This window comes from Adiantum capillus-veneris, chromosome 4 (genome assembly GCF_014529385.1).
Source record: "Adiantum capillus-veneris isolate H3 chromosome 4, ASM1452938v2, whole genome shotgun sequence".
NCBI classification, from domain to species: domain Eukaryota; kingdom Viridiplantae; phylum Streptophyta; class Polypodiopsida; order Polypodiales; family Pteridaceae; genus Adiantum; species Adiantum capillus-veneris.
In genome coordinates this window covers 162628535-162700623 of record NC_140934.1, presented here as the reverse complement: position 1 = coordinate 162700623, position 72089 = coordinate 162628535, and the positions used below count along the sequence as shown (strand labels likewise).

Here is a 72089-nt window from a genome sequence, read left to right as displayed (position 1 = left end):
ATACTCCCTATATCTTTAAGGTCTCTTTCTATAGTTTCCTACGATGTTAAAACTCTGCTCTCTCTCTCTCTCTCTCTCTCTCTCTCTCTCTCTCTCTCTCTCTCTCAAGTTTTGTCCCTCGGGTAAGGCATTGAATGTTTAGGGTTAGCCAACATTGGATGTACGGTATCTTGTTGATGCAACCTTCCCTCATCATGCAAACTTGCTGGGCTGTAGCTTCCATTAAACATGTCAAAACTTTGGAAGGATTGCACGCTCGTTGATGTTGCACATTGATGTTGCTCCAAGGTTATGGTGGTACTATTGCAAAACATGGAGCTTTCTGAGTCGAGCTGCAATGGGTTCTCTTTCATGTAGTAATGTGATAGAAATTTTTCAAGCTTGTCAGTGCGCATTGTTATCTTCAGTACTACCAATGCGTCCGTGGTGAAGAGCTACAAAAGAAGTAGCTATAGCAGGGTCGTGGTCTGCAACTGCCTGCATGATACTGCAGGTGTAGTTGGCCGAGGGATCCATATTGTATCGAGGGATCCATATTGTGCAAGGTGCCAAGGGATCCATATTGTGCAAGGTGCCGACGGCCAGTGCAGACTGGACTATGCCGCAGAGGGAGTGGTGAGGGGGCAACAAGATACGGTCCATATGGGGGTAGCTGGCTCTACAGGAGGAGGAGGAGTCTTGTAATGGGCTGTTGTTAATGGGAATCGTGTAGTGGGTTGTTGGCCGAGGACTGTTGGTTGTCCTGGTACTTCTGTACATGAGATGAGCGAAGAGCTTTATTAATGAAGTTGGGGGACGTATGCAAGCTGGGGGGGCAAATTTCTTTTTTGGGTAAATTACCAAAATACCCCTCTAATTTGTGGAAATTCCCAAAATACCCCTCAAATTTCAAAAATTCCCAAAATACCCCCGATATTTTGTCATAAATTCCCAAAATGCCATTCAAATTTTCCAAAATTCCCAAAATACCCCGAGTTATGAGAGTAAATTTCTCCAAAAATAAAATTTTTTGTAGGTCTTCACAAGAAGAGTGATTGTCTATCGTACAAGATGTTAAAACTACAATTTGAGTTGGTTATGTAGGCTTTGGAGATGAATTGCTTCATTATTTTTAGACATAATTGCCTTTTTTGCGATGGTAACTGGTGACAAATTACATGTTGAGCACTCAAAAACGGATCTCAATTGTCAAAAACGAACGAAGATTAGAAAATCTTGAACTATCGAGCCAAAATAGATACAAGGGTATTTTGGGAATTTTTGAAATTTGAGGAGTATTTTGGGAATTTCCTCAAATTAGAGGGGTATTTTGGTAATTTTCCCTTAAAAAAAGGAGCAATAGCAATATCGCTATTGCTTCCTTTTTTTGGCTTTTTTTAAGACAAAAATAAAGGTAGCAATACCGATATCGCTATTGCTCCTCTACGTTTTTTTTCCTTTTGTGCCTACGCAGGTCTCAATTCCCAAGTAAGCTCGTCTATGCATGCCTCGATTCCCAAGTAAGCGCTCTCTCTCTCTCTCTCTCTCTCTCTCTCTCTCTCTCTCTCTCTCTCGAACTGGCAAGCAGTCAAGGAAGCACACAAAAAAAAAACGTAAGTCTGTCTCCGAGCAGCACCACCCCTCGCGAGGCTAATACATGCACCCGCCTCCATCAATAGCGACATGTCTGCATCAATATCGATATGTCTTAAGAAGCCCCCCTCCATCAATATCGATATGTCTGCATTGCCCCTTTTTTTTTCCTTTCTTGCCCAGCCCATCAATCAATGTGTTGTATGTCACTGCGCTAGGTTCAACTTGATTGTTCGTTATAGGTATTAAAGGTAATCGGGTGATTCCAGCGCAACTCGCACTTGGCACTTCTTTGTCTGGTTTGGTAGCAGTAAGCAAGCTTGACAACATAGACACACTCATGTTAGCATGACTTTGTTTCATCTGCATTCCGGTGGAATTGCAGCACTATTTGCCAGGTCTCTTCCATACTCTGTTGCTTGTATTGCATCAATAGGGTTTGACTGACCTTGAAGATCAAGGAATTTACATCTTGTTTCTGAGCATTTCACAGCATTCTTGTCTTTCAGAGTTGGTATAGTGGATTCCCTGCAACAGAGATGGGAAGTTGATCCCTTTGAAACCAAAACCTGCATTTTTGCCCCAGCATTCAAGTTGCCTGAAAAGGGTGGTATTGACAAGCAATGCTCCGAGGCTGGAGTCCATGCATTCTGGAGTGACTCAGGCTTACTCATGCCAGCATCTTCCTCGACTTCACATTTCAAATGGTTTAAGATGCGTCAAGATTCTTTAGGATTTTGTGGCCTGCAAAACGAGACAAAACCCACAAATGTTGCCATTTTGCAATCAAGACAGTGTCTAAGCTTGTAGTATGCACTTACCAAGCTTTTCTAGCATGGAACTGTCATCTGGGATGAATCTAACAATCCTACTCTCCTTCACAATAATGTGAGGTTTTGGGCCAAAAAGCTTTGGAAAACTGTTTTCTGAGGCATTGCCAGTAGGTATTGTTGGTGCACGTCCATCGTCAAAACTTCTCTTTCTAGCAGTTGTCTCCCTGGAATCTAGACAAGAAGGCAAGGGCATAAAATTGGTATCAATACACCAAAACTCGATCGTCGTGCTGGTTTGAGAGAGCATAGGATATCCTGTGGCCAACGTATAAGGAGGTGAAGTCAAAGGCAGAGCCATTAGGCAACTCAAGTGAGGACACATAAATTTAAGTCATGGCCATTGATGAGTTCCACAACATGCCAGGTACAGTTTCCAGAAGGTGTCATTAAGGGGAGACAAGGAAAAGCTGCAACCACCTTGCAAGCTTGGTCCAGTCAAAATCTCACTAGGATGAAAAGTTTCCAAGACCTTTCTTGTCCCTAGACCACACCACAAAAGAGCCTCAGTGATTGTTGCTCGAAAGCTTGTGCTAAGCAATGACATTTCCTCAAAGAACAAAAATGTAAATAAGGCACCTTCATGAACAAGTGATCTACCTCTATTGCTCCAAGAGTCCAGTAAAATGGGTAGAGAAGCTGTTCACAATCCTTTTGTTGAGTCTTTCAATTGCACTAGTTGGTACACCATTTCATAATGCATACACTCTGACATCAATCTAAAAGAAAACTATCTTTTACGACATGGCTGAAACATGGGTGAATACTCATTGTCATGCTCAGATTTCAAGCGACTTGAGGCTGAGTTTCCCGAGTAGAAAATGCCAAGCACTTCCATAGCATTGGTAAGCACGTGAACAGCCAATCCGTATTCAAAGAGCAGATAAGACTTGAATGAGGCAAAACTAGAGTGCAAGCAGTTTAGTTTGATGTGACCTCATTAAGTCTTGTACTGACACAAGGTTGAAGACTAAGCATCTCTTTCAATGCAAAGTCTTGGTTGCACAATCCTGTCAGCACAAGTGATTGTTGAATATTTACATCATTTTTTGCATTATAAAGGCCCTTCAACCGCGCAATATTGCTCCACAACCGCACTAGCAAAGGAAGTTCTCCAGGTGCAATCACATGTTTGTCATGCCAGCACCATTTTGGAGCTCAGCTTATGGTCTTTCCAAGAAGATTTATATGGAAATTGAAGGTTTATCATAGGCCATTAATGACCTTGAACAAAACAGTCACCTTGCAGCTTTACTGAACAACTACATAGCCATACCTCTGAGGCTCTGGATCCCATGTGCTCTTTCAAACGAGCCTCACTCATGCGCACTCTTTCATTGATGTCTAAGTTTTGTTTCTTGCCATCTTCCAGCACCTGTACAAAGAAATTCCATACTAAAAGTCTTCTGTGTTACAAGGCATTTCAGAGCACCCCTCATAGAGGAATACCCATAAAGGACCACGACGACATAATTGCTTACCTTCCTGTAAACCTCATCCACTGCTTTCGATACCATGTGTGAGAGCTCTTGAAGCTTCTGCCTTTTGTTTTCACCAGTTTCCTATTGAGAAGGCAGAAATCCTTGAGTTGAAGTGACCATACCAATGTATAATGGAAATTCTTAAAATCGCCAATTCTAGAGTGATGAGTATGAGCCATTTACAAGATTAACCCGACTCTTTATCAGTTGTCATCATGTATTGCTAACCGCCACTCTTTACATGACAAAAGAAATTGGTGATGCCCAACCTGTCAACGAATAGAGTGTTTCACTTGCCAAAGAGATTGAAGTTCCACGTGGCGATATGCATAGAGGCAGGAGATCTTTTCCAGCAAGTGTGTTTGCAGCTGCAACGAGGAGTTTTGTGGTGCAGAAGATCCATATTGCCCAAGAATTGTTGCATTCTTGCTTATTTCTTGCAAAAAAGAAAAAGAGAGAGAGAGAGAGACAGAGAGAGAGAGAGAGAGAGAGAGAGAGAGAGAAGAGAGAGAGGGAGGAATGAGGTAGAGGAGAGAGAGAGAGGGGGGGGGGTGTAGGGGTTAGAAAACCATTTTGCAATGTGGGCGGTGGTATGGGGATTAGTGTGGTAAAGGAGAAGAGAGAAGGTCTGAGGAGGATCGGGGGGGGGGGGGAGAGAGAGAGAGAGAGAGAGAGAGAGAGAGAGAGAGAGAGAGAGAGAGAGAGAGAGAGAGAGAGAGAGAGAGAGAGAGAGAGAGAGAGAGAGGGGAGGGAGAGAGAGCAAGCACGGTTTAGTGGGGGAGAGGGAAAGACAGAGGACAAGTGAGGCAGAGAGAGAGAGAGAGAGAGAGAGAGAGAGAGAGAGAGAGAGAGAGAGAGAGAGAGAGAGAGAGAGAGAGAGAGAGAGAGAGAGAGAGAGGAAGAGGTAGAGGAGAGAGAGAGAGAGAGAGAGAGAGAGAGAGAGAGAGAGAGAGGAATGAGGTAGAGGAGAGAGAGAGAGAGAGAGAGAGAGAGAGAGAGAGAGAGAGAGAGAGAGAGAGAGAGAGAGAGAGAGAGAGAGAGAGAGAGAGTGTGAGAGGGGACAAGAGGAGAGAGAGAGAGAGAGAGAGAGAGAGGAAGGAATGAGGTAGAGGAGAGAGAGAGAGAGAGAGAGAGAGAGAGAAAAGAGAGAGGGAGGAATGAGGTAGAAGAGAGGGATGAGTAAGGAGGAGGAGGCGACAGCTAGAGGAGGAGATGGAGGAAGAAGGTGGAGGGGAGGGAGGATGTTGGAGGAGGAGGCTGAGGAGGAGAAGCAAGTGGAGGGGAGGAGGCACATGGGCGGCAAGAGGAGGAAGGAGAGCTAGGGAGGGCGGCCAAAAAAAAAAAAAGCTCGCTCCAAATCTCGCTACATTGAGCTCGCTCGAAGACCTAACTCGAGAAACCCTAGGAATGGGAGTCTCGCCTCATGCCAGCCTATCGAGTGAGCAACACCATGAAGTGCATCGTCATGAATAGGTATGTCTACCTCAAGTATGGCCGGGCACAGCCACAAACAAGCCCTCACTCCCTAGTCTGCTCCTGGGAGATGTTGGAGCTACCATCGTGCAGGAAATTGAACCTAACACCCCCTTTTAGCTCCTGGACGAGAAACAAGTCCAAGGGAGCTTGCATGAGAGGATAATGTCGCTTGTGAAAGACGCTTGGTGAAGATATCATAAAGGTTATCCAAAGTTGAGATGTACTCTAGTCGATAGATCCATCCTTGGTCTGCAAAGTCTGGATCCTCGAACCCTGGAGGTTGCTCCACATACACCTCCTCCTCTAGATCACCATTGAGAAAAGCTCAAACAACATCCATCTGAAAAAACGGCCACCCAAAAAAGGCAGCAAAAGCAACAACTATCCGAATGGTCGCCATCCTTGCAGTCGGTGCAAAGGTCTCATCATAGTCCACGCCAGGTTTCTGAGAAATGCCTTTGGAAACTACTCTTGCCTTGTGCTTGTCCAAATAATCATCAGATTTGTACTTGGTCCTGTAAACCCATTTGACACCAATCACTTTCCACTTGGCAGGTGGTAGAACTAACTCCCAAGTGTTGTTCTTCTTGATGGAATCAAGTTCTTTCTGCATGGCCAAATTCTACTTCGGTTGTGAAATTCTAAGAGGGTCTCTATCCTTGATCACTGTAGACATCAAAGCATAGTTCATCTGTAATAAAGTCCCATCTACCTCATCAAAATTACGTCGTTGAGAGCATCGTGCAGTATTTGCTTCACGCCAATTAGGTGGAAAATATGAAGTTGTTGAATCTTGCAAAGTCTCCAATAGTCACTTCAGCAACTTGTCCGGCTTGCTCATCATGGGAGGAGCTACTGGTATATCTGGCTCTAACTATGCACTATGATGAGAACCATTGTCATCTGCATCATCGAGAATGGGTGCATTCTCCTCCGGAGCCTGAGGAACAAGGGTGGAAAAAGAGGGTTCATCAAGAGGCAAATCAAAATTTGGGTCTCCAAGTATCAACAAATCAGGGGTCGTTGTGGAAGACTTGGGAGCGGAAGCCCCCTCTGAACGTAAAATCTCATCGAAGACAACATCACGACTAAGTACAACTTCCTTGTTCTTTGGATCATAAAGTCAATATCCCTCGAAAAGAGAGCTCCGGCCAACAAAAATCATACTCTGGAACTTGGGGCCAAACTTCCCCCTTGGCTCCTTCAATACATGGACATAGGCATTGCTCCCAAAAATCCAAAAGTGGGAGACGTCGGGCTTCTTACCAAAATAGGCTTCAAATGGGGTCTTCTTAGGACTAAAGAGGTTGGAGATCGGTTTGTGGTATGAACTGTTGTCGCAACTGCCTCTGCCCATAAAGATTTTGGAAAGCCTCGATGCTCAAGCATGGTCTGTGCCATTTCTACCACTCTCCTATTCTTTCGCTCCACAATACCATCCTCTGAAGGTGACCAGCATTTGCAAGCTCTCACTTGGTGCCATGATTCGCACAAAACTGAATAACAGCATTAGAGGTAAACTCACCACCTTTGTCCGATTGAATAGTCTTCAACACTTGATTGCTCTCCTTCTCCATAAGAGAACGTCAATTCTTGAACAAGCCAAATAATACCCAAGTAAAGCGGTTGAAATCATCCACCAATAACATGAAATAAAGAGCCTTGTCGAGGGAAGGTGTCTACATAGTTCCACAAAGGTTGGTGTGAACCAACTCCAAAACGGCAGTGGCTCGGCGTATAGCAAGCCTCTGAATAGATTCTCAATGTTTATTCCCATGAATGCAAGTAATGCATTTCTCACGCTTACTCCCAATCTTTGGTAAGACTGTAAGGATCTGCTCACGAAAAGCAAGCCAAAGAGCATCATTGTTCAAATGACCAAATCTGTAATGCCTGTGGGTATTTGTGTCGCTGAAGAAAGAGCATGGAGCCTGTAGAGTCCGTTCTCCAGCAAGCCCCCTCTAACCTCTTTGTCGGATTTCCAATCCCGAATAGATACTGCATCCTCTATAAAGATCACCTCCATGCCAAGCTTGCACACCTCGTGGACAAACATAATATGAAATCCCAACTTTATAACATAAAGTACCTTGGAGGTATGCATACCCCCTCTGCTGTAGGGAATGAGCTCCATACATCCCTCACTATGAATAGGAATTTTAGATTTTTTGCCAATGAAGATAGTACCACAATGTCCTCGCACGTTGGACAAAAGATCCTTCGAAGGTGTCATGTGCCATGAGGCACCACTATCCAAAATCCAATCACAATCATCTCAACCCGTAAGAGTCGACGGAACCTCCAAGGTCCTTGAAGAGTCATGTACCAGTGGCAGGACTGTACCACTGCCGTTGAAGAAGTCGAAGCATCTCCAACTCGCTTTGGGAACTTCGTCCAATAATGTCCCTTCTCGGCAACTGTTACAATGTCATTCCACCTTCAAGGCGACCCGTCCGGCATTACTCTTTTTGTCTTTGGTGTTGTTGCTTTTCTTCGTACCCTTCTGCTTCTTGTTGTTGGAAGAACCGGTCAAGCCTTTAGAGCCCGACTTCTTCCCCATATTGAACCGCTCCTTCTGGTTCAATATCATTGGAACGATCTTGTCCCAAGAGATAGTATTCATCCAGCCACTCGTAATCAATGAAGAGTAAAAGTTGGTGAATCGAGGAGGTAATTGGACCAAAAGGTGGATGGCCATGTCCTCTTAATTGATAAGCTTTCCCATTTGAAATATCTCTTGTTGAATCTCTTGCATCTTGTTGATGTGATCCTACATGGAAGAGTGTTTCGTATCCAAGGTCCTCAACTGCACCTCGGCTATCCGCTTCCTTGGAGAAAGTCGATCATAGATTGAAGAAAGCTGATCCCAAATCAACTTCGCATCTTTCATCAATCTTATGTGGCTAATAAGTGATGGTGTACTATTTAGGATAATGAAAGACCGGATTCGAGCATTTGACATGCTCCTATCACTTTGCTCCCAGAGGGTCCTTTGGATTTTGAAAGTTGCTCGAGACAAAACCTCCAAACTCATAAAAATCAAAGACCGCCATCATGGTAGCTTTCCAAATGGCATAGTTGCCTCCATTCAATTGCCAATCCGAGGGAAAAGTAGGAAGGGTAGGTATCTTGATTGGTTGATCACCTACGCTTGAGTAGAAATGGGACCAATCCCCCCACTCCTCATTTAACGGTTGGTTCACCACCGCAGGTCTCATCCTCATGATGTACTTCACCATCGCGGGCTGGTCTTATTTCAGAGTCATCACTCTTCTCCATTGCGTTGGAGAACTTAGGCACGTGATAAGCCTAGATAGAAGTAGAAGAGAAAATCAACAAATCTACCCATTATAGCCGAAATCGTCCCCAGAAGAGTGAAAAATGCAAAAAAAAAACAGCAAACCATCTCTTTTTGTCTTGTGAAAAATCAAAACCAAAAACTCGCACAAATCACCAATCTGTTCAAGAGCACGCCTTGGCTCAGATACCATGTCAAAGTTGCAGTGGAAAGGGTGAATCGGGTGATGAACTTGTCTACAACCGCTAGCGAACCTCTCTCTATACCGGGAAGCCAATAGATATCGGATCTATCGCCATGGATCTCCTCGTCGTCAAGCTCCTAGCATGTACCGCCGACCAAACGAGCATTGGAACTCATTGCAAGAAACACCACATCAAGAGGGTGTGTACATGGCAAGGGAGATGGACCGCTAGCAGCAGGAACAGAGATCGTTGTGAGAAAAACGCTAGAGAGAGAGATATGGTGGAGAGAGAAAGTGGTCGCACACTGCAAAACTCTAGCAAGGAAAAAAATGCTAGAGAAAGAGTGTGTGTCCAAACGTTGGATCTCTACATTGATAACACATGCCCAAAGTACAAGGAGGGATGCATATATAGGCAAATACCATATTTGCTCTACCTACTACAAAACCCTAAAATCCTAGATAAATGGATTAAAATGCTAATAAATATGTAAACTCATTAAAATTGACTTGACACAAAAATTGAAGACACTAGATTAAGCTCGCACAGGCAGTTGCAGATCCTACCACTGGCCATGCCGTGTGCGTTGGCCCTATCTGCTGCTTCATCGCTCCACACTAACACCAACCCCCCCTCCCCCCCGGCTACTTTCCTCCTCCTTCTACCTCCTCTATCGTGTACATCCTCCTCTCGCCATCATGACCTGTGTGTGATCTCAACCCTTCCGTGCCCTTCCGCTCGGCTTTGTTCACTCCTCTACAAGTAGAAGACAAAGAGGGGCGGCCCCTGATCCACATCATAGGGACTCCTCAGAAGCCCCCTCGGTCAACCCCGCGGAGCCAACCTTTCAAATTGCCCTTTCGCCACAAGATCAAGCAAGCTTGATGGCGGAGGTGGAACGCTTGCAGACCACCTCAATTATCTGCAAGATTATTGGCACTCATCGCAGCCGAGGAGAGGTTCGGGACTTACTTCAGTCACGTCTTCTCATCGATGTGTGCAAGATCACCGGTGTCCAGATCCTCGAGAGAGAGGGTATTATCAGATAGAGTTTGAGTCTCCAAAAATGACGGCCAAGGTGATATCGATGAGCCCACTCGGTATTTGGGTAGCTCGAGCCTACTTCAGACGATGGCACCATGGATTTTATCCTACTTCAGATGTGCTTCAAGAGGAGGCCGACTTGCCTATTTTGGTATGCTTCCCAGGCCTGAGACGGGAGTACCTCCCTCTAGTTTCTAGGATTGGCTCCATGTTTGGGACATTTCTGGAGTCCCACGCACTCTAGCTTCAGAGTTGTGGCCAAGGCTGTGGGTTTACCTACTGTGCGGGTCCTTGTTCATGATACACATCCCCTTCCAAAGGTGACTGTTGCCTCGAATGAGTGGCGGTTGGATCAAACAGAGTGTGGAGTATTGAGACCTCTTGAACTAGAGCTTCATATGTAGATAGATGGGTGGGCCATCTTGGGAAGGCTTGTCCACACTGAAGAGCTTAATCCCCACCATAGGCTCAGCCTCCTATGGCTAACTAGGGACAACGTCCAGAGGCCCATGACACATTGGCGGGCACTTCCTTCGAGCCTGGGACCCGTTAACAGAGAGGGTTGGTAGCAGGTTTCCGATCGCCGCCGCCGTCAGGGTAGGGCACATCCCACAGCCCCCCTGGTGGTTATCCTGCACGGAAGTAGAGCATCATTGGGTTTCCACGAGGAACCATTTTGATCCCCTGTAGCAGGAAGACCCAATCCATCGAGACACCTCCACCCCAACTTTGCCATTGCCCCCCCCCCAACCACTCCACCACCACCTCCGCCCCCCCGTTGTGACGCCCCTGCCACCTCCCTTATTCGCCCTACACCTTCCTCATTCAGCACGTCCCATGTGACATCTCAAGCGAAGGGAGTGGGGCTTTCCTTAGCTGCTCAGTGGCACTTTTTCTCCTAGCAGGCTTGCCAAAGAGGGACAACCTTCTTTGCCCCCTCCCCATGCTAGTAGAGACCTCGGCTTTAAGCACCATTCCCGGGGGCTTGTGTAGCTTAGGCATCAGCGATGGGAGACTTTTGACTATGCCTTTATTCGCTTTCTTAGCAACCTGGATGCTGATTTAGAGGCTTCTTCCTTTCAAGTTCATGTACTTTTTCTTGTGGCACAGGGGAAAAATGCTCTTAACACTGTAATGGGCTTCTCCTTCCCTTTGTCTGGCAAGGATGAGCAAATTTGGACTATGGACTTTGTGCTCAAATTGATCAGGTCACAGGCAATAGAGTTCTTTCATCACACGAGAGACCTAGGGTTCGCAGACATGGTTCAAACTCTTTGGCCACTAGCCAAGTTTATAGTTTCTCTTCTAGATGTTACAAGTTGCAAGCATATCATGGTACACTTTTTTTGCAGATACTCAGTGCTCTCTTTGCTATGTATATACACAAGGACTCTTGGTCAGAGGATGTAGCACAGAGGATAGGGCAAGCATCTTGGGCACTTGTTGGACATGCTATGCACGCCAGGCTATCGAGAGGTCGCTCAGATGCTGATTACTCCCGTCCAAACTAGCCTCAAAGATTGTCTGCTTGGCTACTATGGCAGCATCATTTTTATCTCATTGACCCCATGAGGATTATCTCATAGAGCACCAGGGCCTCGATAGACAACAATTTCTACGGCAAAGAGGTTGCCTGAGACAGGAGCTACATAGACGCCTAGTAGGTAGCTGCATTGATATTCTCATGCTACAGGAGCACCACCTTTATGATAGCGGCATTCGGCATTGTGGACATGTGCTGAGAGGCAAATATGAGACATTCTGGTCAGCTTCTTTTGGCCCTGGAGGTATCCAGGGAGGTGTATGCATGACTATATCTGACTCTTGGTAGCATGCCATTGTGGACATAGGAGTCATTCTACCTGGCAGGGCCCAGTGGATTACTATGTTGTGGTAGGGTCGTACAATTGGTTTTTTCAATCTATATGCACCCAATCATGCAAGTGCGCATGCTGAATTTTGGTCTTGTTTAGTTGATGCACTTCCCCAAGCATAGGAGTACAGGTTTGGAGCGAGCTCTGGGAGCGAGCTATGAAGCAATCTTTTGAGTTTCTCGTGCCATGTGGATGGTTCTTCCATAGAAAAGCTCACCTTCAAAGCTCGCTCCCAACCAAAAAAGCTCGCTCTTAAAGATTTCTCCCAATCAAAAAGGCTCACTCAAAAAATATCGCTTAAAAAGATCTTTTGAAAGATCGCTCCCTAGTTCAATATGGCGTAGGTGCCAACCTTTGTGTCCTTGTTTTTCTGTCATGAAGGAAAGTACGTCCTCCTTCCATCCCATCATCGTGTCTTCATTTCCCTGAAGTGCATCATCTGTTATTCCTTTGTTTGACATGTGAAGAGGAAGCTTCTGTGTGTGTATGTGTATGCGAATTACATTGGTAAAACTAGGTATAAGGGGAAAAAATCTATGGAACCTATGTGTATCGTAGTTTGAATGTGAGAAGCTCTCGAACTTCTTTTGTCGTCTCAAGCAAAATACAATTTTGCACTACACTGTAAAAACTTATGTGCATGTTGCATGCTTTCCCGATTGTCATGCTCTAGGAGGTACTCATATATGACCACTATTTAATCATCTTTAACTCTTGTGGAAAGAGGCCGCAACTGGTGACCGCAAGTTTGGAAGTATTACCTTAGCCATTTCTATTTTCTTGCTATCAAACTTGGGAGCATCATTCTTGCAAAGTTTTCCACATGCATGTAGTCTTAATTTTTTGTCTCAAGATAATAACAATTTTGCACTACAATGTAAAATCCAACTAATGCGCATGTTGCCCGCTCTTTTGCTTGTCCTGGCCTAAGAGTTACTCATGTATTACCACTAATTAATATTCTTTAACCCTTTTGGCACCAAGACACAACAAAGAAAAGAGGCTGCAACAATAATCTTTAATCTATGCATAGACAATGTCCAATACATGCATGCTATATATCAATAGATAGCATTTGAAGAGCAGATTCTAAATATCCAATCTCTAACAAATTTGAAGCTTATTTACAAACAATTTACTAATCCCCACTTTTTGAAAGCTTTCCACATTAGCAATTTCTTACAAGGCCCAAAAATGAGCTAAAAATCTTCTGAATGTCCTTGCTAGAATTGGCAAGCATACCTTGCAAGTATCTTGTAATGACGTCCATTGCTCCATGATGCATCATACTAGTGTTTGCACGACCGACAACCCCAATTGCAAATGCTCCCACTACTTCCATTTGGAGCTTTCTAATAAGTATGGTGAACAAATGATAGTGGTCAAGTTAGATAGTGTGAAGAGCAACCAACAATCCAAGGTCATCGAACAACTCAAGATTTAGAATTAGAAGGGTTAAACCGATGAAAAACAGTGAACATAAATTGGGCAACAAAAACATGCCAATTCCAAAATCTTAGCAACAATATTTCCATCAAATGCTCAAACATGACTGAGGAGTACCAACACAATTATAGAAATCAATAAAGTTAAAATTTTGGTCATTGTATGATAGTTTTTTTATTGTCCATATATTGAGATTTTATGGCATTTACATAGAAGACTCTGTCAAAATTATGCTAGTTTTCTCACTATAAATTTTTCTCTTGGTTGTAGCTATGACATCGTCTTTTGAGAAGGATATTTGTAATATTTGCAAGTTTGATGATACAAAATTTTCCATCTAGAAGGAGAAAATCCGGAATGTTTTGGTGCAAAAGAACCAGTTAGCACCATTGTTTGATGAACGTCAAGAGGTGATGTTATGTATGAGGTAGAGTTGAAATCACTTGATGCAAAAGTAAGGTATACCATACGCATGCATCTTGTAGAGTCAGTGCAATTTACCATTGTTTGTGACGCTACAACTCGTAGTTTATGAAAAAAAATATGAAATATTTATGAGCAAAAACTACTAACAACAATAAGGTTTACCTTATGAAGATGCTCTATGAGCTACACATGAAGGAAGGTGGCAACGTGTCAGCAAAATTCAATGAGTTCAATATACTCTTTACTGAGACTTCAAAGGGATTTAACTTTGATGGCAAAGTTCAATCTATTTTCTTACTATTTTTGTTACCTTTCTCATGAGATACGTTTTGTACAACTATAAGTAATTCAACACCAAAATGCACATTGGTATTTAATGATAATGTTGGCAGTTTGCTTATAGAGGAGATTCTTAGAAAATCTCTTGAGCCAGAAAACTCTAGTGATGCTTATGTTGCTCATTCTCACAAGTAGAGATGTCATACTCATGATCGTGGTAAAACCAAAGAGCGTTGAAACATTCACACTAAATGTCTTGATTCTATGCGTGATGTTTATTGCTATTGTTGCCATAAGAAGGAACATATAAAGGACAAAGCCCAATAATGACAAGAACTCTGACACTATAGACTCTAAGGGGAAAGCTAAGATTGAGGAAATCAATGTGGCTAAGTCACACATGGTTACTCAAGATGATAGTGCATATGGTGTTGATGCACATGATAAGATCTTGGTGCAAATGCTCTTGTTACGCATGAGGCCAGCTATGCACAAGATTGGATGATAGATTCTGGTGTAAGCATTCATGTTTTACTATTTAGATATTGGTATTCTACTCTTGCAAAAGGTTATCAGGGCATTGTCAAGCTAGGTGACTCTTATGCACTTGACATAGTCCACATTGGAGACATTCACCTACTACTCTTGTATGGTACATAATTTCTACTGCACAATGTTAGACATGTTTTTAAGTTAGCGAAGAGGTTGGTTTTTATAGGAGAACTAGATGACTTGGTTACATGACCATATTTTGGAATCAATTTAAGACAACCAAGAAGAAAAATTTGGCTATTCTTAGGGGTCAAAAGGATGGTTCATTGTGTTCTATGCATTGTTGTGTAAAAGACAATGTTATTGCTATAATCTAGCTCTTGTCTTCTAAGTTGTGGTATTGCCAACTAGGACCCATCATCAACAAGTATGTGCACCTTGCCCCATTAATACATCCATGAAGGTGTACTAAATCACGAGAACCCACTAGCTACTCCTACATTGAAGTTGGAAAAAAATACTCATATGCCTTTGTGGAGTGAGACTTTTACCTAAGCAAATTGAGAAGAAGGGTTTAAATGTAGTACTTGGATAGTGTGCAAGCCCTTGCCCTTACCCTTTATTGTCTCTTTGCAATTGCCCTTGGCCTTACTCTATTTTGCGCTTTATTCAAAGGACGATCCTATTAGTTACTTGTCAACTAGACATTTCATGCACAATTATCCTTCTTTGCTTTGAAAAAAAAAGTCAAATACAAAGAACATCAAGACTAGGGTGCTCAGCTTGTAGCCCTTTCTCAGTTGCATCTTAAACTAATGCTTTAGAAATAGCATTTTCCAAAGTTTCAAGATGCAGGTGATGAGTAATCTTTGCTTTAATGTTTGGATATAATCCTCATCGGAATCACCTCACTTTTTGAAAATCATTATGCAACTTGAGAATCACTACCAATACTCATCCCAAGCTTGCTAGTTCTTGTTGTCCTCTTTGTTGGGAAGGAACTCCTTTGAACATAGCTTAAAATTGATGCCAAGTTGTAAGCCTTTTGATTGGCTTTAGCAACATCCACCACTTGTAGGCCTTGCCATCAAGTGCTAAACTCATTTTGAGAGAATGGAATCCATCTGGAATTTGTGGACATTTATCCTCTTCTAGAAAAATGCATTCGCTGCGTCCTTGTTTCTCTCTCAATCTTCGACTTTGTTAACCAGCATCTTTGAATTCTTGATCCATGATGAATTCTTTTGGTTTTCATGCCCAACTTGGAGAGATTCGCACGGTAGTGGTTCGTCATCGGCTCTTTGATTAGCCACAGCTAGATAATGTGACTGCTCCTTGGCCATCTACATCATAAAGTTGCTAACTAACTCCGTGAGCATAATTAAGTTTGACTTTATAATAGCCAAGTTCTTTTCCATTTGGTCTATGTGTCACAAAACAACATTAAACTCATAGATATCAATAAAACCACGGTCTTCATGAAGACCGTCACTATCTCCAACCTGCACATCCATCATGGCCATGTATGTGCCCAAAGGGGAGCAAATTCAAAATAGAAGCGATGATTTGACGAAAGGGGTTGCTCTGCCGACATCTTGCCTTGCTTATATGTGGAATATTGACAGGATTATGACAAATTGGAAAAGAAATTTTTGAGTTCATGTGCTTATTGAGCTTTGAAAACCAACTTGAGATAGTAGATTCGCCAAGATGCAAGCTTATGGGAGATCGAAGCCTTGCTTGCTTGTGAAAATCACTCCCTTAAAAGGCTTTTTCCACTTAGGCCACTAAGAACTCCCGAAAGGAGCACCCAAGTATGAAGGGGAGCTTATGAGCTATGGCGTGAATGCTTTTAGCAATGCAGAGGAGAGAGAAAACACTCCCACAAAGCGCTCTCATGCTCGATTGGAGACGGCAATGCAATGAGAAAAATCTCACACGTGTAGAGAGAACCCTTTTCGAGGCAATCCCTCCACATTTAGCCCATGCACCACGGCCCCGATCCTTGTGGCAAGAGATAGTTCCTACCATGCAACAACTGCCTTGCAGCGGTTCCTTGTGTGCATGTCCAAAAAGGACCACATAGTTGCTCCGATACTACTAAAAGCCTGAAGGCCTTATAGGGTGATGATTGACACTCCTTCCAACCATCTCCTCTCTCCTAGTAGGCTCTTAGACATTGAGAGGGACCTCATGCATGTCCTCCATGGGGCTATGCCATTGAGCCTTGCCCTCTTAGCCTTGCTTAAGTTGTAGGGCCTTTTTCCTGACACTACGGCTAGTACGACATGTACAGTACAACTCAAATACATACAAGGAACCTTCAAAATGAGCTCCTAAGAAGATGAGTCGATCCAAAAAATGTGAGAACTTATCTAGTACATTGTACAACTCACTTGGCTTCCTATACACCTCAACAAAGCCATATAACTATCACACAAAACTCATATGTCCTACTCTCACATAGGCTCCATGTAGACAAGAGTAGATACACACCAATGGTAAAATAACAGAGAGGGACCATAGGCCGAATCCCACATTTCCAACAAGCCTCCCATTGGGGTTATTTCCTGTGACAACTAATGACAACACCAGTCTAATCCAAGACATAGCATCTCTAATCCAAGAGACAAGATAATATCTATATTTTGGAAGAAAAGACCATATCTTTACCAGTGGCAACTATAACACCTCCAGTAAATAAATAAAGGGTTTATTGCATAAAAAGTCGTCGAATCATGTACAATCTAAATCCACAATGTGCACATGGTTGTTGCTTCCCTTTTCTTCTTCCTCGTCGACCATTTTTTCTTCCAACCTTGTTCTTTACTAACATAGAGGAAAGGTGTCCTTTCCTTCCACGCTGAGTACAAGAGTTGGTAGCAAAATAGTCCTAGGCTATAAGCCCTCTTTTCCCACATTTGAAACGACATTTGTTTAATGATGATGGTCCATGAGACTAGTGATGGTTAAAGCTCCTTCCCTAGGGTTATGCTCGGGTTTTGACAATCACATAAGCCTTTTTTTTGTGAAGTAGTCCTTCAACTTGGTTTTCCATGTGTGAAAACCAACTCCATAAAATCTTTATATCCCCTTCTCTCCCTTATCATGCTTTAGAGAGGCCTTAGGAATTGAAGACTCTCTAATGCCAATGTCAATCTACTCATACATGCACAATTACAATGAGATCTTTGTTGGGTGTTTTATTGCACCTTTTGTGTGAACACGCTTTACCTATTTGGAAGCTAAATAAGCCTATCCATGTGATCTATTCCATGAGGAAATCTGTGTGGAAAATCAATTGTCAACCATGATATGTAAAGTATTAAAATACGCTCCCTAGCGTATTGTCCATGTATGCAATCTTTTATGATTTCACAACTCTACAATAAAGCAACCTTTGCACATGCAAGATACACATAATAATCTAGTCTCTATTTTGTAACAACTCTCTCTCTCTCTCTCTCTCTCTCTCTCTCTCTCTCTCTCAAGCATGTACGTCCAATTAAACTCTTGATAAGTCTTTCTAATTATGAACTAAGGCATCAATGCATCATTAGATCATCCACCATAAAATATATGAATCTCCATAGATTATGAAAAATAGAAATGCATTGCAAAAAAAAGTAGTCTTGCTTGGTTGCAATAGTTTAAATTGGTGGTTTGGTGGGTTGGGGGGGGGAGGAAGGAGAGAGAGAGAGAGAGAGAGAGAGAGAGAGAGAGAGATTTTGCTTTGCCGAACAAAGATCACCTTATGAAGGCTTCACATCATCAAGGGTTCTCACCATATGTCAGGTGCATGTAACAAAAAGGACAAAAGGACCAGATTACAAAGAAATGCCCCATATGTAGGATAATTTGGGTGGGCATTTTGTGCACACAAGTGATGTCTCCTTATTACTAGTAAATTCCCTACAATGAAGACTTTGGAGAAGCTTGAGCAATTTTCTTTGAGAGTTAGCTCATCACGACTTTCTTGCATAAGGTACCCCTGGAACGAGAAAGTGATATATTCTATCATGGGATTGCTTTCTAAACAAAAAAAACGAACCATACTTCTTGTTGATGTGTGAATGACTCCTTATTTAGCACTTGGCATTAGTGCTTTAGTACTCTTGCAAGAAATGAAAATCCCACGAGAAGAACCTCTAACAAAATTCAACACCTTATACATCGAACTTGAACAAGACTTGGCATCAACATACCTCCTAGAGAACTCTGGTGACTAGCTCAATCAACAACCTCCCACACAAATATAAAATCCACATCAATGTAGTTGACAACTAATTTTAGTTCCACTCAAATTGCTCTCAAAATAGGATGTAGTCGTTCAATATACACAACCTCACACGCCAAGATGATTTCCTACAAGCATGTCTAGCAATGATAGAATCAATGCTACTATATACAATAGACTAAACAAAAAACAACAACTACAAGGATCAATCTCTTGTTGGTTATAAGTTAGTGGGAGTACATCGAAGGTAAACAAGAAGACACACTACTATTGCTCAAAGAGAATCCTCCTTTTCAATACGTGACTGTTAAAAGATTATAAGTAAGGAGAATGGAAGGCCATGCAATGCTTAAATGTCATTGTATACAGTACCATGATTGGGCATATACAAGATGGGAGCTCCCCCAAGGAGGCGTGGAAGAACTTGTCTCACTATATGTAACAAAAAATAAGGCAAGAAAGCTACAATTGAGATAGAGCTCAACAACGAAGAAAATGATGCTATCAAAGAATGATTATGTTTTTAAAATCAAGGAAATATGTGAATCCCTTGCATCTATTGGTGTTATGGTCGACAATGATGACCAAGTTGAAGCATGGTCATGTGGCTTAGGACCAAGGTACAAGCACCTCAAGACCTATATTCATACTTTGAAAAAGAATCGTTATAAATTCCAACAGTCCCACTCCTATCCTCAAAAAGGTTTTCTCTTAGCATGAACGTCTTTATTCATGCGTGACCCATCTTCCTGTTCCAATGTAGCGTATTGCCTTTGAAATCTATTTGACAGCCAGGCAAGTTTAAATCTTCTTTTTGTCCGACTCAATTTGTCAAGTACCTTAATTCCTTTTCTAATTCCTTGAAAAACAATTCAAGCACGTTTAAGCAAAGTTCATTCCACTAGAGCATCACAAAACGTGTAAAGAGGACAATATACTCATTTTGCAAACTTACCAAGAATCTTGTCTGATTCTCCAGCTTGCTATTTCTGCACAAGAGAAACGAATAATGCCTTTCAATGTCCAATATAATGATTCTTATCACTCTTATTGAGAATAAAGCTTTTCCAGAAGGCTATAGCGTTTATGTTCACTATTGTTGAGAAGAAAGCTTTGACCACTTGCAAGGCAAAGCATGTATCTGTCTTTTCTTTTTTTGTTTTGTTTTATTTTATCTGTTACAATTGTTTTCATCTCAGAATTATTCTTGTGAGGGATACACAGTAAACCTCATGCATTTCAATGTCCAAAGCTCACACAAACCAAACCTTTGAAAAGAGAACAATCACCTACATTACGAACTCCTGACAGGAAAACAACAATTCAAATTGCTTCAATCTGACAAGAAGACATTTTGAGACACCTGCCCCATTGAAATTCTATGGACATTGGACCCAATAGATCTCTGTTTTCCAATGAGTTTAGAAATTACACTAACATGATATTGATTAAGGTCCTCGACTACGTGCGTTACGCCTAAAGTCCTTCATAAACAGCACCCTACAAGACTACAATTAAAAAAGAAGTGATATGGCTAAAGCCATAGTATTTTTCAGTGGATATACACTTCATTGACTGCACAAGATATAATATATGATTGCAAGCTCATAATCAACTAGAGATCAAATTCCTTCGTCTGTCGAGACTTCCCAACATTCTTGGTTAATTCTCCTGCTTGCTATTTCTGCATTCTATGTCCAAAGCTCGCATACACAACCTTTCAAAAGCATTCCATGCTTCATCGCACCATTGTGCATATCATTTAGACCAACTCCAGCGTGACAAGCTTTTTAATCAGATTTGGGGAGATATAGAACAAGCAGAGTGACGATATTTTGAAGTGAGAGCAAAAACTGTGGGGGTAAGACTCTTTTGGTGTGTATACAGTGACATCCTTGTTAAGAGTAATACTCACAGCACTCTTTCTTAATTTTTTGGAAAACTTTCTCAAACTGATGATATGGTGTAGGTTTTCAAATTAAAAAGAGACCTGCAATGCACACACCCATCCTGTTAAAGTGGTATTGATTCACTCTTTAAGAGTGACCTCCGCTCCACATACTCTTCAGCTGTCAATAAACTGGCCAAAGCTTTTTTCCAGTCACCCGGCCTTGGCATCATGATCGCTATAAAACCCTCACTAGCAGCCTGCAATCAAAGGTGCTCTTATTCAACAATCAATTCATGAATCCAACTACGTCACCAACCTGTCAATTTTCTTCTAATGCCATACCAACATCAACAAGACCTTGGGTAGTCCATTATTTTTTTGTAAGCACATGACATAATTACTCCCGATGAAACTTATAATTAAGCTAAGCTCTACCTTTGTCTTGAGTAACGTAGGCTCCTTCATAAGGCGCTCATTCACTTCTAGCAAAGCCCCCCTTACACAACATCTAAGATAAGAATGAACGGGTTACACGGTATGCATACTCTTCATCTGACAGCTTGTAAGGATACCATGATAAACAGAAAATAACCTGACTACATATGTGGCATCATCGGAGACCACCTTGCAAAGCGCTGATGTAGGCTCCAGCACACGGGCATCCTTTGAGTCAAACGACCAGTCAATTAATAGTAGGAAGTAGTATTTGCCCTGTCTTGCTCTGTGTGATATAAAAACCATAGATTACCCTAGAGACTCACATTCTTGCGCTTTCCAGAAACCTTCATTTCAGCTCGACTCTGCTTTCCGACATTGAAATCCACGGCAGTGACCACTGCATCATTACGCAGAGCAATGTGTGTAGGAGCCAGGCCTATAATGCAAAGACTTTTTGAAAACTATATCACCAACGTGTGATAGCGAAAATAGAGAACTTAACAGACTACTTTCAAAATAGCCACTTGTGCCGATTTTAAGTCTCCATTTCATGATATTCTAAGTCTCTGCTTCATGATAAAATAACAATCACAACAAACCGCATACCCATTATTATGCCGGTATATGTATTGATCATGGTTTTCCTTCATAAAATCTGCAAAAGAAAGGTGGCAATTTGATCATCTCATGCTCAAGACCATCCCGTGCAAGAGAAAGAACCAAGAAATTTATTGAAAAGTAATCATATGACAGACAGAAAGAAAGAAAGAAAGATCTTTTCAAGTCTATTAGAGGCCGAAGTCAGCCTATGAAACAAAGCAAACATACATGTGTGTGTCCTCATCTATCGAGGAAGGTCAAAAGTACAAAGTAACAAAATGTGTCCTGTGGTCAGGGGGAGGGGATGATCCATGGGAAGCTAGGATACAAGATACATGGTATATGAGGGGGAGTCGTCAACTTCTCTTTGAGTGTATTAAGCAATGGGTCCCCAAGTGAACGGAACGAGTCGGGATATGCAAAGACGAAGCAATATCCCCAAACTTTCTAATGAACCGCCTATCATACAAGCACAAACCCCAAAACTTCGAACTTCATGAACATAAGTAAGGGCCGAAAATGGTCACTACCTTGGCTGGGTCCATCTATACGCCCTCTGCTGAGACGATGTGTCCCAAAAAGTGAATCTCTGGCAGGAAGAACTCACTCTTCTTCCCATTGATAACCAATTTGCGTTTCTGAAGTGCCTCAAAAAATAGTTACAGATGTTTCTTGTGTTCCTCTTCATTCTCGGAGAATACGAGAATATGCCATCAAAGAATGTACCCACACACTGTCTATGCTCTCTAAAAATCAAGTGCAAGAGCATTTGTGACACCGAAAGGCATCACGAAATACTCGTATAATTCGAATGATGTCCTGAACGAGGTCTTGTATACATCTCTAGGAGTGATCATGTTCAGGTGATAGCCACTTTTCAGATCGATTCTGCTAAAACACAAAGAATCCTATAGTCAGTCAAGTATATCTTCGATCCTAGGTATTGGAAACTTCTTCTTGATGGTGATTTTATTGAGAGCTTTGTAGTCAATGCACATTCTCCAAGATCCACCTTTCTTAAAAACAAGAAGCAATGGTGAACAAAAGGTGTACTACTAGGTTGAATTTGAAGTACTAGTATGATCTTTAGGTCTCTCAAGAGGTAGCAAATCCTTCGAGAAACAATAGGCTTGAGCTTGCAAGGGACAGACTCACTCTTTAATTTTACATCTAGGATCTTTAATGTTCATTTTCTAGCCCAATAGTAGGCATCCCCAAAAGTACGTCACACCCCTCAAGAGGCACAATATAAAAGACTTCGTGCCTGGATACTCTTAACAATGAAACTGCAATTTGCCGATGACGTGTTTAATGGCAACATCATGCCCAGGTGTTGCTTACCACATCCATTTGCGGTCCCAATTTTTTAGGCGTTATTCCAAGTGTCACGAGAACGGCCAACATGCCAACGGAAAAGAACAGACTAAACAACTTTAAGCACTTCAAATAACAACTGAACCGAATGCACGACACACAAGACGGGGAGTGGCAGAGTTCCTCCCCAAGAGAGCACTGGCCCCAAACCTTGCCGCCCCTTTTGGTATTTCTTTATATTTCTTCAACTCAGTAAAAGCCAGTACTCTGTCCTCTGCACTCCCACCCAGAGACGTGCCACAAACTAAGCCCATGGCGCATATTTAAAAGCCCTTGGCCTCTCAAAAGCAGTTACAATGAAAGCTACATCTTCCCAAAAGCACCTTGCCCAAAAGCTGGCGTTGAAATCAGCTAACGTAAATTACGAAAATCAGTACAGGTGCCACATCAACAGCCAGCGCAGAACGTGGAATTCCATAAAGCCAGCCAACGTGTTTTACAGAACGTCCGTACAGCTCTTCCACGTCATCAATTGGCTTCACAACAGTGTCTGTGGCTCTTGCTTTACTTTCATATTCTTTGTGTCACTTGGGCCCCATTGGACGAGGTTCCATAAGTTGGTGGGACCTCCTCCTTATGAATAGGCCACTTGGCCAAGACTTTGCAAGTTGGTAAAACTTCTTCTGCTACTTCTTAGGGTTTAGGTCCCTTGGCCGAAATCTGCAAGTTGGTTCCGTTCTTCAGTGGTTTGACATGTCATCAGTTTGTGACATCCCCCCTTCTTGAAAGAAAGTAATCGTCCGCGATTACAACATATCTGCAAAACAACTCAAGTTAGCTCAAAAGTTTCCGAGGGTCATTTCAAGGGACATTCTGAGGGACGATCAGTTTTCTCATTCCAAGTTGGAGCTCTTCATATCCTAGGTTGTTGGCTTCCCAGAAAATCTCATCCAATAAGGAGTATATTCTCATTCCAGATCAAAGCTCTTGATATTCTCGCGTAGTAAAATTAGCCATCACACCCAAACCACGTTGATTTGTGTCTTGATGCACTAAAATTACATACCCCGGCAATCTCATCCAATTAGGAATATTCAGTGGTTGGCACATCACAATGCAACACAAATCCTCACATATGCATGTTACAAGACACAACGAACAGCATTGTTGAGCACTCCCCCGAGACAAACGGTCTGTGGTATGAAGCTCCTCAACGACTACCTCGTTACTCTCTCCACAAATAACCTAAAAACGTCCAGGCCATGAGTTCAAAGGACTGATACAACCAAATGCTCCCTAGACTGCAGCCTGCGTTGCTTGGAGGTTCAAGCATACAACCAAACGCTCCCCAGACATCTTGTCTGCGTCCTTCAAAGGTTTTCTAGCATACAACGAAACGCGTCTGCGTCATTTTGAGGTTTAGACAATATCAAAATAGCATTTAATAGCATTTAATACAGATTCCAAACAAGTTCTCAAACGAGATTCAAAAAAGTGCTAATGAAAAAGCATTCTCAGTCGAGCTCGGAAAGACGACTAGCTTTTCATCATGAGACCTGCACCAAAAATTAGGATTAGGTTTCTTTCAGAAGTTTGTAGACGACTGCAGCATGGTCCATAAGCTCTTGGAGAGACAGTGTTTCTGTAGCGGTGATGGTAGCCCTCAAGATACAGCAATCACATTGGGCCTCCAAGGTTATTGTCACATGCACATCTAACCCTATGTGTACGTGGACAAGCTACTTCATGACATGGGTTCGGTTCAGTTAGATTAGGAAGTGATCTCGCACTATTGTGAGTCTGTTCGCAGACCGTGCATGTCCAGACACTTAGATTAGATGCATATCCTCTGGTTGCACACAGCATGATCATCAGTTTTCCATCACAACCCGTCAAGAGCATTTTTACAGTGCATAGACCTATTTTCCCTATTTTCGACATTTTTCACTTATTATTTTTAAGTGACTTTGTTGGGAACTAGGTAGCACAAATTAGCAAGTGCAGTATATAAGAAAACCTAGCGCTAGCACTTTCTGGCAGAAGAGGCAGCAGAAACTTCGTGTTCAACAAGCACCTTCTCAACAAGATCCCGCCCCGGCGGTAAACCTAGCGTTTTCAACCGTCAAAAGGCCCAACGTTTTTGCATTGCAGATCAGCGCCCCGGTCATAACACGACAGCAGATCAGCCCTAGCGTTAGCAGATTCCATAGCATGACAACAGATCAGACCTAGCGTTAGCAGATTTCCACCGCAAGCACAGAATCCAGCCTAGCGTTTTTGGATCAGCAAGACCAACCAGTGTTTTTGCAGATCTTCACGACAGAACCAACAAGAACACCAACGTTTTTCAGTTTTCAGCATAGACTCACAGCAAAACAAGTCCCGAACCTCGCAAATTTCAACTTTCCGCAACAGATCCTCGCCGCACGATCAGATCCAGCACAGTTTGCAGATTCAGCCCGGAAAACGCAGATTTCAGCATCTGTGTTTTCAGTGTGTCGTCGTCATTGACATCATCACCGACATAGAGTCAGAATTCACCCGATAAAGATTTGCAGATTTCAGCCCTTAGCGTTTTCAGATTTCAGCCCGTCTTGTCGTCGTTCTCATCGTCGTCGACATCGTCGGCAAGTCCAAAGCATTGTAGAGATTTGTGCAATCAATAGTAGACCATTCTTGCCATAGAGAGTGGGGCCTTCGGAGGAGGGTTTTGACAACATTCTGGTGTCGTATTCTTCTCTCTATATCTCTCAGTCTCAACACCTTCATTCACAGTGTTTATCCACTTTGTTTGTGATCACGTGCACTCTCTCATTAAAGGCATGGAAGGCTCTCCCTTCCCTAAGTAAAAAGAACCCTTGAGCACAGTTCGGAGCACTCATCTTGAGCAAAGTTCAACATTCACTTCCGTTGCACCTTACATTGGTATCAAAGCTTTGGCAGTGTTCTATATCACTGAAGGAAAGAACCACAGTAATTTTTTTGCTTGTTGTGGTCGCACGTAACCCAAGTCCTCTTGGGCGTGTCGATTCCTACTCGTGTTTTTGAAGAGTGACAGGAAACCCAAGAAAGAAGGGCTTGTCCAGCCTCCCCTTGTTTCTCTTTTCACTCATTGAGAGCGGACCGTGCACTTAGCGGCCGGCCAATCGACGTGAGGAGGGAAAAAGCAACCTTGGTGGGAGCGCAAGGCTGCCAAGGGATGCACCCGCAGAAAAGAGAAGAACTCGGGTAAAGAGAAGATCCTTCTCTAACACTGTTGCAAGCTAAAGAAGAACCCCAAGAACCTCAAGAACCTTAAGAACTCAAGAACCTCAAGAACTCAAGAACCAAGACCCACAAGAACCCAAGTTCCTCGTGAACTTAAGAACCCAAGACTTCAAGTGTATCGTCATCAACCGAAGCGGAATGGATACTTCGCATGGAGGTGGTGAGCATGGGAGTGGCGAAGAAGAGTTTTCCCCACCAGGAGGTTTTTCCGACCCTCCCCCTTCCCCATCTACGCCAAGGATTGCACTAACTCCTATGGAGGCTTTCGACAAGATGATGATGGACAAGAAGTTAGAATGCCAAGCAACGAAGTTAGAACGCGAAGCACAAACAACAGAAAGAATTGCAGAAATTGATCGTAAGTACCAAGAAAGAATGGCAGCCATAGCGCGTAAGAGCGAGCAAGCACACTTGGAAGCCAAAGAAAGACCAGCCAAATTGGATCGTGAGCGCGAAGTAAGAGAAGCAACATTTGATTGCGAGAACAAAGCAAGAACAGCAATGAACAACCGACACATGAAAGAGATATTGCGACTCTTTTCTCAAGTGCAGGCACAGATGCAAGAGATTCGGGAAAAGGAGACTCTCTCCGTCTCTTCTTCTTCCAAGCATGACGCACATGATTTGCATGATTATGGTAAATATGACGATTTGAATGACAATTGATAAGCATGATGATTTGAATGACAATGACAAGCATGATGAATTGCATGATAATGACAAGCATGATGATTTGCATGAAGATGATGCGATTGTTCATAAGGATGATGTGTTAGTTGATACTTTCTCTAGTGAAGCTAACCTCATTTCAAAGACGATCAATCACGAAGAACCGATCTTGGCTCTCGAGCCTAGGTCCAAAGAACCCCCTCAGGAAGAACCGATCTTGGCTCTCGAGCCTAGGTCCAAAGAACCCCCTCAGAAATAACCGATCTTGGCTCTGGAGTCGAGGTCCAAAGAACTCCCACAGGAAGTACTATGTGTTTGAATGATTAATCAGGACGCATTGTTTGAGTGTTTCATTCGTGATGCTTTCCTATATTTTAGTCATCGTCTTTATGTGATCCCTTTTCATAGGTATGACATATTGTACGATGAGCACGATTCACTCATGAATGAGCACGGATGTATGCGGATTTCTCATGAAAAGATGAAATGTTTGGATTCAAGGGAGTCACATTCCATGTCTCTTCCTTGGCATGACACAGTATCCGAAAGCGCACAAGAAGGATTGAGCATCAAGCATCGGCATTTCCATTGTGTTTTGCCACAGTTGATTGATTTAGATCAGAAAGTCGAGATTCGATCCCTTTGTTTGCGTGTGTTTGATGAACTCCGTCACTTTGTTCATCGACATTGCATGCATAGTTTTTTCGACGGAATAGAATTTTTCCAGTCACTTTACATGGAATGGGTATGTTCATGTTTTTATGTTGAAAGTGGTTTCACAAATTTTCATCCTCGGAGATTCTTGAAGAAGGTAGACGCATGACTATCGACGAAGTTGAAGCATCGAAGGATCCATAGATGACTTTGTGTCACTTTCGGCGCGGCCCAAAGAAGCAAGCATTGCAAACCTTTATGAAGTTCAAGTATCGCATGACCCACGCATCATAGTGGGCCAGTGAAGAATCCTTTCCAGGATTCCAGACCATGTTGGCGATCTCCCTCGATGCCATACAATTCGGTACCAGTACCTCACTTTGAAAAGGAGGGGATGTCACGTGCACATCTAACCCTATGTGTACGTGGACAAGCTACTTCATGACATGGGTTCAGTTCAGTTAGATGAGGAAGTGATCTGGTACTTTTGTGAGTCTGTTCGAGGGCCGTGCATGTCCAGACACTTAGATTAGATGCATATCCTCTGGTTGCACACAGCATGATCATCAGATTTCCATCAAAACCCATCAAGAGCATTTTTACAGTGCATAGACCTATTATCCCTATTTTTGACATTTTTCACTTAATATTTTTAAGTGACTTTGTTGGGAACTAGGTAGGGCAAATTAGCAAGTGAAATATATAAGAAAACCTAGCGCTAGCACTTTCTCGCATAAGAGGCAGCAGGAACTTCGCGTTCAACAGGCACCTTCTCAACAAGACCCCCCACCGGCAGTAAACCTAGCGTTTTCAGCCATCAGAAGGCCCAGCGTTTTTGCATTGCAGATCAGCCCCGGCCACAACACGACAGCAGGTCAGCCCTAGCGTTAGCAGATTCCACAGCATGACAGCAGATCAGACCTAGCGTTAGCAGATTTCCACCGCAAGCATAGAATTCAGCCCAGCGTTTTTGGATCAGCAAGACCAACGAGAGTTTTTGCAGATCTTCACGACAGAACCAACAAGAAAACCAGTGTTTTCAGTTTTCAACATAGACTCACAGCAGAACAAGTCCCGAACCTCGCAGATCTCACCTTTCCGCAACAAATCCTCGCCACACGGTCAGATCCAACGCAGTTTGCAGATTCAGCCCGGAAAACATAGATTTCAGCATTTGCGTTTTCAGCGTGTCGTCACATCGTCGTCATCGACATCGTCACCGACATAGAGTCAGAATTCAGCAAATAAAGATTTGCAGATTTCAGCCCTTAGCGTTTTCAGATTTCAGCTTGTCTCGTCGTCGTCGTCGACATCGTCGGCAAGTCCAAAGCATTGTAGAGATTTGTGCAACCAATAAAAGACCATTCTCGCCATAGAGAGTGGGGCGTTCGGAGGAGGGTTTTGACAACATTCTGGTGTCGTATTCTTCTCTCTCTATCTCTCTATCTCTCAATCTCAACACCTTCATTCACAGTGTTTATCCACTTTGTTTGTGATCACGTGCACTCTCTCATTAAAGGCACGGAAGGCTCTCCCTTTCCTAAGTAAAAGGAACCCTTGAGCACAGTTCGGAGCACTCATCTTGAGCAAAGTTCAACATTCACTTCTGCTGCACCTTACAGTTATCAACTAGAGAAGAGAAACCTATTGCCAAATGTCCAAAAATTTGAAGTCGTAATCTGCTAGGGTTTCCGGCACAAGCATTTCAAGATACCCCACTTTGCCAGACGCTGCATTCCGAAGGGGGAGTGGCGAAGTTCCACCTCGAGAGAGCACTAGCCGCAAACCTTGGCCCCCTTTCAATATTTCTTTATATTGCTTGAACTCATGTCACGTGCACATCTAACCCTATGTGTACGTGGACAAGCTACTTCATGAGTCATGACATGGGTTCAGTTCAGTTAGATAGGAAGTGATGTGGCACTTTTGTGAGTTTGTTCGCACACTGTGCATGTCCAGACACTTAGATTAGATGCCTATCCTCTGGTTGCACACAGCATGACCATTAAATTTCCATCAGGAGCATTTTCACAATGCATAGACCTATTTTCCCTATTTTTGACATTTTTCACTTATTATTTTTAAGTGACTTTTGTTGAACTAGGTAGGGCAAATTTACCAAGCATGTATATAAGTAAACCTAGCTCTAGCACAATCTGGCAGAAGAGGCAACAGGAATCTTGTGTTCATCAAGCACCTTCTCAGCAAGACCCCCCCCCCCCCCAAAGCAGAAATACTAGCGTTTTCAACCACAAGAACCACCAGCGTTTTCAGCCTTGCAGAGCCTCCAACGTTTTTGCATTGCAGATCCACCTGGCGCAGCAGGACCTAGCGTTTCCACAGCAAATCACAGTTCAGCCCTAGCGTTAGCAGTTTTGCATCAACAAGACAGAAATCAGCACTAGCGTTTTTGCATCAGCAGAGCAACTCAGCGTTTTGCAGATTCATCGTGACAGAACCTCAGTTAGCACTAGCGTTTTCAGTTTTCAGCATAGACACATCGCAGTAGAACCCCCAAACCTCACAGATCTCACCTTCCCACAACAGATCCTCGCCGCACAGTCCGATCCAACGTAGTTTGCAGATTCAGCCCGGAAAACGCAGATTTCACCATTTGCATTTTCAGCATGTTGTCGTCGCATCGTCGCCATCGACATCGTCACCGACATAGAGTCAGAATTCAATAGATAAAGATTTGCAGATTTCAGCCATTAGCATTTTCAGATTTCAGGCCGTCTCGTCGTCGTCCTCATCGTCGTCGACATCGTCGACAAGTTCAAAGCATTGTAGAGATTTGTGCAATCAATAGTAGACCGCTTGTGCAATCAATAGTAGACCGCTCTCGCCATAGAGAGTGGGGCCTTCGGAGGAGGGTTTGACAACATTATGGTGTCGTACTCTTCTCTCTCTATCTCTCAGTATCAACACCTTCATTCACAGTGTTTGCCACTTTGTTTGTGATCATTTGCACTCTCTCACTAAGCAAGGCTCTCCCTTCCCTAAGTAAAAGGAACATTGAGCACAGTTCGCAACACTCATCTTGAGCAAAGTTCAACATTCACTTCCACTGCACCTTACATTGGTATCAGAGCTTTGGCAATATTTTGTATCACTCAAGGAAAGAACCACATAAATTTTTTTGCTTGTTGCGGTCGCACATAACCCAAGTCCTCTTGGGCGTGTCGATTCCTAATCGTGTTTTTGAAGAGTGACAGGAAACCCAAGAAATAAGGACTTGTCCAACCTCCCCTTGTCTCTCTTTTCACTCATTGAGAGCGGATCGTGCGCTTAGTGGCCGGCCAATCGACATGAGGTGGGAAAAAGCAACCTTGGTGTGAGCGCAAGGCCGCAAAAGGGTGCGCCCGCGGGAAAGAGAAGAGCTCGGGTGAAGAGAAGATCCTTCTCTAACACAGATTGCAAGCAAAAGAAGAACCTCAAGACCCTCAAGAACCCCAGAACCAAGACCCACAAGAACCCAAGTTCCTCGTGAACTTAAGAACCCAAGACTTCAGTGTATGGTCATTACCCGAAGCGGAATGGATACTTCGCATGGAGGCGATGAGCATGGCAGTGGCAAAGAAGAATTTTCCCCACCAGGAGGTTTTTCCGACCCTCCCCCTTCCCCATCTACGCCAAGGATTGCACTAACTCCTATGGAGGCTTTCGACAAGATGATGATGGACAGGAACTTCGAACGCGAAGCAAGAATGGCCGAATTGGCTCATGAACGCGAAGAAAGAAAAGCAGAACGGGATGGCGAGTACAAAGAAAGAATGACAGCCATAGAGCCTATGCGCGAGCAAGCGCGCTTGGGAGCAGAAGAGAGAATGGCAACCCTAGAGCGTGAGCGCGAGCAAGCGCGCTTGGCGGCAGAAGACAGAAGGGTAGCCTTGGAGCGTGAGCGTGAGCATGAGCAACCGCGCTTGGCAGCCGAACAGAGAGCCCAACACATGCAAGAGTTGTTCCAACTCTTTGCTAATGTGCAGGATTGAAAAGACTCCGGAGAAGGAGACTCTCTCAATCTCTTCTTTTCCAAAGCACGACACAAATGATTTGCTAGGGCACTGTGGTTGATGGCGATGACTGCAAGAGAGGAAACGCCAGAGGTGGGAGTTTACTGCTGGGAACAGAAACGCTAGGGGTCCTTGAGGGGGGGGTACTGCTGAGAAGTTGCCTGTTGAGCGGGAAGCTCCTGCTGCCTCTTCTGCCAGAAAGTGCTAACTTGGGTTTGCTTATATATTAACTTAGCAAAATTGCCCTACCTACTTTTGTTGGAAAGTCACTTAAAAATAATAAGTGAAAATCCCAATAAATAGGAAAATAGGCTAAATACACTGGAAAATTCCCCTAACTGATGCTAATGGATTCTGATGAGAATTCCGATGATCATGCTGTGTGCAACCGGAGGATATGCATCTATGCTAAGTGACTGGGCATGCACGGTCTACGAATGGACTCACAAAAGTGCCAGATCACTGCTAATCTAAACTTGACTTGATTGACGGGAACTCTGCTACGGTGTAGCTTGTCCACGGACACATAGGGTTGGGATGTGTCACGTGACATCCCCTCCTTTTCAAAGTGAGGTACTGATACCGAACTGTATGGCGTCGAGCGGTACTTGAACTTCATAAAGGTCTGCAAGGCTTGCTTCTTTGGGCCGTGCCGAAAGCGACTCAAAGTCTTATGTGGCTCCTTCGATGCGTCAACTTCGTCTAGAGTCCTCCTTCTTTCGTCTTCAAGAATCTCCATGGCTGAAAATTCCTGAAACCATCTCCAACACAAAACCATGAACATACCCATTCCATGTAAAGTGAAGGAAAAAAATCTTGTCTTCTCTAAAGACTGTGTATGCAATGTAGATGAACATATAGACAGAGTGACAACCCGTTCATCAACCACATGCAAACAATGAATCTTTTCTGCTTGATCGAAATCAATCAACTGTGGCAAATCATAATGGAAATGCCCATGCTTGGTGCTCATACTATCATGTGTTCTGTCTACAACTGTGTCATGCCAAGGAAGAGACATGGAATGTGACTTCCTTACATACAAACTTTTCAACTTTTCAAGAACAATCCGCATACATTCGTGCTCATCCATGAGAGAAACGTGCTCAACATACAGTATGTCATGCCTAGGAAAAGGGATCACATAACGATGCTGACTAAAATACAGGAAACCTTCACGAATGAAACACTCGAACAATGCGTGCGTATCAATCATGCGAACACATAATACTTCCTGTGATGGTTCTTTGGACCAAGGCTCGAGAGCCAAGATCACTTCTTCGGGATCTATCGAATCGTCTTGTGGGGGATCTGCGAACCTCGACTCGAAAGCCAAGATCGATTCTTGGTGATTGATTGATTGATTCTACAACGAGGTTAGCTTCGCTAGAAAAAGCATCAACTAACACATCATCCTTGTGAACAATCACATCAACTTCATGCAATTCATCATGCTTGTCTTTTTCATCCAAATCATCATGCAAATCATTATCCTTCAAATCATCATGCTTCTCATAATCATGCAAGTTCCGTGTGTCATGCTGTGGAGAAAAAGAGATTGAAAGAGTCTCCTTATCTCGAATCCTTTCAACCTTGTCCTGCATATTAGCAATGAGAGATGGAGAAGGAACAATGTCCTCTCCATGAAAGACAAAAGGAGAATCACTGTCGGCATTAATAGTTATAGTGTTAGCCTTAAATTTCATGAGAACGTCATTATCACGAAACATCGAATACCCAAAATCATATCACATCCTGAGAGAGAAGAAACAACAAATCTTCTAGTGAAGGCAGTCTGTTGAATTGCAAACAACACATCAAAGCATTCCTTGGTGATGAGAGCGTCCATACCAGGACGAAAGCCAGAGACCTCGATAGGAGATCTCGGAGTAACTTCGAGGCGGGCTCTCTCAACAAGAGAGGAACTGATTACATCATGCATACTACCTGGGTCAAACAATATGACAAAACGGTGCCCCAACGTACGACCATAACATTTAATGAGAGAATCATCAATGGGAGGGTCCTGAGCAACTTTGGACACACCTGTATTATCATTCATTGCATTGACAGAGTGTAGTGGGTGTTGTGGGTTCTTTAAATTCATTCGATTCAAGCTTAGGACATGTTCGTTTTATGTGACCCTTAGTGTGACAATGAAAACAACGACCTTCCTTAGAATAAGTGCTTTGTTCTTCCGACGTGATGTAACCTCCTACAATTCCTTGTGCTACCTTTTCATCTGGAGTAAGCTTAGGTTTAGCAATTGTGTTAGCCTTACCCTTAGATTCATTGGAAGAATTCTTTGATGAGAGACTGTTGGAAAATTGGTTAGAAGAGTTATCATGCTTACCATTCTTACCGTTCTGAGAAGTCTGCGAGGTACTTGTGGAAGTCTTGTTCTCCTTAGGCTTTCCCTTGTTGTGCTTCATCTCCTGTGCGAGAGCAATCGCTACCGCCTTGTTAAGATCGATTGGATCGAGTACCTCGACATCGTACTTGATATACTCGACATCGTACTTGATATACTCGTCCGATCCAAAGAGAAAAGCCTCTTTGCACTCTTCATCCGACATGCGTAGTAAGGTACCTAGCTGCAAAACACGATTAAAGAAAGACATAACCGGCATTACCGTTTTGCTTGAGAGCTAGCCAATCGTCCTTCAATCGTGCAAGGTATTGAGGTGGCATAAACCGCGCCTTGAGCTTATCTTGGAAATGAACCCAACTAAAAGAGAGGGGCGTGAAATCGTCGGCTGCCTCTAGGTGCGCTGAAACCGGCCTGTTCAATCCAAAAAGGGCAGTAGACTTTAAACTTAAACATTATTTGCTTTCACCCATTTAATTTGTCGTCCACTTTACCTGTACTTTCAAGACACAACAAAGGGGAGAGGGATACAGGCTGCTAGATTGCACCTGTATGAGTAGACCGACACCAAATTGGCCCCTAACTTAGGCGCCCCTTTCGGTATTTCTTTATTGCTTAAAAGAGGGAATAAACGTTGTGGTTCCCTACAAGCTGCCCCGCACAAACTCGGCTGAATTTCAATTGTTCCGGCCCGATTTCGGCAACATAAGGACACTTCACAGTCAGTATTCCCACGCATTGACTGACTTTCCAGACGCATACGGGCACTTTGCAAGACCTGACGAGAATCTGCAGCACGCTGAATTCTCTGTTTTCAGCCCCGAAAATGCGCCAGATCACCTGTACAGCGGTCCCCTCGCGTCCCCGAACCTCCTGGGGGTATTAGGGTTCGTTTAGGGCCAAAACCCTAAACCTGCAAAAATACACAGCAGGCTGTAATTTACTGTTTCGGGCTCCGTTTCGCATGCCGGTCGCATCCGTAGCAAGTCCTCGAGCTCCCGCACCTGTAGGGCTACTTGCCCTTTGAATCGGACGAGATTTCTGGCGTGAAACCTCTCCGAATTCACCTGTACCTGCGGGGGGGATTAGCCGCTAGCTAATCTAGTACCTGTGCAAGAGGCTCTTGCCTCGGCAATCGTGCATGAACCCACACAACTGTACATTGGTCAAATGAAGAGCCCACTAGTGGGGCATAACATACTGCCATAGGGGAGAGAGAGAGCAGTGCGTAGCATGCAAGGCATCACTCCTGGCACCGCACTGTGCATAAGAGGGAAAGCAAGCACTCCATAGCTCTTAACCTGTGACAAATTCTGAAAATGAGGCTCTCCCTCCTTCAAATTCAGCGCCACTTCTTGTTGCATGAGGAAAGTGCACCAGAAGGTGCCACTTGGCACATTTACAAGCATTTTCCCGTTTCGGGGTTGCCGCCTAAAAATCTCCCAACCGGTTGCCCAGTTGACTTCACGGCAGAGTAAGAAAATGTTCCCCTTGTCATTCCGGAGGTAATGACGCAAACACATTTTCAGGTCCCAAAATAGCAGTTCCCTAAATTTTAGGAGATGCTGCCATTGTATCTTTCTAGGTCATCTGACCCTCTTTGTACACTACGGCCACATCCAGAACTGAAATGTAGCCTCTGTAGCAAAGGATTCCACTTTGGCTAGTCAATGCCCCCACTTTGGCTAACCATAGTCCTTGTCCAACCTTAGTGCTCTCTTGCCCTCATGCCTAGACTCCCTCTGGACAGTTCCACACTAGCTATGCAATGCAGGGCAGTTAGATTTCCCAAGGGGTGTTTCCAAAAAGTGAAAGTAAATAGATAATAAGAAAGAAATCAACAAAAAGGATAGATAGTAGTCACACGTTGGTGACATACCCCATGCTCCTAGTCAACACTGATGTATTCAACACCTGTAGACACATGTACGACACATACATGCTCATTGTCAACCCTGGTGTATTCAACACCTCGTCGACACATGTATTGCTTGCGTGTGAACCTTGTCCCAATGACATAGTGGTAGCTTCGCACTCTGCCATTGCTTTGAGTCGCTAACTTTCCAATGACAAAATGGTAGCTGCACATTTTGCCACTGTCTTATAGTACACTTTGGATCCCGTAACACTTTCGAGCATACCCAAACCGACAGTTTAAGAATGCAATTATACATGTACCCTTTAATAGAAGCAATTATTGTATCCTTGACAAACTGACAAGAAATACTCACTTCTATAGCACTAACCAAACTTTTGGACATTCCATAAGAGCAATTGCCAAACTGACAATCTGTACAGCTCTAACATTCATGTAACAGGTATTTCATTTGAGCTCACTTTAAATATCATGTACATCATTTGTTTCAGAAGCCATTGTCACACTGACAATCCATATAGCTTCGAAACTCAAGGAGTCAAGGTAGGTTGCAAATCGAAGGCTTCAAGGTAAAGTGATAACACAGTTGGTGACTCTGCAAGTTCACCTTCTTCCATCCACTTAGCATCCATTGGTGGATAGTTTCTAAACTTTACCAAGTAGCGCCTAGCAACCTTGCCTTTCACTTTCCTTTCTTTGTGTGCCAAAATCTGTTCGAGGACCAAGATCTCGTCAAGTTCCTCGACTTCCGACTGATCTTCAACTGGCATATATTCTGGCACATCACCCACATAGGGTCTGAGAAGACTCACATGAAACGCATCGTGAATCTTCCAACTGTCAGGCAATTTCAGCATATATGCAACATCACTGATTACATCGCACACTTGAAAAGGCCCATAGTAACACATGCTGAGCTTTGGAAACAATCTTTCCTTGCCCTTCATCTTCTTTAACTTTGCCTTTTCAAAGCGTAAAAGCACCCAATCACCAAGTGAATATACCACTTCACGACGGTGACGATCAACTGCTTTCTTTTGCTTTGCCTGAGTCTTTTCCAAGGCCACTTTGACCTTCTTGTACATTTCATCCATGTCTTGAACATACTTATATGCTTCAAATATCTTGTCCTTTGTATGCAGTATGGGAGGAACTTTCTTGCCACCTTCAACTATCTCAAAAGGTGCCTTGCCAGTTGACGAATACACTCTATTATTGTATGCATACTCCACCAATGGCAAATACTGCTCCAAATTTCCTTTATGCTCTGACACATAGCACTTCAGCAGATCTAGGACAGTAGAATTTGCCTCTTCTGACTGCCCATTTGTTTGAGGATGAAATGACGAAGAGAATTTGAGCGTGGTGCCCATATTCTCAAACAAGCCTCTCCAGAACAAACTTGTCATGTGTTGATCACGGTCGCTAACAATCGACTGTGGCATGCCATGATACTTGAAAATATTACTCATAAACAAGCGTTCCATCTGATCTGGTTTTATCTTCTTCCTGACAGGAATAAAATGAGCCTGCTTGCTAAATCTGCAAATAATGGTCCAAATACCATCGTTTCCTGTCTGCGTTCTCGGAAGATCAAAGATAAAATCCATAGCAATACTTTCCCATGGTTTATCTGGAAAAGGTAGTGGTTGCAATAATCCTGGTGCCTTTTGCCTGTCAAACTTGACCTTCTGGCAAATTAGGCATTCTCGCACAAAGGCATCCACATCCCTTCTCAATGTAGGCCAATAGAAGAATGTCTCAACCGCTTTAATTGTAGCATCGATACCACGATGCCCTGCATACGGTGGGACATGACTCTCCTCCATAACTTTGCGTCGCAATGGCTTTGTGACACACAATCTGCCATGCATCATCATGAACCCATCTTTGAAAAGATAGTGTTCATGACGTTGTCCATCCATTAGCTGTTCGAAGACCCTTGCAAAATCTTCATCATTTGCATACTCTTCTCTCATATCATCAAGTTCATGATGATAAGGAATTGATCCATCATCCTATTGAACGTAGCAGGAGCATTTGTGAGACCAAAGGGCATCACTAAAAATTCGTAAAGGCCAAACGTTGTTCTAAGAGCAGTCTTGTGCACATCCTTTGATCTAATGCAGATCTGATGGTACCCACTCTTTAGATCTATCATGCTAAACATAGCTGCTCCTTCTAATTTGTCCATAATATCATCAATTCTAGGTATAGAGAACCTATTCTTGATGGTATTCTTGTTCAGTGCACGGTAGTCGATGCACATACGCCATGAGCCATCCTTTTTCTGCACCAACAACACTGGAGAACAGAATGGAGATGAACAGGGCTGAATCAGCCCCTTTTCTAACAACTCCTGTACTTGGCCCATTATCTCTTTCTGCTGAGCCCCACTAACCCTGTACGGAGGCTTATTTGGTGGGCTACTGCCTTGCACCAAATCTATCGCATGGGCCTCGGGTCTCTCTGGCAGTAATTGAGACGGTAATGAATCGGAGAAACAGTCACTATACTGTTGTAAAAACATTGACCTTTCTTTATCTAGCACAGATAAATTTGATTCATCACAATCTGACACTTCACGTGCAAAAACCAAGTACGCAGAAAGATGCTTTTTCATTACAGAAGTAATAGCAGAAGCTGATATAGTGGGAATAGACTCCCCTTTAAGCTTTACATCCAGAATGTGAGTCTTTCCCCTGCTCTGTACAGTGATCTTTTTGTTGTAGGCATCCATGATTCCCTGTATACGAAATAACCGAGGAATACCTAACAACACATCACATCCGTCCAGTGGCATGATGTAAAATTCTTCAGCATCTACATAGGACTGGATATGTAGACGCAACTTTCCGATGATAGGTGTCACAGCCTCTGTATGGCCAGGACATGCCAAACCTGCCTCTGCTGTATACGATCTCTTCAGGTCTGATTCCCAACTTTGAAGCCAATTCTGGGGAAATGAAGTTGGCTTTGGCACCTGGATCAAAGAAGATAAGCACTGTTTGATCCCTGACCTTTCCCCAAGCTCTGCAAAGCTCACTTGGATCTAAATTTGGCTTGTCGCCCACCATATCTGGCACTAGACCAACCATGGGCTTCTTTCCTTTCTTGTTTTCCTTGTCATCAGAATCAGCTAGCCTTTTCTTTGTAGGACAATTGTAAGCAATGTGGCCAGGCTGCTCACATATAAAGCATTTGTTCTCTGTCCTCAGGACCTTCTTTTGCTCTTCTGACTTGCGAGGAAAACGTCTTTTCCATTTCTTTGCTGGTCCCTTTTCTGATTCAACCGTAGCTTTATCTTTCCATGCGTTGGCTAACTCTTGAGTCCCTTTAGGAGCCTCATTGGGAACGTGCTTCTTGGCTGAATTTTTCTTGCCTGATCCTGCCTTGATGCCAGTGTTAAATTCACAATCTTCTCCCTTGAGCAAACCATTGCCAGTGTTTGCTACCTCGATGAGCTGCGTCAAAGTAGTGACTTTTGTCTTCGTGCAGTACTTTCTCAATCCTTTAGGCAGGCCACAACAGTATTTTTCAATCTGTTCTGTCAATGGCACAAACCTATAGGAAGTTACTGGAAGTAGAGCTTTCCAAAACTTCCGATTGTAATCATCCAGATTTCTGCAAGTGGCAGCATTAAGCTGGTGCCATTCTGTCATGACATCTGCTTCAAAGTCATCAGATAACCATGCTGCTGCAAAAATCTGCTTGAAGTAAATCCATGTGGATGGAGCTTGCCCTTGAAGCAATAAAGTTGTCCACCATTGTCCCGCATTCCCTGTCAAGAAAGTGGCTGCCTTGCGGACCTTTGAAGCCTCTGTAAAGTTTCCCCCTGCATAGGCCTTGTCAAACTGCTGGAGGAATGAGAGAGCCTTCTTCCTGTCATCAAAACCTGTAAAGGTCGCGAAAGACACACCTTTGCCACCTTCTTTGTACGGAGTTGGCCTCTCCAGCGGCGTTAAATTGTCATACGGAAGTGATTGAAACATGGGAACACTGTTAGGGTTCATTTGTGTTCCCTGACCGCAATTAAGTTGACCTGGAAATGCCATATTTGGCTGCTGATTTGTAATTCCAGCCATACCAAAATTGGCCTGTGGCATCCCAAATTGGCCCTGAGTGCTCTGAAACCCTGGTAGCATGCCCATGACACCATACATGGGGTTAGGCATCATCGTTTGAGCACCCCCGAACAAGGTTGTACCATACGTACTGTACGGGTCGTGACTGTACGTACTATATGTTGTGCCGTATGGATAAATTTTTTAGGTACGTAAAAATCCGTACCTTTGTAAAAAAACAATAAATGAGAGGAAATTTAAGAAAATTATATTTTCCTCGTTGGAGGGTTAACCAATCTATACCCTGCAAAGTACTTGGGGACACATTACTATACACGTTATCCACTAGAGATTCACTTAACTTCAAAACAAGTACCAACCTTCAAGAAACAATATACATTGAACAACGTAAAAACATTTCTACCTGCACAGTGCTGACAAGAGAACTCAGAACAATGACAAACCTTCAAGCATGAAGCTTCAAGCAATTGAACAAAAGGTAAGTTGCTGACAATAAACTCAGAACTGTACAAGCATTGCTTCAAGACTCAAGTAGCCCACATGGCACAAACTGCTAATAAGGATGGAACCAAAATAATGACAAATGTCAAGCCAAAATGGCTCCTGCTAGAGCGTACATAAAAAACAACATCCTGCTGAAATATGTGAAAATGTCTAGACTCTAAAGTAGTAACCAGTCACTAGTGCCTAGTGAAACTCATCGTCAGAAGAAGAAGAAGATGATGCTGAAAAGAGCATTTCGCCATCTGCCACAACATTGCCCTCGTCATCAAACTCTGGCTCTATCACCATAGCATATGTGGCCTCGTCTGCACCAACTGGGTCTGAATCACTATCCTCCTCTTCCTCTAGAGTGTGAATGAGACGGACTGCCTCATTCGCACGCTGCCGAGGAGTACGTATGGGTAGCTTGCCTTTGCGAATGCTCTTCCGTCGTGCACTCCCCTCACCTGTATCCTGGAGGCGTAATGGAATGTTGTAAGCACGTGCACGAGATCTTGTCACACGCCGATCGACATCCTCTAGCTCTCTATGAAGCATGCGTACTATCTCCTCCTGCTCATCTCTGATATGTTGGTCCGCCTCCTCCACAGTAGGATCAACTACCAACGTGATACGTGAGGGATCAACCTGTTGTACAATGTACATTTTGTTAACAATAGTGTAAATAAGAAACATATACATAGGATGTCATACTACATCGTCATACTACCTGCTTGGGTGTCCCCAAAGCGTGGTAAGAGTGCACAAGCCTCATGTTGGCCCTGCAATACACTAGCTTCTCCAACTGAGAAGTGCTAAGGCGATTCCGGATCTTGGTATGGATCAAAGAGTGAGCGCTCCAGTTGCGCTCACAAGCACCCGCTGAGCAATCCTGCATTAAAGCAATTGCCGGTGTCGTCGTCAGAATTTATTATTTAAACGCATTGCGCAAGACCCAAGATAGGGAAATAAAGTGAGATTTAAAAGATACCTGCGAGAGCAAACGTAGAGCCATAGTAGTCAAGCATGGAAGACCTTGGCGACCATAACTCTGCCACCAAGTGAGAGGACAACTGGTGGCCTCTGGCAAAATGCTACCGGACGTGAAAACGATGGCCCCAAGTTGTTCATGTACTTGCACATCTCTGCATCTATTGCCAGCTACTCGTGCTCCTCAAACATATCATTAATGTACTCGTCCTTTAGTGTGAGGAGATCACTCTAATGAAACAACTCTGGGGTCTTGTAAAAAGGATGGAGTAAAGTAGCCATCCCATGAATAGGACGACTCATAAACTTCCACCTACTATCTATAAAGAATAGGATATCATCTCGCCTGCAAAAAAATCTGCAATGATCACACTCAAATTAGCAATGGATTCATGGCCTAGATATTAAAAGAATGTCATGAAAAAATTTGACACTCACCGCTCCTGAGTCAAGGCTTGGCATGCCGTGATGTGGCTCTTCATCTACATGAAGAGATGGTAGACAAGGCCTAATGTCGAGCCCTCCATGTCCGTGACTCGTAGCAAGATATACATTGGCTGCAAAGCCACTATCAAGGTATGGACCTCTGTCCAAAAAGACTCATCCAACACACGCCTCTGAATGGCTTTGGTGTTCTCACTGTTTGCACGAGCCATGTTTCTCCACTTTGGGTCCACAACTGTCTGCAACAGTGGATCCCTCACCTTGGAGAGTCTCTGCAACACCAAATACATATATGCAAACCTGGTCTTGGAGGGCCGCACCATATCAAGGGTACTATGGCTACGAAAGATGGCTAAGGCCTGATGCTTCTTTCGGAAGAATGTGGTCAATCTGGTAGCCTCTGAAATTGTTGGCTGCACCCAAGGCAGTTTTCCTATGTCCTCCATCAACAAATCTAAACAATGGGCTGCACATGGAGTCCAAAAAATGTGAGGAAACTGTGCCGTTACCATTTCTCCCATAGCTTTGCAGTTGGCTGCATTATCTATGACAACTTGAACCACATTCTCTTTACCAACGTCATTGATGGCCCTTGAAATATGCTCAAAAATGAATTCACCTGTTATCTTATCTCCTGCCTTTCCTGCATCCACAGCACGCAAGAAATATGTACCAAGACAAGAAGACACAAGTATGTTAATGATGTGTCGCCTGCGTACATCACTCCATCCATCAGAGATGATGGTGCATCCAAATTGCTGCCATCCAGCCTTAACAGGCACCAGCGCCTTATCTATCAAGGCCTTCTACTCCTCCAGTGCTGTGGTGCACATCTTTTTGTAATCGAGGCCATACCATGTATCTGTGGCACCAGCACCTACCTGGGCAATGGACCTCACCATCCTCTTCCATTGTTCAGTCTTCAAGACATTGAAACTGATGTTGCACTCAATGAGAGTGCGAGCAATCTCCATCTCAGCCACTTTCTGACGCTCTTTTACCCAAGACACAGAATGCACACGTGAAGGCAAGGTGCTCTGCCTACGCACATGCACATCACCAACCTCCTCATTCTCCTCTTCCTGCATGGTACGAGCCCTCTTCCTGTTTCCAATTTGCTGAGACCCTGAGCTCTCCTCCACCTGTGTAGAAGAGTCACCAAGCTGTCCAAGAAGAGCGTCTTGCAAACGGTCTTCTGTTTGTTGTGCCACTTTTCCTTTGTCTGTTGTTGGAAATGCAGGGAATTTCTTAGCAATCAATGCTTCCCGCACACCTGGAGGTACCTTCTTGCACTTGCCACAATTATTTGTGCAATTGATGCCAGTTAGATGCATCACAACTCGAGTGATTGTACTCAACAGCGTGAAACCACAGTACTTGCATGACCACTTGCGACAACCTGATCCAGCTTGCCCAGGAGTATTCACAACTTCAATTACATTGGTGTGCTCTGCCCACAAAGGGTTCGTAGGTTTCGGCATGATGAAAACAGCCTGCTAAAAACATGCAAATAATGGGTCACAGGTAAGAGTCGAGACTGGTGAATAATCTCGCAGAGAGACACGAGAGAGAGAGAGAGAGAGAGAGAGAGAGAGAGAGAGAGAGAGAGAGAGAGAGAGAGAGAGAGAGAGAGAGGGGGGGGGGGGGGGGGGGGGGGTACCTTTTTCTGCACAGTGTTTTACTATTCTCTGTACCGCTCTGCAGCGATAGTGTGCAGCGAAAATGACACGCAAAACGCATCCCAGATAGCCTATAAGGGCTTTTAAAGAAAAATTTAAAAAAAGCACCGTACTGTACGATCCGTACGCGTACTGTACGGATCAGTACGGACGTACCGTACAGCACGGATCAACACATACGTGTTGGTACAACCTTGCCCCCGAACACTGTTCCTGGCGTGTAAAACTGATTTCCAGGTGCATGACCAGCCATGCTCTGGAATACCGATCCACCTCCAAAATAGCCAGGGTGTACTGAAGGTGGTGGGAAGACTTGTTGCATAGCCTGTAGGTTGCTTCCCTGCCCATTAGAACCAGCTATAGGCTGCTGAAAAGTGGCTGGCTGAACTGGTACAGCTTGAAAGACTGGCATCTCAGCCACCTGTTCTTGCACCTTAGGCACAGGTTGTGGAGACTGCATGTTCTCCGTCAAGTGTACAGGTGTTTCCATTGACTGTGCAGTATGAATCACCTGTGCTCGAGCCTTAACAGGCTTTTGAATATGATCCAGTGACCCAACTTGCTAAGACGGAACAGGAGGTTGCAGAAAGGCTAAAAACCTCGGGTTCTGCATTACTTGTGTGAACATAGCCACAGCAATAGCCAACTGGGTCCTGAATATATCATCATCCGTCTGTGGTGGTCTTGAAGACTCACCCACTTCATGTGTGTTGACCCTGCGAAGAGGAAACCTCTTCAGTCACATCATCTGGTCTATCAACCATAATTGCAATTCCCTGTGTCTCGTCTATGATCCCCTGTGTCTTCAAGCCAAAACTAACCAAGGCTCACTTCTATGGGAAAAAGTGATTTAATCTCGTCGATGGAACCATGAAACCGGCCTGTTCAATCCAAAAAGGGCAGTAGACTTTAAACTTAAACCTTATTTGCTTTCACCCAATTAATTTGTCGTCCACTTTACCTGTACTTTCAAGACACAACAAAGGGGACAGGGATACAGGCTGCTAGATTGCACCTGTATGAGTAGACCGACACCAGATTGGCCCCTAACTTAGGCGCCCCTTTCGGTATTTCTTTATTGCTTAAAAGAGGGAATAAACGTTGTGGTTCCCTACAAGCTGCCCCGCACAAACTCGGCTGAATTTCAATTGTTCCGGCCCGATTTCGGCAGCATAAGGACACTTCACAGTCAGTATTCCCACGCATTGACTGACTTTCCAGACGCATACGGGCACTTTGCAAGACCTGGCGAGAATCTGCAGCACGCTGAATTCTCTGTTTTCAGCCCCGAAAATGCGCCAGATCACCTGTACAGCGGTTCCCTCGCGTCCCCGAACCTCCTGGGGGTATTAGGGTCCGATTAGGGCCAAAACCCTAAACCTGCAAAAAAAACACAGCAGGCTGTAATTTACTGTTTCAGGCTCCGTTTCGCGTGCCGGTCGCATCAGTAGCAAGTCCTCGAGCTCCCGCACCTGTAGGGCTACTTGCCCTTTGAATCGGACGAGATTTCTGGCGTGAAACCTCTCCGAATTCACCTGTACCTGCGGGGGGGATTAGCCGCTAGCTAATCCAGTACCTGTGCAGGAGGCTCTTGCCTCGGCAATCGCGCATGAACCCACACAACTGTACATTGGTCAAATGAAGAGCCCACTAGTGGGGCATAACATACTGCCATAGGGGAGAGAGAGGGCAGTGCGTAGCATGCAGGGCATCACTCCTGGCACCGCACTGTGCATAAGAGGGAAAGCAAGCACTCCATAGCTCTTAACCTGTGACAAATTCTGAAAATGAGGCTCTCCCTCCTTCAAATTCAGCGCCACTTCTTGTTGCATGAGGAAAGTGCACCAGAAGGTGCCACTTGGCACATTTACAAGCATTTTCCCGTTTCGGGGTTGCCGCCTAAAAATCTCCCAACCGGTTGCCCAGTTGACTTCACGGCAGAGTAAGAAAATGTTCCCCTTGTCATTCCGGAGGTAATGACGCAAACACATTTTCAGGTCCCAAAATAGCAGTTCCCTAAATTTTAGGAGATGCTGCCATTGTATCTTTCTAGGTCATCTGACCCTCTTTGTACACTACGGCCACATCCAGAACTGAAATGTAGCCTCTGTAGCAAAGGATTCCACTTTGGCTAACCATAGTCCTTGTCCAACCTTAGTGCTCTCTTGCCCTCAGGCCTGGACTCCCTCTGGACAGTTCCACACTAGCTATGCAATGCAGGGCAGTTAGATTTCCCGAGGGGTGTTTCCAAAAAGTGAAAGTAAATAGATAATAAGAAAGAAATCAACAAAAAGGATAGATAGTAGTCACACGCTGGTGACATGCGCGGCTAGCTCTGCCTCTTGCCATACGTGGTACCAATTGATGGCATCACCGGCAAGGTACATAGCTGCTGTCAAAACTTTGCTATTTCCTATCTTCTTAGTTGTCGCAAAATAAGCATTAAATTGATGCAACCAAGAATGAATAACTGTGTCATCCATCTTACGGTCATACTTACTGAAAGTCAACTTTTCTGTGACTGGATGGTTGGAATCCGCGTCGTGGCTTGCGCCGCTTGACGAACTCCCACGATCTTTGGGTGGTTCGGTCTTCGAGGCTTGGACTTGGGCAAGCAATTCTTGAGTGCATAGCTCTCGTCGAGCTTCACGTTCCGCCTCCAAAGCTGCTGCTCGTGCTGCCGCTTCCTCCTTTCTTATTTCTTTTCTTTCTTTTCTTATATCGCGTTCGCATTCTAAAGCAATGCGATTTTCTTCTTGTTGTGCGGCATATCTTGCGTTTCTTTCGTCGGGCTCGCGGTCCTCGACTTCTTGGTCTGCGGTCATTCTTGCAATTCTGTCGTCGCGTTCACGGTCTTGAGCAAGGCGCTCGCGTTCTAAAGCAAGGCGCTCGCGTTCTAAAGCAAGGCGCTTGTCTGTCCATCATGGCCATCATCTGCTTGACCATTGCCTCCATAGGGTCTGGGGCACTTGGTGGCGTAGATGGCGAAGGGGGAGGGTTGAAGAAATCATCTCCGGGTGGGGACGAGTCTTCGTCGCCTCTCTCATGCTCATCACCTGTATGCGAAGTATCCATTCCGCTTCGGGTGACGACCATGCACTATAATCTTGGGGTCTTAAGCTCGCAAGGAACTTGGGTTCTTGAGGGTCTTGAGGTTCTTGAGGTCCTTGATTCGTGAGAATCTTGGGTTCTTGGGGTTCTTGAGGTTCTTGAGTCTTGAGGGTCTTGGGTTCTTAGGATTCTTGAGGTTTTTTTTCGCTTGCAAATCGCGTTGAGAAGGATATTCTCTTCACCCGAGTTCTACCCTTTTCTGCAGGCGCACCCCTTGGCGGCCTTGCGCTCACACCAAGGTTGCTTTTTTCCACCTCACGTCGATTGGCCGGCCGCTAAGTGCACGGTCCGCTCTCAATGAGTGAAAAGAGACACAAGGGGAGGCTGGACAAGCCCTTCTTTCTTGGGATTCCTGTCACTCTTCAACAAAACACGATTAGGAATCGACACGCCCAAGCGAGCTTGGGTTCGTGCACCGCAACAAGCAAAAAAAAATCTTGTGGTTCTTTCCTTGAGTAATGCAAAACACTTCCAAAGCTCTGATACCAATGTAAGGTGCAGCGGAATGAATGTTGTGTTTTCTCAAGATTAGTGATCTTTATTGCTCAAGGTTCCTTTTAGTTCTGAGGGAAGGAGAGAGCCTTTCGTCTTGTAGAGTGATGTGATCACGAACAAAGTGAGTGGATATTGTGCGTGCAAGTGAATGACACTGAGAGAAGGAGAAAGAAGAGATACGACACCCGAGAGGTTGTAAAACCCTCCTCCGAAGGCCCCACTCTCGTCGGCGAGAGTGGTCTACTTTGATTGCACAAAGGTGTACAATGCGTATGCAATGGACTGATGCAATGGGACCATGCCGATGACGACGACGGTGATGACGACGACGACTCGATGGCTGAAATCTGTAGGCTTCTAATCGTTGAATTCGGGGACTGTTTAGGTGGCTGAAAATGACTGTTTTGGCTGCGTTCTTATGGCTGAAAATGGGGGAACATCTGCAACCAACTTGGGATGATTCTGCTACCGAGTCATAGGCTGAAAACTGCGATGATCTGCTGCTGTTTTGGGCTGAGAATTAAAAACGCTGATGCTGTCCTGTTCTTGCCAAAAACGCCAGGCAGTTTGAGGTCAAAAAACCAAAAACGCTGGCCTTTGTGGCTGAGATCCTGGCGCTAGTAATTGGCTGCAAAAAAGCTAAGGGCTGAAGTGATTCTGTCGCGGGAAACACAAAGGATGGGGCTGATCTGCAAGCATCTGCAAACGCTAGGGCACTGTGGTTGATGGCGATGACTGCAAGAGAGGAAACGCCAGAGGTGGGAGTTTACTGCTGGGAACAGAAACGCTAGGGGTCCTTGAGGGGGGGGTACTGCTGAGAAGTTACCTATTGAGCGGGAAGCTCCTGCTGCCTCTTCTGCCAGAAAGTGCTAACTTGGGTTTGCTTATATATTAACTTAGCAAAATTGCCCTACCTACTTTTGTTGGAAAGTCACTTAAAAATAATAAGTGAAAATCCCAATAAATAGGAAAATAGGCTAAATGCACTGGAAAATTCCCCTAACTGATGCTAATGGATTCTGATGGGAATTCCGATGATCATGTTGTGTGCAACCGAAGGATATGCATCTATGCTAAGTGACTGGGCATGCACGGTCTTGATATTCCGTGTAGCAAAATTAACCATCACATCCAAACCGCGCTAATCTCCAACACGTCTTGATGCACTAAAATTACATACCCAGGCAATCTCACCCAATAAGAAATATTCAGTGGTTGGCACATTACAATGCAACACAAATGCTCACATATGCATGTTACAAGACGCAACAAACAACGCCGTTGAGCACTCCCCCGAAACAGACGGTCTGCGGTATGAAGCTACTCAACGACTACCTCGTAATTCCCCTACAAATAACCTAAATAGGTACGGGCCATGAGTTCAGAGGATTGATACAACGAAACACTTCCCAGACATACTGTCTGCATCATTCAAAGGTTTTCAAATTTCCAACATACAATAAAACGTTCCACAAACATCCCATCTGCGTCATTCCAAGGTTTTCAAGCATAGAACAAAACCCTCCCTAGAGTCCAGACATCTTATCTGCATCGCTCCGAGGTTCAGACAATACCAAAACAACATTTCTCACTAGTCCACCCGAGAGTAAACCGCCAAGCATTGAAACCAATATTTAAACCAGCATCAAACGGTTCAAATCGGCACCAAGACAGGTTTAAAACAGATACCATTCATTTCAAACAATACTTCCTCAAACAGAGTTCAAAAGTAATTAACTACAAAACAACTAGAAAATTCATTCAGGTTTTTGTTCGAACAGCCGAACTTTGAGGACAACTAGCTTGTCCTTCAGCATCAGGGTAATGGTTTGGTTCCAGATGTGGAGTCGCATCATTCTTGTCATACCAAGGCATGACCAAGAGAACGTCGCAATTGCCTAACTTCATAATGTGGAAATCAACTTTTCCATGATAGACACTAGAAGAGCACCAATGAGCGGTACCACTTTTAGAGCCTACTATCTTCTTCCACCCTATGGAAACTATTTGCTTTTCTCTAGCTTCCTAAGTATACCCTTGTAGGGAGGTATCTTATTGTGGAACTCTCTCTCTCACTCTCGTTACTCCTTGTCATCTCTCATTATTATCACTCTTATCATACATTGAGGTTTAAGGGGATGGTCATTTGATTCAACCCTCAATCCTTGCCAAACCCTTACTCCCTCTCCTTTTTGGTGTGACTCTAGCCTAACCTAGCCTAGCCATATCCGCAAGCATGAGCATCATCTTGTATGGACGTGCACCCATGCACCTCCAACCCATCAATGATGTCCATAAATCGTCTCTAGAACAGAGTAGTGGCCCATGTTTTTTCAGGAAGTTCAATGCAATTCTCATTCTTTTGCAATGGATGGTTCTCCAGATTTTCCACCTTGATTTCTATAGTTGTATACTCTGCAAGCGCATACAATGAGGAGAAGCCTGGCCCCAATGGTCAATTTCAGAAGCACAATTTGGAAGTGGGAGAGGGAGATCAAGGAGCCACGGCTTGGGAAATTTCCCTGTGAGGTACAGGTTATAGTTTGTAGGTGCGTGACAATCATACATGATACAAGGAGTTTCTTCAGACAGGATCGGCCAATGCTTTTCAGGTTCTAATTATCAAGCTGACTCTCTCACTTTCTCATTCAAGTTTTGCTCGCTAACTTGTTCAACCCTATTTACAGGCAGCCTCTGCAACGCAATTGGCTGGCCTGTTGAGGTAAGCTCAGTACTTTCAAGTTCAAATTCTTTCGTTATGCAGAAGACGGCCCTCAATCTCTCACTTGAGTATCGTTCCTTCCCTACTGTTTTCATGAAGTTAGGCGCAGTGAAAAGGAGGGGACTTACCTACTACGAAAAAATGAGAATAATTAGAATGTATGGCCTGAGGAGGGTGCAGCGGAAGATCTTGCGCTGCAGGGTAGAGAGAGACGGTTTCATCTCCGGAAGAGTGAACAGCAGCTCCATCGTTGTTGCTTGCCTGCTCTTCTAACCGAGCCTCCGTCTCCTCCATCTTCATCTAGGTTTTTCAAAATTTTGAATTGCACCACAGCACGCTATAGAACCCTCTGGGCAGTCTAAGGTCTGGTTCACACGGACGGGGGCCGCAGGAAAGAGGTACCTAGATTCACAAGAGGATGAGAGCATAGGGAGAATCTGAGCTGGCATTTGATTTGCAGATTTCTCTCCCACAAGACGTTTAATTCCCACATTGTGACTTACCGGTGGTCCCCTGTCCCCAATCGTACCTAGCTAGGTATGCGGTGCCTCTCGAGCATAAGCTCGTGATGTTATGCATTGTATGAAAAGCATTGAAAAAGGCTTTGTTTTCCCACATGAGAAATTTTCTAAATCTTCTTGTGTTCCTAGGGAAAGAAAACAAAGCAAGGCGGCACTTTCTTTGGAAAATGGTGTGCAGACGTGTGGCCTTTACCTGGCCCATTTGAACCCAACCTCAAACAAACAAATGATAGAATCACTAGCTATTGTTGAGTGGACAGAAGCTGAGCAATAAGGAAACCCGACAATTGCTTTACAATCTTTACCATAAGTGGTTGAAATATACTTCAGCATAAGGATCTCCATTTAGATGAGAAGATTTTATAGTTTATTATTGCACTTTTTCCTTACACAAATAAATCTTGTTTACTTAGAATTTTCAAGGCCTTAATTTGCCTATAACATTTTTTCATTAGCAAAAAGCTATACTTAACTTTGCCTTTTGGAAAATAGAAAATTGAAACCTAATTTCAATCGTAAGTTTAATAAAGGATCTAAAAACAATAACAAACTTATTTCTAGCTTGAGCTGGAAGCGTAGTTTAATTTCTTGCCCAAGTCACTCGATTATACCAATAAAAATTATCCAAAAAATTCTCCATTCTTTTTTTAGAAAATTTGGTACGTCACGCAATTAAACACTTATAGATTATAAAGAAGAAACAAAATGGTAGATTGTCATGAAAGAAAACCATATCAGATTTAGGAAATGTGTTTTAATGAATGACAAATTTTAGCTCTATTATACAAGTCAATAACGTTTTGATGCCCATATTCAAACATGTACATTCATTGAATGAATTTGTACTCATGAAATTCAAATAATCATTTCATGAACTTATAGATTGTTGCCTACGTTATGAGTTCCATATGGTAGTGATATAATCTCGTTCACTATACATCAAGTGGAAAACTTAAAAGCATTTGTAGGCAATAAATATTATAAATCTTTTAATTGTAATGGAATTGGATATTTGAATGATTGTTTATTATTTATTTGTTTTAATTTATTGATTATGCAATGAGTATTGATATGTTTATTATAATCACATGGTATGGTATTGTTGTTTAGTAGATCAGCCATTATTTTAATGAATTGATTTAGCTTTACAAACAAAAAGTAAGGTTATGTGTAGATAAATAAGCAATCTAGAGAACCTATGAGAATATAGATGAAGATTGATAGAAGTAAAGAGCGATCAAAGAGTAACTTCTCTGATGAAGCTTTTGAACGCTTGGTTGGCTTTGAACGGGAGTAAGACATCAAGTGTCCTGGTCACGATACTCCCAGATTTCTAATCTTCCTGGAGTCTCTAAAGCATGACTGATGCCATAAAAGCCACACGTGCAAGGGATGCACAATTTTAGATTGTTTTACCTTCTATGTTTGCTTCCAAAATACAAAAAGTAACTTGTTTTTCTCCAAAAATAGTAGCTAAAGTGGACATCCATTTGCACCACCACTGAATTACACTATCACAATTGTTTGTGAGAAGCAAATGAATATTCACATATATGAAATAATAAATCAAGTAAATTGGTAACAATTCTTCATGCTAGAGAAACAACTCTCCTCAATTGTGGAAATAAGAAACAAGAATATGCCCATCAAAATACGTGTAGAAAAGAGGTGGATCCCAACACAATAGAAGTTGAATCAATTGAAGTAATCACTAGGAATTTCCCATCATTCATCATAATATCCTCAAACGAGCACACAAAGAAGGTAGGTGGAATCAACATAACAAAAAATACTAACAAAACTAAAAGAGTTAAATTTGTACCATGTATATGGTAGTGACGTGTGTGAACACACTTGGAACTGCCAATGTACTTTTTTCCTCACTAGGACGCATTTCTCTCCGTGCTTGTATATATGTCCATCACTCTAGGGCTATCTTATTTTGTATTCGAATACTTAGTAATATGTTCTATGTTATGTCCTCTATGGAGTGCGCGAATGAGGTGCGTGTACGAAGAGAGAGAGAGAGAGAGAGAGAGAGAGAGAGAGAGAGAGAGAGAAAACATAGGATGTGGGTGGAGCAACTCACCACAATGTGTGTGTGAGAGAGCCCCTTATTCTTCCATCTAGTAAAGAATGAGATGTGTACAAGTGATGGGCAACTGGACATCTCTATCGCATCCGATCGGGTTAAGAGGCACACCGTCTTTACCCCAATAATCTCCCACTTAAAGGCGAACATGCCGATAAGTGGTACTACTATAGGACCTAGTAGTATGTCCAAGAGGTATAAAGAAGAAATGCGTCTCGCCCTATGTCCAATGGATCTCTCAAAGTCAATGAATGCGGTCGTATAGGTTCTAGAAGTGTGTGAAAGCGTATATCCCTACTAGAAGGAGCATGCATATCCTACATGTCTGTAATGACCTACACTGCTTCACGATGCATCATACTAATGTCAGTCATCGCACAACTAGAAATCCCAATGGCAAACACTCCCACTACAGCTGCTATATCGGGTCTTAACACTAAGAGGTTGTACATGAGAGTCCCAAAGGTTGATGATAAACATGTAATATTTACCAGCTTATCTGTGTCAATCGCATCAATGCCATGTGCAGTGACCTTTGCCAATCTATCCGCAATAGGTACCTCAACGCTCATTGCATCACCCTTAGAACTAGTCATGTATGGATGCATCAAGCCTGACTTTGGAGTAGTTGTCACTCCCTCATCATCCATAGGGACTGGATCCACATGTCCTGGCATCACCATATCAGCCGCTAGCATGAGCATGTCAGAGAAATCCATAACACTAACCTCTGTGGTAGGAGGCATCTCTATCGTAAGAGGATCAATCTATTGTGTCTCGCTAGAGCATGGCCACTCTAATTTTGCATCTACAGACATGTCACCGTTCACAACACTCTGGAGCTTATTTGCGAGAGATATGTATCTAGTCTCTCACTGACATGATTTTAATGATATCAAGACTATGTTGTCTCGCACCTTAGATACATGCATAGGGTAGACCAAGTCAATCTTGGCTCTCTTACAATGACTAGTGAATTGCAACGCATCTAAAAAGACTGTCTAATCAATATCTGACATCCATTGTTTCGTCGAGATCAAACTCTATGTGATCTCATGAATATAGCGCACATGTCATAAGATATAAGATGCACCACTAGGTAATGACAAGCATACATCTCCTACACCCTCTATGTCATATGTTGACCTGTCAGCTAGATGCACACGACCAAGGCTCCCACTAGCAAAATTGTTGAACCACTCACGACACGATGTGATGTGGAACATTACAAAGCCACCTCTCTAGTAGTCTGTGTCAAAACCATTTTTGCATCATGCATACATCTATGTCGCTACCTCATGTTGTCACACATATGAAGTTATGGCTCTACAAGATGTACAAAGGCAATGTGTATAAACCAATGTTGAAGAAAAGTGCACCAGACGTAGAACAAAAGAAGCTCCTTGGGGGGGGGTAAAACACTCTCAAAAGAGCTCACAAGAGCTCACCAGCACTTGTAGTGCTCAAGCGCATCAACGCATAAAATCTTCCGCATTAGTGTAATCACAATGTGCTCTAAACAGCTATATGCCCATCAATGTGAGTGTATGGCAAGTAAGCCAAAACTATGGCGATAATTTATGAAAAATCATACAGAGTCGCCGCTGCAAAGAGAAAAATCTCAATGCAAATCTCAAACCATAAACCGCATCCAAGATGCCAAAGTGGGAAATAATCTCGATCACTACAAACTGGTAAAAAAATATGTCAACCAAAAGTATGGCAAAGTGGGAGTAAACCTCGACCACTATAAAAGACCATAAAACAAAACCACCACTCAATGCCAAAGAGTAATGCCAAAATGGCTCCACGATGTGCATACAATGGCAATCTACACTCAACGTACACAAACAAAGCGATCGCGCACAAACAAGCACCAAAAGAGGCGCAATCCAGAAAACTGATCAATTGGAAAACAATGCTCTAAATAGAGCTCACCGACATTCAAAAGTGTTCGCCAAAATGCACGTACAATGGGCGTCAACAATATTCCAAAACCATATGCAAATCCATCCGCAAAGATCATAAACCAAACCACAAAAATGATGCCAAAGTATTATGTGAAAACCTGTAATAGATGCTCCACTTGTAGTGGCAATGCCGACAACTTTTCCTTGGTCGGAAGTGGGTATCTGTCAGCCATTCTACCCGCTTCTGCTTTACTCAAATCTACCAAACTCCTCAAACCTCAAGCTCTGCATAAGCTGAAATTGCATCGTCAACCTTAGAATTTTGACACCTAGCTTCGAGCACCTGTCGTGCTTCCAAAAGTGCGTCAAAATCGCACACTACACAAAACCAAAAACTTGAAATTTTTTTGTATACAGTCAGTCTGAGTTGAATATCAGCAAATCGGTGAGGGATTTGCAAAATGTTTCATCTGCAAAGTGTAGACCAATCAAAATAGAGGGGCATAGAAAGAGAATCTTTACATCAACAATCTACAAGGAGGAAAATGAATTTGAAGACAATGGTGCTTCACACACAGTTTTTAGGGCAGCACCTTCACCTACACACTATTTTTCACACTCTCTTTTGAGCTTCCATAAAAGCATACATCACTACTAGCTGAGCTCAAAAGCTCCCATTGTGTTCTCATAAAGCTTCCACTCTTTCTTGATCTCTCCATTTCCAAGAGTAAGCAAGCTATCACCCTAAAGCTCTCGACATTGCCATGCTCCCTGCCATCGCCAAGCCATAGCTCTGATGCCACTTGAGAGTGCATGAATGTGGGGAGCACGCACACACACACACACACACAGAACACAGGATGAGGGTGGAGCAACTCACCACGTGATGGGCAGTCAGACGTCTCTGGTGCATCCGAGCGTGGTAAGAGGCACATCGCCTTTACCCCAATACACAAGTTGTGTGTGCATTCTTGCAACCCTTACTCCAATAATTGGTGTCAAAGCAGGTTGCGTCATCTTGGGCATAATCACCCCATCATTGCGAACACCTTTGACGATTGTCAGTGGGTTGATATAAACTTTGTGTGAGCTCTGGAGTTTGGTGTGCTCAAAATTTTGATTCAAGCTCGTTTTGGACTTTGTTTTCACTACTACATGTACTGCACATGCAATTTGGTCCTTTTGTGTAGAATTTCTTCCACTGTAAATTTTTGCATAACAAATTTTTTATAGTCTACAGTGGTTTGTGCTATATATCACATATAGTTTTTTTATCTACTCAGTTTGGGTATTTTCTACATCAAGTTTTGTCTTTTAATATGGCTGAGAGGAATGATGTTTTCAAGTGGTGTCTATTGATGACAAGTTGGATGGAGACAACTATCCAATGTTGGCTTACATGACGTAGAATGTACTCATCTCCAAGGAGGTACGTTGTCATGAAGTCCCACATTCACTGGGAGAAACGCACAAAAATAAGTGGATTTTTAAAAGGTATTATGATAAAAGAACTATCGGGTTTTAATAAGGTGGTTTGCAGTGCTTGGTTGCATGATATGTGTGACAATTTTTGTGTTTGGTGGTGCCTATCAATATGTATGCCAAATGTGGTTCACGTCAGAGAGCATTGTAAGGAGCTTCTCATTCGGAATACAATCTCTTGAAGCACATGGCTTGAAAAATTATGCTCTTCATGCCAATGGCAAAGGTCTTCTAGGTTTAGCACTGCGATGCTTGGCAATGCTTTAGTCAATACGTATTCTCTTGAAGCATTAAAAAAGTTCATGATGGGTGTTCCTTTCGGAATGTCGTCACTTGAAGTATACTGTTAGCATGTCATGGCCAACGTGACAGTGGCAAGAATGCTTTGAGTTTAGCCAACAATGAGCTTGGCAATGATTGGCCACCATTTGACTCCCAAGTGGAAGAGTGCATAACCTATGCTACGCCAATGTGAATGGCCGCTTAAAAGCAAGCTATTTTTTAAAAGCGAATCATTGACAAGCAAAAATAGCGGTTGGCAGGCAGCTTAAAAAAGAGATTCGTGAGTCGTCGTCAAGCAGTTTTCAGAGGAGAACAGAAAAGCCGACTCGCAAGAGGGCAGCGCTCTTAAAGAGGAAGGCTAAGAGGACCCTGAGAGAGGAGGTTGGGCCTTGAAGGGAGCACGAGCCAGCCAAACAAGGCGCTTTTGCAGGAAAGGGAGGATTAACGAGGTGGTTTGCAGGGGATGAGGAGTTGTCGACGTGCAAAGCCGATCTGCAGTAAAAACCAAGAGTGAGGCAAGGCGGGGAAGCCCTCTCGTGCTGACAAGCTTTGAGTTGGAAAATGAGCAGCCTAGCGAGCTCAAAAGGAGGCATCAAACTCTCTCTCTCTCTCTCTCTCTCTCTCTCTCTCTCTCTAGTCGAGGCTACAAAAGCATATCAGTTTCAAGACGAAGTGGTTTCTTCCTTTCCCCCCCTAGAAGTCTTAAAGGATTGTTTTGAATACTCTAAAAAACCAAAAGGGCGTTCCCACGCCGATTCTCGGCACTGCAAGCCAATAAAGAGACTATTAAAGGTTTTTTATTTCATAAGTGGAAGGTGGTTCATGCGTTGAACCTCGATAAAGTAAAGTAGAGCAGAGGGGAGAATTTAGTTGCTGAAGGAGACAAAGGAAAACAGGGCAAACGGGGAGTTAGACCTCTTCTGTGCTCTCTTTGTAAACAACATTATTATTTCACTTTGCTCTCGATGAATCTTGTTACACACTTTTCAAACTTATGAATGATGTTAGCTTTTCTTTGCACCCATTAGCTTGTGTTGTATCTTCCATATCTCGTTCCATAGCAAGCAACTTGGGTTGATCCCGCTCACTAACTGCACCTATTTATTCCGACATCTTTGTTGAACCCAATGTGAAACTGAGTCGGGGTGGGACTTTGGTAGCAGAGGACAAGAAGCAGCAATGCAATAGATGATGCAACACTTTGCAGCCTATATGCAACATTAGCAGCAATTTCAGTCGAGCTAATGTATCTGCCAAGCATGGTACGTGGTAACTGAAAAATTGCAAAGATTTGAAGGCCTGATATTTTCAAAGTTTTGTATTGTTTAGAACAATCTATGGAGGATTATGGTGTTAATGATCATGACACGTTGGAAGGTTTCCACTTATTTGTGGTTCTTGAGCTTAGGGCTCGAATTGAAGAAATTCGGGTGGCGCATGGTGCGAATTGGAAGGTGTTTAAGAAGGCTTTACAAGAAGAGTACTTCCTTGAAGATTCTCAATGAGTCACCAAACAAAGCTTTATGAAGTGGATACACAAGGGCTTATCTGCAAGGGAATTGCTACAAGCTTTTGAGAAAAAGTTTGAACAGTTATCTAGTGATGAGCACAAAACAATGCAGCAGAGAGGGTCGAGAACTATTCATTCAAGCAGCTGATCCAGGCCTTCAGAAGAGTTTGGTGCAACTGCTCGAGGATCCATCTGATGAGTTAGGCTTAACTTCGAACTGGAAATTGGTCACTGAAGCAATTAATATGATTGTTAAGAGGCAAAAGAGGGTGGATAAGTTCATAGTGATTGATCCTATGGATGCGCTTGAAGAAGAACTAGTGGAGAAGCCAAAGCCCAAGCTGGAAGTTTTGGTTCTTGATGAACTAGTAAAAGGTATACAAGAGTTGGATTTGAAATTTAAAGTTGTTAAATTTGAAGGTCTGAATGCAAGTGGATCTTCATCAGAACCCATGCATCATCCCCACAAAAGGACTAGGATAAGGGTTGCATGTGGTGTGACAGTTTAGATCATGTATGTAAAAATTGTGATGATTTCAATGAAGCTTACAAGAAGAACATAGTTTTTTGGAAGGACAACAAGCTTCATCTTAGGGAAATTGGTGAGTGTCTGCGCTTCAACTATGAGAAAGGTGGTATGAAGAAGCTGGTTGAAGAGATGCAACATAATATTTCTATGGTTGATGCGGCAACCTATGGATAATAGGTATGCAGTAAAGAAGACGATAAAAGTATCAGAGCTAAGGGTAATTTGTGGACCTATGCTTTGAGGACAGCGGAGAAAGGTAAAGTAACTCATAACACATTAAGTCGAGCTAGGAATTGTATTTGACAGACTACGGGGTGGTCAGATCCTATGAATTCTCTTTTTGTGTATGCTTTTCTTGCAAAATCTCAGGCCAATAAAGTTATGGTGGAAGAGAAACGCAAGAAAGATGAAGATATTGCGGGATCATCAAAGTGAGCTACAAGGTTTAGTGGCGAGAAGGAAGAAGGCTGAACTTCCAAAGTAGTTCCTGCACTGAAGCAGTTATGGAGGAGGCGCCCAAAGACAAGAAGAAGGTAAGCCTAGAGGACCTTCCTATAAGTTAAAATCTAATATTGAATTGGCTACAACTTTGAAGAAGGTGTTTGAAGAACGCATTCTTAATAGCAAGTGTAACTTACTTTGGGCGATATGTTGGGTATTGCTAAGCGTGAATTTCATGAAGAAATTATTGACAATATAAAGCGGAATCGGCAAGTACCAATTGAGCAGGAACTTGACACGGTCAAGAGCCAAGCGATTTAACATGTTGATTCAGTTCTAGATGCTTATCAGACATAGGTTGAAGAAGAAAGCTCACAATCTGCATTGGTTTCAAATCAAGTCACACCCGAGGTAAGACATTCTTTAATGATGATGGTGATGAAGAAATTGTACCTAGGAGTCATTTTTCTAGAACACATTGGGCGAGAGCCACTATGGAGACAATTGTTAAGATTGATGATATTGATGAGCCTATTCTAGGGCTTGTGGATCATGGTTCATAAATTAATTTGATGTCAAAAAGCTTGTATCAGAGAAGGAAGTGGCATGTTGATATGGATCATGGTTGGTGGATTTGAGCAGGTAACACCCAACTTTGCGAACTATATGGAGCATGTGCAAATGTTAACATAACAATTGGAGATGTTTGTGATGAAGATAAATTTTTCATACAAGAGCATTCCTCCTATCCAATTATCTTAGGAAAACCTTACATAACGGCTGTGCATATGGAGACAAAGGTGTTGGATGATGGTTCAACATATGCAAGGATCCGAAGCAGAGACATTAAAATAGTTGTTCATCTTTTGACTGTCTGTGTTGATCATGTTACAAACAAAGACAACTTATGAGATCAGCCCTTGCCAAAGATTCACAAAGAGTTCAAAGAGTATAGGTTTGCTCAAGATTTTCTATGGGTGCCACTATAGGGCGAGACTATAGTGGTAAAGAGAAGGAGAAGTTCTCGCAAAAAGAGACTTTTTCTTCGGGGGGTTTGGGACTAACATCTGCAGGTTCACTTTCATCTAGGAAGTTTAATGAGTTATCCAAGTGGGAGAAGCAATATGTGGTAGTGTCCAGAGTGATCTACAAGGATGTGATGTACTTGAACATGATGATGTTATTTCAGGAGTCTTTGAAGAAGTTTCTTATGTTGATACGATGTCGGTGTTTGGTAAATGAGCTATATTGTTCTTGCTAGAGAGAATCTCACTAACCAGGTTGAAGGAAAAGCTTTGCGTATCAAAGCTACAAGATTAGTATGCAAGTTTCTACTTGAGGATGTGATTTGCCGATAGGGTTGTGTTGGGGAGATTATTGTTGATAGAGGAGAATTGGATGCAGATGTAGCTTGTAATTTTTTTGATCGATTAGGAGTCAAGTTGGTTCTTACTACAACATATAATACAGAAGGCAATGGGAAAAGTGAAAGCGGACATCCGCCTATTGTTAAAGCTTTGGCAAAGGCATGTCCGCAATTAGGAGTCAAGTTGGTTCTTACTACAACATATAATACAGAAGGCAATGGGAAAGTGAAAGAGGACATCCGCCTATTGTTAAAGCTTTGGCAAAGGCATGTCCGCAATGAATTGGTGATTGGCCTAAACTTTTACTTTTTGCTTTGTGGGCTGACCAAACTACTCATAGCTCTGTTACAAGATTTATGCCATTTGAGCTTATGTATGGGCAAAAACCAATTATGCCTACAGAGGAGGCAATTATGTCTTGGACTGTGTTGCCATGGGAATCAAGTATGTCGAGTAAGGATTTGCTTGCTTTATGCATTTGTCAGTTTGAAAGACGCTAAGAAGACATTGATCAGGTAAGAGGTAAGCTCAATGAGGCACGATTGAAGAATAAAGTAGCATTCAATGAGAAGCATCAATTGAGGCCACATGCTATCAAAGATGGTGATTGGGTATTTGTTTATGACAGCAGCTTGGAAAATCAATATTCAGTTATGCGTAAGATGGTCAAGAGATGGTTTGGACCTTATGTTATGATGCATGTTTATGATAATGGGACCTATAAGCTTAGTAAACTTGATGGCACCGAGCTTAGAGTGCGCATTGCGGGGAAGATGATCAAATTATTCAAGAAACGTGACAGACATGTGGCTTTTGGCGATCAAGATTCTGGAGAATGGCAGGAAGATGATGAGATATAATTCGCTAGAAGATGTTTCTTGCGATACTTTTGCTTACGAAGATTAACAACTTGAAGACGATTTGCACATGTTGGAGGATGTGCAAGTTTAGAGGGGGTGGATGTTGTGATGCCTCACATTCATTGGGAGAAAAACATAAAAATAAGCAAATTTTTTAATGGTTTTTTAATAAAAGAAATATCAGGTTTTAATTGTCAAAGTCGACGATGCGGAAGCGTATAGACCAAGGGGAGAAAGTCAGAGAGAGAGAGAGAGAGAGAGAGAGAGAGAGAGAGAGAGAGAGAGAGAGAGAGAGAGAGAGAGAGAGAGAGAGAGAGAGAGAGAGAGAGAGAGAGATGCTCTCGAACCAACCAACCTTGGCAATGAGATAACAGATACACAAATACAATGGGGTTTGAGGATTTCTAATATAGAAACCTCAATAAATTGCCCTACCCAGACTTTGACAAATAAGTGAAATAAATCCCTAAAAGCCAAAACAAATATTGGGATCACTAGGCAGTTCACTTGAGATGCCTAAACTCTAACACCCTCTCTGCAGCTCATAGTGGACATAAATAGTGAGACCAAGTCGATGAAGATAGCCCCTTGCTGGATACACCATGGATTTGCTACCCTCAACTTTGTACCTTAGAAAATGCAATCTTGAGCATCAAGTGCCTTTTAATAAATCGAACAGTAGACCACACTACGTCCAAAAACCCCCATTCGTGAACTATGAACACATCATGTCCAAAAATAATACTTCAAGATAATGAATTCTGGAACACATCTTGTCCATGATCCCCGACCAACAACAATGGATTGGCGCACACATCCATAGTGTTGTAGACATCTGATTGATTCCCTTCCAGATGCATGTGCATCAAACTCCGACCTACAGGTTCAAACACCGATAACTTGAACTCCAACACAAGGGTCCAAATCATATATAGGGAGCATTGCTTGCCCCTCTCTGCCACTCACAAGTCTCTCTCTGGTTGAAGCTAGTGGTGACAACTGCATCTTTGACGAGAAATCTAGTACCGTGGCCATTGTGGTCACCACCACGTGTGCCATGGTGATCTCCTTAGTCAGATCTTTATTACCATAATCTTTGTCCAGCTTGCCTTTGCCTTTGCCTTCATGTGAGTTCATGTTTTTTCCTTTGGCTCCAAGCTCCCAAGCCAAACAAAGCTTCAAGTTACATTTATAGCAATTGTGATCGTACCTCATGGGTACTGAGGCAGCTAACTGAGTACTGGTACTCCCATCCTTGTCAACCTTGCCGATGCCTCTTTCCTCTAGCGAACTCGTCCATTTGCTTTTGGCTTCACAATCTCAAGCATAATAGTTTTGTAGTTTCCTCGAGTACTATTTTGATGCATAGCAGCAAACTTGATGGTTGATCTACTATTCATAGCCGACAATCAATTTTGGCGGTTGTTCTTGCAGGTGCTCAACCAAGGGGAGGCCATGTTGAAGTTACAAGAACTGGAGATCAACCGTCTTCCTTCTTGCACTCCAAGGGCCGCAATATTACTTCAAGCCACACAAAATCTCCAAGCAATTCCACTCCTCTAGTACTCCCAAGCCTCTCCACACCCTCTCTTGAGCTCCAATCTCCTCGCCGCTTCCAAGCCACACAAGAGGAAAACTCGTCCAATGCACTTTTCTTGGGTTGTGAACTCCTAAAGCTCCTCCAATGTCCAAAGCCAATCCACACCCTCTTGAGACTTCTTCAACAAGGTCTCCACAATTTCCACTTTGAAATCCCTACGACAATCCACCCCAAGCGGGAGGTCTCCTCCTAGGCCAAATGGGCCGCTTGTGGTTGCCGACAAGAGGGCTTCTCAAAGCACAGCATTTGAAAATGGAGGGGAGGGGAGGTGGCTCAGGGACAGTGTTTTAGAACTCGGGTAGGGCTTGGAGTTTGTGGGGAGTCATGATGTTTCAGGGTGCCGCCTACAGGAAGGAGAGAAGGTGGTTGTCGTCCTCAAGGTCTTGCACACCTGGGGCATCTCATAACGCAAGCGGGAGGGGGAGGCGCCACTACTGAAGATAGGGGACTGTTGGGGGCAGCATTTTAAAACGTTGTCAGGCAAGGAAAAGGGGGCACTTAGTCATTGTGGGAGCTACTGCCGCCAAGTATCACAATGGTGCACCTCTGTCATAGGGGGAATCCCGCCAAGAAACACCAAGGAGAGTGCAATGCAACATTTTTAGAAAAAACACAAGGGCAAAGTGTCACTGTGAGCTCTTCTTCTTCACACCTTGGCTCTTGTCTCTAGGCTGCCTTGCTGGCCTAAGATCCTTCAAGCATGTAGCTCTGATACCATGTCAAAGTCGACGATGCAAAAGCATATAGACCAAGGGGAGAAAGCATGAGAGAGAGAGAGAGAGAGAGAGATGTTAAGTATGGAGCTTGATTTACCCTTGTAATTTTCTGTGGTAAAAGCGCACATTTGTAAGGCCCCCATTATGAGGAGAAGCCATCGTGCATGAAGGAAAATCACTCACCGGAAACCAAAATTTTCACGGACAAGAATCAGGGGCAACTTTAAAGGCCTCGGGGGTGGAGGCCCCCGAGACTTTTTTTTCGCCAGAATATTCTTTTTCGTCGGAATATTATGGCCGGACGGCGGCCGGAAAGTGGTTGGAAAACAACCGGTCGGTTGGCCGGTGGCCGGTAGTCAATGGCTGATGGCCGGTGGTCGGAAGTCAATGGCCGGTGGCCGGTGGCCGAATTCAAAAGCGGACTTGTCTTCTCAAGGGCGGCCACACATGGGCGGATTGGAGGGTCCGATTTGGACTTATTCGCACAAGGTCGGCTACACATGGCTGTCTCTCATAAGAGAGGGCAGCCCTTTTGGCCTATAAAAGGAGGCCATTTCTACACACATTTCATAGTGTGAAGCTGATGCAACAAGGTGAGTGTGAGGTGGTGAGAGTGAAGCAAGGCGAGAGCTCCATTAAGGGTATAATCCCTTTGTAAACTACTTCTTGTTTTGAAGTACTAAAGCCATTGAGTGGCTGCTTTCCCCTGGACGTAGCCCACATTGGGGGAACCACGTATATCGTGTGTACTCTCTCTCTCTCTCTCTCTCTACTCTATAATCTCGTGTATATAAATATGTCTCTCTCCATTAAGTAATCTACTCAATTATCTATTTAGCTACGTCTTATTTCCTAACAAAAGAGAGAGAGAGAGAGAGAGAGAGAGAGAGAGAGAGAGAGAGAGAGAGAGAGAGAGAGAGAGAGAGAGAGAGAGAGAGAGAGAGATGCTCCTGAACCAACCAACCTTGGCAATGAGATAACATATATATGAATACAATGGGGGCTGAGGGTTTCTTATATAGAAACCTCAATAAATTTACCTACCTGGACTGACAAATAAGTGAAATAAGTCCCTAAAATCCAAATAAATACTGGGATCACATTGGGCAATTCACTTGAGATGCCTAAACTCTAACAGTGATATGGTGTTTTGCAATGCTTGGTTGCATGAGATATGTGGCAAAATTTGTGCTTGGTGGTCAATATGTCTGCCAAATCCGGTTCACGCCAGAGAGCATTGTAAGTCCTTGGGGAGCTTCTTGATCGGAATAGAATCCCTTGAAGCACATGGATTGAAAAATTATGCTTTTCATGTCAATGGAAAGGTCTTCTGGGTTGAGCACTCCGATGCTTGGCAATGTTTTAGCCAATTATTATTCTCCCAAAGCATTAAAAAGTTCTTGATGGGCGTTTTTTTCAAAATATTGTCACTTGGAGTATACTATTAGTAAGTGACGGCCAACATGATGGTGGCAAGAATGCTTTGAGTTTAGCGAACAATGAGCTTGGCAATGATTGGCTGCCATTCGTGGCTACCATTCGACTCCGAAGTGGAAGAGTGCATAACCTATGCTACGCCAATGTGAATGGCCTCTTAAAAGCAAGCTATTTTTTTAAAGAGAATCATTGACAAGAAAAAATAGCGACTCGCAGGCAGCTTTAAAAAGAGAGCGGGGAGCCGTTGTCAAGCAGTAGTCAATGCAGAACAAAAAAAGCAGACGTGCAGATTCACAAGAGGGTAGCACTGTTGAAGAGGCAGGCTAAGAGGAGCCTAAGAGACGAGGTTGGGCCTTAAAGGGAGAACGAGCTAGCCAAACAAGGCATTTTTGCAAGAAAGGGAGGACTGACGAGGTGGTCTGCAGGGGACGAGGAGCCGCCAAAGTGTAGAGGCGGTCTACCGTAAAAACCAAGAGCAGGGCAAGGTTGGCGAGCATATAAGGCAAGGCGGGGAAGCCCTCTCGTGCTAGCAAGCTTTGAGTTGGCAGACGAGCGGGCTAGCGAGCTCAAAAGGAGGCATCAAAAACTCTCTCTCTCTCTCTCTCTCTCTCTCTCTCTCTCTCTAGTCAACGCTACAAAAGCATATCAGATTCAAGACAAAGCAATTTCTTCTTCTTCCCCCCCCCCTAAAGTCTTAAAAGATTGTTTTGAATACTCTAAAAAACCAAAAGGACGTTCCCATGCCAATTCGAGACACTACAAGGCAATATAGAGACGATTAAGGTTTTTTCTTTCATCAGTAGAAGGTGGTTCAAGCGTCAAACTTGGATAAAGTAAAGCAGAGTAGAGGGGAGAATTTAGTTGCTGAAGGAGACAAAAGGAAGAGCCCCGGGAAGAGCAAGGCAAACGGGGAGTTATGCCTATTTTGTGTTGTCTTTGTAAACAACGATGTTATTTCACTTTGCTCTCAATGAATCTTTTTCAAACTACTTACGAATGATGCTAACTATTCTTTGCACATATTAGCTCGTATTGTATCTTTTATTTCTCGTTCCACAGCAAGCAACTCAGGTTGATCTTGGCTCACTAACCTCGCCTATTAGCTTGTGTTGTATCTTCCATATCTCATTATGATGCGCACCTAGGTTTTATGGATTGAGATTCTCTTGAGGATGTTGCAAGTTATACTAGTTATGCTCCTACTCCCAGTATCATTTTACCTACACTTGAACACACTCCTTGGGGTAGTAGAGATGTGCAAGTGCATGCATTCATTGCATTGTCTATCAAACACACCATTATTCCTCAGATTCATTTGCCAAAATAACAAAGTGGGGTTGGGACATTCTAGCTTGCATGTATGCAGGTCACAAATGAGGCAAGACTATCATTTTTGCACAAAAAACTATAATCAAAGGTCATGCATGAGGAAGATAAAATGGAGATTTTTATTGGTGAAATCAAATATATCAAAAAACAACTTGCTACAAGTGAAGTCATTTACCATTTAGTTGTGTAGATTGTCTCGGATGCATTACCAACTTCATATTAAGACTTTTGCTTCTACTTGGAGACTTCTTGCATAGGGCAATGATAATGCTATCAAGGTTAATGCATTAGTCACTTTGCTATTACAAGAGTCTATGCCAAGAGAAAATAGGGCTAAGCAATGTGATGTTAATTAGGGTTTTGTTGTTGCACAAAGGAGAAATAGCAATATTAATGCTACTACTTCCAATATCCCTTCTTCAAGTAGCAAACCATCTGTGACAAATGCCTCCCATAACAACAATGTATTTAAAATATTGTTGGTGCATTGCAACTATTGCAAAGTTGTTGATCATTTGACAAAGCATTGTCCTAAGCTAAAGGGTAAAGAAGCATGTAAGAAAAAAAGTGAGTCTTCTACAAATGTAGCCATTACAAAATCTGTAAATTGTATTGTTGATGCAGAATGGGGCTTTTAGTGTGCAGTTTTAGTATGACTCTTCTCTCCATGATGTATGCATGATTGAGGTTGTAGATTCACGTGTGTGGTATTTGCTACAATGCACAATGCATCTTGTTGTCTCTTTGTTTACTTCTCTTTGTGTGTTTTCTAATGGGAATTCTATCACTTGGCTATTATCTAGTTTAGGGAGTTGGAAAGATTGTGATCATTGTAGTTAATGTAGTTACATTACACTTTTTGATGTACTTTTTGTGCTTGGCATCAAGAAGAAATTGTCTCTTTCAACATTAGCAAGACTTGTTCTTGTTGTAAAGTTTGTGGATGATAGATGCATTGCTCACAATCTTAGTGATACTACTATGGCGTCAAGTACCTTGTCTCATGGGCTATACAAGCTCAGTGCTTATAAAAAGTGTGTGAAAAACTTTGCAAATGCAATTACAAATTGTAAAGTTGTTTCATATGCTAACCTATCACTACAAGGGCACTTTGTAAGTAGGGACGCCTGAAAAATTTACAGGCGTCGCTCAAGCGATGCCCAAAAAATAATAAAAGCGTCACTAAGAGCGTCGCTATAGACGTCCATATTGTGATGCTTAGAGCGACGTTCACAAGCTATAAAGCGTCGTATAAGGGATGGCACCAAAAACTTTTTAAAAAGCCCAAATTTATCAAGGGAGCCATTTTTGCTCTCGTGCCATCTGAGCAAAAGCTTGCATTTGTCCCAACTTGCACGTAGAGTTCGTCTTGCATGCGAGGTCTCCCCCTATCCATCTCTCTTCAGCGAGGTCTCCCCCTCACCATCTCTCCTTAGCGACCAGCCAGGCACACGCGCACACGCGCACACATGCACACGCACACGCACACGTGCACACACACACACACACATATGAATGATGTGAAATGTTAGAGAGAGAGAGAAATGAAATGTTATATTAACATCTTCAAATGGCCAAAATGACCCATAAGACCAAAAGGTTACAACCATATATGACTCTAATACAGTGTCAAGGGAACATAAAGATAAAAATAAATGAGGGTACCTAGAGCGCGCATGTATGCAAGCCTAATCTACATCCTCATCATGATCAATGTCCTCATCACATAATACATATGCTCAAAACATGTGGGGAGTGGGTACATTCACATGAGGGGTAATGAGGTGCACAACGGGGGAAGTAGACAATGGTGATCATTCCATGAGCTCTCTCTCCATGGATCTTCATCCATCATATGTGCGCCCTGATCTACTATGATGATCCAGGCTAGGCCCCCATATTTGCACTCCATAAATCATGGTGGAAGTGACCAATGTGTCAAATAGCCACAACTTAGTGCATGGCCCTTGAAACTACACCTGACATTTGTGCTCCTCTATCCCCTGCAGTCTTAATATAGTCATCAATCTCATCAATATACAATCCAAACAGAGTCGAAGAAAGTGGGCATTCCTACTTCGCCCCAACAGTAGAGTGAAGAGGGTCTGAAAGACCCTCTGCGGTCTGTACTCTCCCTATAACAGTCTCATATCGTTACATGAGAGAGAGAGAGAGAGAGAGAGAGAGAGAGAGAGAGAGAGAGAGAGAGAGAGAGAGAGAGAGAGAGAGAGAGAGAGAAGAGATGAGATGAGATGAAATGATATATTAACGTCTTCAAAAGGCCAAATTGACCTATGAGATAAAAGAATTTACAAATGGTGAATCTGATAAAATGTCTATGTAAAAGACTGACAAACTGAAAACTGAAAAATTGAAATTGAATTGAGCTAAAGTGAAATGGAACTAAAAGGAATGGGACGAAATGAAATGAGATGAAAGGCTGAGATGTTGGAATCAGATCCTATCTCATGATATCCAACATTGTTCTTTGGCGTAGCTCATCAACGTCCTCTTCAGTGACACCAGCCCAATGCCAGAAGGTTAAGGAAGTTTACTCTGACTAGGCATCTCCCATGTCTGGCCAAAATAGTCCAGACCCTCTTATGTAGCTTCCACCAATGTCTTGATGACCCTCGTAATCGTGGGCATCTAGATCTCGCAAGTTCAATGGCCCTGTCAGCCAGTGTAACTCTAGTACAGGTGGACTCTGAAGTCTACTAAGCTGCCTGCTCATTTGAATGTTGCGCATGTAGTCTAAAAAAATCAGTGATCTCCCTCTATGAGTGTCTCCTATCGTCTGCTCTACTCAAGAGGCTCTCCCTATGTCTGTGCATCTCCAATATAAATAGCCCAAGACTTCTCTGATCTTGATATCTCATAACTTTGGTGAGTGGTCCGAAACCCTCTTTGAATAGGCAGTGGAAATGGCCTCATATCTCATAGTAGACTAGGTAGTGACAAATGTGATGTAACTTTGTCTCTGGCTCTATATGGCATAACTGACAAATCCTAGCCTCTATTGGTACTCCTCTAAATCTACCAGTCTCAATCTCTAACTGATGTGATGATGTGCGCATATGTCCAATAGCACATCATAATCCATGGGGTAGATGAGTGTCCATGTAGGCGGGTCTGATCACAAAACCATCCTCTGTAAGCTCAAGGAGTTGCTCTCTGTAGAAAGCCATCTTCATGCCAAGCACATGCATCGGTTATATTCATGTCCTCCTAATGTCTAAGTGGATCATCTTATCTAATGAACTGAGTGATCTTGGTTTGTGTGAGAGACAAGGAGGGTGCGTTCATCAAATACTCGAAAGGGGGTAGTCTATCTATGTCAAAACCATGCAGCTTTAACCAAGTTGCCATCTATGCATACTAGCAAGAGGTGTCTATGTCAAGAAGACTCCAAAGCTAGACGAGCATATCTGTCTCTAGGGAGATCCCAGACACTGTGCATGAAAGAAATGGATTTGGTGAGTGCCTCGATGACCATTGGTGGAGCAGTGAGCTCTGCACGGATAATCTCATGTGGTATAGAGGGCTTGGCCCTAATTTTTTGAGAAATCATAGAGACCAAAGGCCTCTCTATGCACTTCCATCCAACAATACTGCTAGCCTGACTCTGGCAGTCCATTGATGGCCCCCAAATTTGCACCACATAAAGCATAGTTGACGTGACCAAAGTGTTGAAAAGCCATATTTTTGTTCGAGGTTCTTGAAGCTGAACTTGCAAACACATTCTCTCCATCTTCCCTAAAGCCGCATACACTCTCGTCAGTGAGTCTCTGCTGCTCTCCTCAAAGAAAACACTGGGCCACTAAAGACCACACCAAGGTAAGTGTATGCATCTGTATACTCCATTGTCTCCTGACTATGCAAAGGTAGGTGTAGATCGTCTGACCCACTATGGTGTGGTGTTGAACACCATAACCCTGGTCTTGGTTCACTGATAGGCCGCTATCACTAGCAAATGGGTGCAATATATCCAAATGTTGATGCATTCCCTCTAGTGAATCTGAGATCAACACAATATCATCTGCATATAGTAGCAATGAGATCCAAGTCCCTGCTAATTGTGCTCCTCTTCCACCTCTCCTCTCAATGTATTCAAAAACCTCATCCACATAAATACCAAATAAATAAGGGGAGAGTGGACAACCCTGTTTCACCCCAATACTGGAGTGAAAAAGCTTAGACACGCCCTCGAGAGTGCGGACCTGACCCACAACTATCTTCTTTAGGATCATGATTTCCCAAATCAGCTCTGTGGGTACACCCATTTTATGTAACTTGCACATCATTCGAGCTCTAGGGACTGTGTCAAATGCTTTGCGAAAGTCCACAAAAGTATAGTAAATCCTCCTACCATCTGTTCTGACCTCCTCAATAATAGCTTTGAGTGTCAATATGTGATCAAGAGTGGAAAAACCTCTCCTAAAACCTGCCTGTCCCGATGCTCGTATGCCTGCTCTCTTTGCCCATCTACTCAATTGTTGTTCAAGAATAGAAGCATATAACTTGGCTAGTGTGTGCCCAATCATAATGGTGCAATAGTTTCTAGGAATCATCGAATCTTCTGCCTTGAAAATAGGCACAATAGTTGACATACTCAAGTATCAAGAAAACCCTCACACATCGCTCGGTTAAACATCAATGGAAGAAGTTCTGCAAGCATATCTTGGGCATGTATAAAGTGCTCCGCTACCAATCCATCATGATCATATTCTCTCCTAGTCCTCATCTTGCCAATAGCTTTCTTCACCATCTCAGCACTAAATACAAAGCATGTCTTTGGACATCGCATTGGGGGGTCTGGAGAGGCAATTGTCCTAAAACTGCGTAAAGAGATGCTGCATACTCACCCCGAGTCTTAGTGGATGTGATAGCCGATGGAGGAGTGCTCATGAAAGAATCTCTATGCCTCACCTGAGTCCTGGCTCAAAAATAGCTCATACAACTCCTTCTCTAGCTGAGCTAGATAAGCCCTCTTCTTTAATCGCACAAGCCGCCAAAAGGAAATCTATGATTATCTATGAGTAATGACTCCCAAAGACACTTCTCACTAAAGTGTGGCTCTTGTTTCTCTACACTCCTTATCATACCAAAACTGATATGGGGCATGGTCCCAGAACGACGTCTATGCTCAAGCTGGCTATGTGGATATGCCTCTACTACTACATCATGTAATGTCTCTATCAGTATCTGGGTAAACTCCTCTAATGGAAGCCTCGACTCCTCATTAGCTAAGCGTCTATATATGCCATCTATGGGGGTGTGGTAGTAGACATTCCACATTTTCCTTTCTTTGCAATCTCAATCCCCTTCTCTACTTCATCCGCCTTCTTCTGCATATGGAAGAGCCTATCTACCCATGAGGAAGCTTCCCGTGTTCTTTTGTTGCTCCTCTTCCTTAAGAGTTTTTACCTGCTCTTTGATATTGTTCAATTCCTCGATCACTTTGGGCTGGTCATCTTTAGTTTTTTCTGATTTACTTCTGCATTTTGCAACTTCTCTATTGAGTTCTTCAACCAGGGCATCCTTTTCATTCATACGCTTTTGCATCTCTAATTTCCAAACCACAAAGGTGGTGATTGTTGCATCCAATTCCTTTCTTCAAAGGACTTGTGCCACCTCTATTTCTACCCTCATCCTTTTCTCTAATTCTGATGTCAGTTGGTAATACCACTGGACTTTACATGCCTCCTTGGCTTTGACAGCTTCTTTTTCCATGTCTGCTCTCATGAGATAGAGTTAAACCCGAATCATCATTAGAACCTTTTCATACATGGTTTCATCCTTGATTTTGTTGAGCTTGCCTGCTCTCATAGAGTTCGGTGACAACATGCTATCCCGCATCTTATGTCGAAAGGTGGCCGTCGCCTTAGGTAAGGTCCGATAGTCATCACCCTCTTCATTCATAAGTGGATCCATCTTATCACACACTACTAGGAATGGAGCTTTTTTTTCCCACGGCACGCTTGACGCATTGAAAATCTTTCGATTGCCCTACGCATGCCATAGAGCATAGTAGAGGGAGAGAGGAGAACAAAAAGTTTTTGTCTCACGGCAGCATGGATGCGTTTACTCCCTTTAAGTTGTCGCACACACATTGTAGGGCAAAATCCTGTTGCTCCTTCTTGCCCCCTCCTCACTGCCTTTGGCTCCCCTTGTGCACCTATTTGAGAGAGAGAGAGAGAGAGAGAGAGAGAGAGAGAGAGAGAGAGAGAGAGAGAGAGAGAGAGAGAGAGAGAGAGAGAGAGAGAGAGAGAGA

The 72089-nt window shown here is 43.3% G+C and overlaps 2 protein-coding genes and 1 pseudogene across 7 annotated transcripts; all 3 read right to left on the bottom strand.

Moving 5' to 3' along the window:
* Positions 1-1671: 1671 nt before the first annotated feature.
* On the bottom strand, positions 1672-3919 carry LOC147460280 (uncharacterized; annotated as a pseudogene).
* Positions 3920-18945: 15026 nt separating this feature from the next.
* Positions 18946-50114, bottom strand: LOC147460278 (Single hybrid motif superfamily protein). Of its 6 annotated transcripts, none has more exons than XR_015187953.1 (8): positions 49868-50103; positions 21576-21624; positions 21293-21419; positions 21124-21194; positions 20967-21039; positions 20631-20788; positions 19596-19629; positions 18948-19499 (listed from the first exon to the last, which is right to left on the bottom strand). XR_015187953.1 is itself a non-coding variant. In XM_086511359.1 (7 exons), exons 1-6 carry the CDS (start codon positions 50037-50039, stop codon positions 20654-20656), a joined length of 627 nt encoding a protein of 208 aa, XP_086367485.1. In that variant the 5' UTR covers positions 50040-50103; the 3' UTR covers positions 18946-19629; positions 20631-20653. The 6 variants fall into 6 exon arrangements, 4 of the variants coding, with proteins under 4 accessions (XP_086367485.1, XP_086367487.1, XP_086367484.1 ...); XR_015187954.1 differs by having other exon boundaries at positions 18949-19420; XM_086511359.1 differs by having other exon boundaries at positions 18946-19629.
* LOC147460279 (uncharacterized) lies at positions 40494-41000 on the bottom strand. The gene has a single exon (XM_086511362.1). It carries the CDS (start codon positions 40998-41000, stop codon positions 40503-40505), a length of 498 nt encoding a protein of 165 aa, XP_086367488.1. The 3' UTR covers positions 40494-40502.
* Positions 50115-72089: the final 21975 nt, after the last annotated feature.

Coding starts and splice junctions, on each gene's coding strand:
- LOC147460279 (XM_086511362.1), bottom strand. CDS start 41,000: ATGTATATGTTTCTTATTTACACTATTGTTAACAAAATGTACATTGTA.
- LOC147460278 (XM_086511359.1), bottom strand. CDS start 50,039: ATGAAGATGGAGGAGACGGAGGCTCGGTTAGAAGAGCAGGCAAGCAAC. Junction 21,195..21,292: donor TTTCTGGAAAGCGCAAGAAT/GTGAGTCTCTAG, acceptor TTTGACTCAAAG/GATGCCCGTGTGCTGGAGCC. Junction 20,789..20,966: donor CTACGTTACTCAAGACAAAG/GTAGAGCTTAGC, acceptor CTTTGATTGCAG/GCTGCTAGTGAGGGTTTTAT.